The 68,961-nt window shown below is 34.6% G+C and overlaps 6 protein-coding genes, 2 long non-coding RNA genes and 1 other non-coding gene across 9 annotated transcripts; 7 read left to right on the top strand and 2 right to left on the bottom strand.

Annotated features, from left to right (window-relative positions):
* The first annotated feature begins 8,796 nt into the window (after positions 1-8,796).
* Positions 8,797-12,884, top strand: LOC111880707 (shaggy-related protein kinase eta). The gene is made up of 12 exons (XM_023877128.3): positions 8,797-9,049; positions 9,855-9,947; positions 10,061-10,120; positions 10,380-10,652; positions 10,732-10,806; positions 10,888-10,944; positions 11,202-11,342; positions 11,464-11,514; positions 11,597-11,692; positions 11,765-11,848; positions 11,957-12,058; positions 12,428-12,884. The coding sequence occupies exons 1-12, from the start codon at positions 9,035-9,037 to the stop codon at positions 12,518-12,520; spliced, it is 1,140 nt and encodes a 379-aa protein (XP_023732896.1). The 5' UTR covers positions 8,797-9,034; the 3' UTR covers positions 12,521-12,884.
* A 4,306-nt stretch (positions 12,885-17,190) lies between these two features.
* On the top strand, positions 17,191-22,588 carry LOC111880805 (probable LRR receptor-like serine/threonine-protein kinase At5g45780). The gene is made up of 11 exons (XM_023877220.3): positions 17,191-17,755; positions 17,861-17,993; positions 18,317-18,388; positions 18,673-18,816; positions 18,930-19,001; positions 19,353-19,412; positions 19,790-19,860; positions 20,003-20,149; positions 20,244-20,582; positions 20,989-21,380; positions 22,062-22,588. The coding sequence occupies exons 1-11, from the start codon at positions 17,620-17,622 to the stop codon at positions 22,383-22,385; spliced, it is 1,890 nt and encodes a 629-aa protein (XP_023732988.1). The 5' UTR covers positions 17,191-17,619; the 3' UTR covers positions 22,386-22,588.
* Positions 22,589-23,402: 814 nt separating this feature from the next.
* TRNAE-CUC (transfer RNA glutamic acid (anticodon CUC)) lies at positions 23,403-23,475 on the top strand. Its single transcript has one exon. It is a non-coding gene; the product is annotated as a tRNA-Glu (tRNA).
* Positions 23,476-23,503: 28 nt separating this feature from the next.
* Positions 23,504-25,023, top strand: LOC111880731 (60S ribosomal protein L11). The gene is made up of 5 exons (XM_023877148.3): positions 23,504-23,652; positions 23,761-23,868; positions 23,962-24,004; positions 24,346-24,541; positions 24,626-25,023. Exons 1-5 carry the CDS (start codon positions 23,650-23,652, stop codon positions 24,822-24,824), a joined length of 549 nt encoding a protein of 182 aa, XP_023732916.1. The 5' UTR covers positions 23,504-23,649; the 3' UTR covers positions 24,825-25,023.
* A 12,208-nt stretch (positions 25,024-37,231) lies between these two features.
* On the top strand, positions 37,232-37,993 carry LOC111880721 (uncharacterized). The gene is made up of 2 exons (XR_002846557.3): positions 37,232-37,567; positions 37,663-37,993. It is a non-coding gene; the product is annotated as an uncharacterized LOC111880721 (long non-coding RNA).
* Positions 37,994-40,746: 2,753 nt separating this feature from the next.
* LOC111880838 (receptor-like protein 51) lies at positions 40,747-42,219 on the bottom strand. The gene has a single exon (XM_023877253.3). The coding sequence runs from the start codon at positions 42,142-42,144 to the stop codon at positions 40,861-40,863; it is 1,284 nt and encodes a 427-aa protein (XP_023733021.1). The 5' UTR covers positions 42,145-42,219; the 3' UTR covers positions 40,747-40,860.
* Positions 42,220-47,674: 5,455 nt separating this feature from the next.
* LOC111880632 (cellulose synthase A catalytic subunit 8 [UDP-forming]) lies at positions 47,675-52,134 on the bottom strand. The gene is made up of 13 exons (XM_023877054.3): positions 51,954-52,134; positions 51,755-51,828; positions 51,601-51,652; positions 51,360-51,504; positions 50,964-51,236; positions 50,529-50,874; positions 50,317-50,454; positions 49,953-50,078; positions 49,558-49,770; positions 49,224-49,467; positions 48,923-49,122; positions 48,486-48,839; positions 47,675-48,397 (listed from the first exon to the last, which is right to left on the bottom strand). Exons 1-13 carry the CDS (start codon positions 52,132-52,134, stop codon positions 47,813-47,815), a joined length of 2,931 nt encoding a protein of 976 aa, XP_023732822.1. The 3' UTR covers positions 47,675-47,812.
* On the top strand, positions 48,735-49,229 carry LOC122195222 (uncharacterized). The gene is made up of 2 exons (XR_006185206.1): positions 48,735-48,876; positions 49,006-49,229. It is a non-coding gene; the product is annotated as an uncharacterized LOC122195222 (long non-coding RNA).
* An 11,216-nt stretch (positions 52,135-63,350) lies between the features above and the next one.
* LOC111880820 (uncharacterized) lies at positions 63,351-66,821 on the top strand. Its single transcript, XM_052765496.1, has 11 exons — positions 63,351-63,539; positions 64,013-64,109; positions 64,310-64,371; positions 64,552-64,608; positions 64,891-64,950; positions 65,114-65,170; positions 65,299-65,341; positions 65,667-65,744; positions 65,838-66,156; positions 66,229-66,385; positions 66,455-66,821. The coding sequence occupies exons 1-11, from the start codon at positions 63,402-63,404 to the stop codon at positions 66,542-66,544; spliced, it is 1,158 nt and encodes a 385-aa protein (XP_052621456.1). The 5' UTR covers positions 63,351-63,401; the 3' UTR covers positions 66,545-66,821.
* The last annotated feature ends 2,140 nt before the right edge of the window (positions 66,822-68,961 follow it).

Genomic DNA, 68,961 nt, shown 5'->3' on the forward strand with positions numbered 1-68,961 from the left:
TCAAGGTGTTGCTAGGAACCAAAAATCTCTTCATCTCTTCTTCAAAACTGAAACATCAAAACAAATGTGAGTTCATACCCCCTATTTTCGATTTTTACTTGGTTTTTGGGGGAGAATACATGTCTTATGTGTAGATCTATGTGTATATGCATGATTATGTGTGTTTTCTTGAACCATTTGGTGATTTTGTGTTGTTTACTTCATAAAACTAAAAATATGTTAAGAACATGCAGTTTGTCCCTTGGATCTTCATAAAAACCTTGAGAAAAATATGTGTTATCACATATAATAGATGTAAACTAGTAGATCTGGGATTTGTACACTTTAAATAGCAAAAATGAGTGTTGTGTTCTAAGATCTATAGATTAAACTCATAAAACAGCCATTGACACAAAAGTTTTGGTCCAATCTCGAACTGTTTTGACCCTCTTAACAGAAGTATTTTTCAAAACTGTTTTACATGTATAAAGTTCAGATTTATACCTTTAAAATGACTACTCTCACGTTTTTATACGATTTTTCTACAATTTTTGGTGAATTTTACAAAACTGTCTATCATATTTGAAATAATTTCGAACCAGCCTGTGAATGTGAGCAATTTCACACTTGTTAGAAACCATAAAAAATTATGAAAAAAATTGTGAACAAATTAGACAAAATTTCCAAACTTCTAAAATTTACGGATCCAAATATCGACTTACGGTGATTTTTCTACGAATTTTCCAACAACTAGGTCAGAAAAGCCCAAAACCAGAAAAATGTGTGTTTTCACAAAAATCAAGCCAAAAATGATATTTTTAACAAAAATGGGTTTAAAATGTTATTTTTACCACAAACTAGTCATCAACACAAGTTTTTAACAAAATGGAGACTATAGTGTTACTTACAAAAATTGGGCCTTAATTGTAAATTTTTGGCTTATTGGGCCAAGAACGTCATTTTTACAAAAAATGAGCTTTTTATATCAACTTTATAAATAATCAAGCTAAAATAAACAAAACAATAGAAAATGGGTTAAAAACGATATTCACATCCTTATTGGGCCTGGAAATAATATACATGTTTAAGTGGGGCTTAGTGTGCTTTTACATATATATTGGGCTTAGGATAGATATTCATATTCCTTTGAGCCTGGAAATAATAGACACGTATAGTGGACCTTAGTGGTCCACTTACATGTTTATTGGGCCTGGGAATGAGTTTTATATGTGTTCTTCTTTCTTTTGCTATTTTAGTGAATACTTGAACCAAAACCAATGATAACTAACAAACAGATTATTTTGATCATTTTCAAGATTATTGGGCCTTAGTGGCCCATTTTTATGTGTGATAGGTCTTGTATACTATTTATATGTTATTTGGGCCTCATTGACCCATTAACATGTGCGACGGACCTTGGATACTATTTGTGTGCTATTTGGGCCTGTAAATACCTTACATGTGAAATGGGCCTTAATTGTCCTTTCATATATATATATATATATATATATATATATATATATATATATATATATATATATATATATATATATATATATATATATATATATATATATATATATATATATATATATATATATTTCGGGCCCATGTTATATAATTTCATTCCAAGTTGGGCCTTTAAATGATTTACATGTTTAGCGATGCCTCAGTGATTAACTTACATGGTTCATTGGGCCTGGAATGAGATTATACCTTTCTTCGCGTAAATTCGATTAAGGATCTAGTGAGTTTTGTCGGTTGGCACCTATTAAGTGTACGATCGTAGCCTGTAGTTATAACCAGAGTCTCTAGGAGGGAGAACGAGGATTTGTGTATAGATCTATATGGGGATGACACCCCATACCTGAGTTGTTCGCTACAGTTAGACTAACTCAGTATAGGGTGACGAAAACCTTATAATCAAAAATCAAAACCGGCGCCCAACAACGCCAAGACAGGCGAAATTGTTTAGTATGGTTATGACGACTCACTTAGAGGAATTAACGTTATGAAGTTTAGGGAAGACCCTTCTCTTTTCTATTGCATCACTCGGAAATATTCTCGTACTGGTACTCAACCTCGGGGGTTGGTATGGCAGCTTTCTCTTTTACAGACAACATCAGGTTGTCTGGGAACATTCTCTTTACATGCTCTTTACATTCTCTCTACATTCTCTTTACCCTTTTAGTCAAATAAACAAAAACATACATGCATTAATACAAGATCTGACACAAACATACTAAACAGCTTGCATAAAATATCAGATTTTTTGGTGGTTTCAAAGTTATACAAATCATTTTCACAAACATGCTTATGAAGTCACCAACATTTTTATGTTGATTGTTTTCAAAATAACTTGTATTCTCAGGAAACCGTTGAAGCAGGATGAACGAAACAAACTAATGGATATTGTGTTATATTTTGTTTCATCATACTCTTACTATTTTGGCATGTAATATTCAAATACAATACTCGATGTAAACAATGAATGTTGTTATATTACATGGATGATGATGATGTTATGTTTCAATTATATTCACTGTAATGATATTTCAAGATGAAGTCACGCACAAGCCCTCGGACGTTTCCGCCGTCTGGTTCGGGGGTGTGACATGGAATCATTTCACAATTGAATCCTCCTAGAACACCACAACTTAATGGTGTATATGAGAGGCGTAATCAAACCTTACTAGATATGGTTCGTTCCATGATGATTCAAGCTTCTCTTCTTATTCATTTTTGGTGGTATGCCTTAGAGACAACTGTCTATATCATGAATCTTGTTCCAATAAAGAAGGTTGCCAAAACACATCATGAGATGTGGACATGGAAAGCTCCCTCGATCGCACATATCAAGATTTGGGGTTGTGAAGTTCTCAGAAGACAAGAGACGCACGAAAAACTTGAACCCAGACCCGAGAAGTGTTATTTCATTGGCTACCTACAGAAGTCCTTTATATACTTGTTCTACATACCTAGTGAGAACGTGTTCTTCATTGCTCGAAGAAGAGTCTTTCGCGAGAGAGAGCTCATATTCAAAGAGGACAATGGGAGTGTTATTGATCTTGAAGAAATTCAAGATTCATCAAATGAAGGAACATCAGAAAACACTAGCACTCAACATGAAGAAGAAATTGTTGATCCAGTTGACAATTCATTACCCCTTCGTCGTTCCAGTAGGGTTAGCATGCCACTTGATTTCTATGGTTTCTATGTTACTATAGATGGTGACACGTTTGTCAGTGATCATACACTGGTAAATTTGGATGAACCAACTAACTATAAGGAAGCAATGACAGGCCCTGAAGCTGCTAAGTGGAAGGAGGAAATGGACAGTGAGATTCAATCCATGTATGATAACCAAATATGGAACTTGGTTGATCATGTACCTAGTCGAAAGACAGTCGGGTGCAAATAGACCTTCAAGAAGAAGACTGACATGGATGGGAAGGTACATGTAACACTCTAAAAATCACATAAATTTAAATTTTTAAAAACAACCCATTACCCATACTTGTTTACAAGAAAATCCATTGTTTCAAAAGTAATTTCATATCAGAGTGTCCCAAAATCCAATATCATGAAAATAGGAAGATGTGCACGATAAAGCATTCACTTTCCCATGATCCTATGAAGTACTTGAAATAATAAACTGAAATTATAAGCCAAATCTTAACGAGTTCCCCCAAAGTACCATCACACAACATAGGAAACAAAAGCATGCAAATATGAGCTTGTAGCCTGACTGGATCGCCTCGTAGGGCCTACAACATATCTGGACCACTCTACGGGCCTTCGGCATGACAGGACCGCCTCATAGGGCCAACAGCCTATCCGGACCGCCCAGGGTGTCTTGGCCTTCAGCACAAAGTAGGACCGCCTCAACCCAACCACATTATATCGACATATGTAACAAACAAACATAAGCACAAAACCAACAAAACTAACAAATACAAATAACCATACAGGTCTACTAATCAGTCATATACAAGCATAACACCATCCTATAATCAAGATACATAATCTAGTGGGTCGGCATTGGTGCCTTCAACCCACGAGTATAGGGAGCAGTGTTGTAAATATCGGCATAGGCGGCCGCCTAGGCGCTAGGCGGTCTGCAACTGATTACGATTAGTGGTGCTTGGTTACCAATTATGATATTCAATTTGAATCACAATTCAACAATTGGATTCGTTATGCTATAAGTTGTAATGTTGAAGTGTATGGATTATATGTACGTCGTACGGATTCCGAACTTAAGTTGTTTGATCAAAATTTTTCACCAGTTCATGCTTTACTGAGTTGAGATTGTGGAATTGCATGTGTGATCCAACTGAGGCGATTACTTGGAAAAATCCTAGGTATTTACGTATTGCGTATGCGAGATTAGATGAATGAGTATAAAATATCAGGTTCTAATTTTTGTTATGGTTGTGGTTGTAGCTTCTTTCTCATTTGAAAGCTAAAGGATTCTCTTTCCCATCAAATATCAAGTTTCTACATCCTAGTTATCATTGGTCTGATAGATACAGTTGAAAGCAAAGATTGGTGATGCTTTGGATTTATGCTAATTACGTATTTTCATATCTTTTTCTATTTGTTTTTGTAAGGTTTTGATTGAGTCGTTTCATGTGTTGTTGTTTATATTTTTAGCTAGTTGTTACTCCAAAGCATCAATTGTAGTTTAGAAGCTTTGTTGTTGTTTGTAATCTTTCTACTTGTACAAGTTATCAGATGTAACGTCCCAAAAATCCGTACCAAAAATTTTATTTAAATCATTACCAAAGCCATATTCATAAAAACATATCATAAGTCATAACATGAATTCAGAGTATCATTTCCAAAACATATTTTCATTATCAGAGTAAAACATCCAAGGCTGACTAATCAATGATGTGTGCCATGCGATCACCCCGATCTCTTCCCTCCGCTACCAGAAGTACCTGAAACCAAAACTGAAAATCGTAAGCACGAAGCTTAGTGAGTTCCCCAACCTACCACATATCCTGCATAAACACATACAACACATACTGGGCCACGCCCGCTATTTCGGGCCTCGCCCGCTACCTCGGGCCTCGCCCACTACAACGGCCCCGCCGCTCTAGGTCCCGCCTGGCTTCGAGCCCCGCTCGGATACAGATCTGTTTCATTTAGGCCTCGCCCGCTAAAATATACTAGCACATAAACATATCACAACACATAAGCTAAACATATACTAATGGACCCTGTCCTAAGGCCTCGCCTATCTTGGGCCTCGCCCTTGTCCTGCTATTGATGAGTCATGGAACCCCATCCATGCTCCTACTGATAGTGAGACACGGGCTCAACCCATACTCACTCTTTCCCTAACTTGGGCCTCGCCCTAGTTCTGCTGCTAATGAGATGTGGAACACCGTCCACACTCTGCTATTGGTGAGATACGGGACCTCGCCCACACTCACCTCCCTACCAGGCACATACAAGTATCACACAGACAACACGTATACTCTATCATGCAAACCATTCCTTGGGCACCCCCTGCTATCAATGGACCTTGGTCCTAATTATCATACTGGCATACCGTGCCTGGGACTAACCCCTGGGTCTTCCTACTCATATCTGCATGGGTCGGCATTGTGGGCTTAGACCCATTCACACAAAGGGAAACTCACCTGCACTGCAGAACTTGCTAATAACCCTCTTGCTGCTGCCGACAATTCTCTGAACCGCTGCTCCACTAGCTCTTCGAGCTACCAATATTAATACATATAACACTTAGATCTAAACAGAACTCTAGAAGCCAACTAAGTCCATTATTGACAAAGTCAAAGTCCTGGTCAAAGTCAACCTTCCTGCCTGACCCTACTCGCCGAGTCAGCCTGACGACTCGTCGAGTTCATACGCTCAGAATCCTTTCATTCGCGACTCGACTCGCCGAGTCAGCCCCTGACTCGCTGAGTCTACCGATTTCCGAGTCCTGTCCTGACCAACTCACTGAGTCCCCACTCAACTCACTGATCCGAGTCTTAACTCGAAGGGTTTAGGGTTTCGCGACTTGACTCGCCGAGTCCAAGAACAGACTCGTCGAGTCCAAGGCAATCTTCAACAGACTCGCTGAGTTGTTCATCCAACTCGTCGAGTTCATCTCCATCTTCATACTACTCGCCGATTCCACTCGAAGGACTCGCCGAGTCTATTCAGTCCTTCATATATTCAGAGGCTTTTGAGTCATGCATGGACTCCAAACTGTAGATCCACTCTTCTAAAGGCTATTCCTCACGTTAAGTGGCAAACTTTACGTGTAGCTAAGGAGATTTAGGCTCAAAACACTATAAACTAGGGTTTAAGACAAATAGGCTTTACAATAAACCCATAGACTGATGCTTTATGATTCTAGGCCAAGATACACTTAGATCTGAAGTAGCAACTTCAGATATGGGCTTTTAACTCAAAATGGTTCTAAAAGCCCCAAATCTCATGTTAAAGGTTGATCTACATGCAAAAGAGTGAAAGTAGCGACTCATTACCTTCAAATGCTCTGGCAAATCCCACAAACTCTGGATCTACTGCCAATCCTTGAATCCCCAAATGGTTCCCTTCTTCCTTCAAATCACGCAAAATGGCAAGAAAGCTTGAATGTGCAACAATGGAGGCTTAGGGTTTCGTATTCTGGATAAGAGAGGCTATAAGGAACCCTAAGGGAGAGAATGAGACGCTTAAGTAGTGCACAAAGTCTCGGATTTAGGGTTTCCCTCTTCAGACCGGACTCGCCGAGTCCTCTTTGCCGACTCGCCGAGTCAATTACTTAATCGATCCCCCGGATCCCGCTCCGACTCGTCGAGTTCCTCCTTGGACTCGACGAGTTGACCCTTTGACTTAGGGTTTTCTTTCCTTTCTTGGCCTTTCTGATTTTGAGTGTTACATCAGAATTCTCTAGAGCAAAATGGAAAAATGTTTCTTGTGATGCTCTTCTCTATAACCAACATATAGATTGAACCTATTGTTATATACTGTTAAAGAGTTTTGGAGTTTGATCTTTATTAACCTTTGTGAAGTTGCAAAAGTTGTTAAATTCATACCCAATATCAAAAAGTTTATAATATACACTTTTCATTCACTAATGAGTCCTTTAAGGTTATATAACAAAGGTTCTAGCAATTTAATTTTTATTAATCATGGGTTCTATGTAAAGTTAAAATTTTGAGGATTGTTAACCATGTAGAGTTAATGGTTGATTCATCATTAAGAATGAAAACAAGTTCTACAATACTTAGCAAATATGATAAAAATTTACACTTATATACAATCTTTGATAGTTTTGGGATGTGACAATATGAAGACAGTTCATACAATGACTATATTTGAGAGAAGACAAACTATTAAGAAACTACCCATTGAATTTTATCTCCAAAATGAGAATCATAAGATATAAAAAATTATGCAAAAAGATATGTAACGAAGCATGATTCATTACAAGAACAATATTGATAATGAAAACAAAGAAATCATGTAGGAACCCTAACAAAGGGATGCCTAAAGCTTAAAAGAATACAAGACCATGTGAATTAAAAAGAAAACGAATACTAAAGTTCTATACTTTTTGAGCCATCTTTTTTTCACATATGATGCAACAGAGAGAAAAAAAGTTGTGAAATTTTAATTATTAGATAAAATTGTAGTTAATAAACATGTTTAAATATTTTTATGTACAATTACAAGTTAACTCTATACTTCAAAAAGTATATGACCATCTATAAATTTTGCATTTATTTTATTATTTTTTTATTATTGGATCAAAAAACTTTAAGGTTTACATAAATTGGTTTTGATTGTAACTGTTTGATTAGTTAAAAGTCAAATAATTGGTTTAATAGAAGCTGCAACAAAATCAATTTATAAATGACAATCTTTCTATAATTTTTTTTATTATAGATGATAAATATTTTTTTGTCATAGTTTTAGTTTAAATTTGCTAACAATATATATATATATATATATATATATATATTTCATTTTATCAATTAAATTTATTAAAAAATTTATATCATAAGAAATCTTATATATTGAGTTTTTTCCGGATTAAAACTCAATTTTACCTTTTTCCAGAAAAAAACATTACAATTTTTTTTCCGAAAAGCCAAAATAACCTTCAACTTTATATATTTTTCTGAAAAACCCCTCAACATTTTATTATTTTTTCCCAAAAGAAAATCCTCACACTTGACAAGATTTTTGGGGGAAAAGAAATGCTAAATCCAGAAATGGAAAAAAATACAAGTTTTTTTTAGAAAAATAATAAAATAAAGTTGAAACTTAATTCGGAAAAAACACCAATATTAACCTTTATTTTAAATAATCAAGATTTAACAAATGACAGAAAAAAGATTAGTTATGTGATTATTACAGTTTCATATAAATAGAAAGACATCCAAACATAATACCATACATGTTTTTTTTATTGTTAGTTATCAAATTTTAAGTATTTAATATATCAAACAACCAATATCTAAACGCACTTACAACACTTTATATCCTCTTCTAAAAAGAGAAAAAGTTTATACAATTACAAAAAAAAAAGTGTTGCTTAGTGAGACCTCGTATTTTAACATCATGACATTCAAAAAAGAAAACTATAAAAAAAAGGAAATAATTTTTTCTTTTGTCTTTTTCCAAAGGTTTGCAATGAGGGCTCTTTCAAAAGCCACCACCATGGTCGAGACTTTTAATGGCGAAAGGCCCATCTTTTGCGTTTGTCAAATACCATAAATCTCGGTTTGTAAAAAAGGATTGGCATCATTGCAATTTCAAGAATATAAAACACCCTTTTTTGAGTTTTTGTGGGGTGAAGCAAAGTAATAGTCATAGACTATTTGCTCACTTTCTCTCTCATCACCTCACGACATACCAAAAGAAAGAAGAGCTGTATTCACATGTAGTTGTTTGGCTGATGGGGTCTCTTTATGACCTGAAAATTTAATCAAAAAGGCTTTCTTTTTCCATTTCTCTAACTCGCCAAAAGAGGAAAACAAAATTTTCTCCTTTTTGTCACGCTCGCCGGAGGCCGGAGCTCAGAATGGCCGGTGATCAGGTACATACTACATCTTTCGTTACAACTCAGGACTTCTTGTGTGAATCCCCTTTCTTGTTTTCTGTAAATTTTGGGGAATTTAAAGGAAATCAAGAAAGAAATCGCGAACTCTCTTGTAGCATAAAGAATTGGGGTTAGGGTTTCTGACTTCTTTCGAGGAGTTCTTGCGTAAAAGTTACTTATTGGTTTGTGTAAATTGGGGAATTTCAAAGTAAATCAAGAAACAAAGCTCGAATTGTGTTGTAGCTTACAAAATTGGGATTAGGGTTTCCGCTTCTGTAATCTTTGAGTTGATTATGTCGAGTTAGGGCAAAGATTCATAATCTGGAGTTGTTCTAGGGGTTCAATTAGGGTTTCAAAGGTCTATAATACGGAACTTTCTATTTGAAGTTGTGTTAATGTTAAGCTTATTCTTGCTAGATCAGTGCTATATTATATGATTTAGATTTGTTTCTGAACTTCAAATTCTTTTCGACGAGTTTTTTTCTCATTTCTTGAGCTGATCTGGTATTCGTATACCATTGTGGCTCATTAATCGCAATGTAAAAGATAATCATTTCGGATGTTTTTCCATATACAAACAATTGAAAATAATAGCTTCATTTGTGTTTTTCATACACTTTTTTTTGGTACATATGCTTCAATACCCTAATTCCCTAAAGTAGGAAAAGGAAAAGTAGTAACACTATACTAATTCTGTTCATACAAAATCTTCATCTCAAGATTTCTATTTTGGCATTTTTTTCTCCATAAATCATATCCTAAACTTTTCATCCAACAAAATTTCTTTATAAATTATATTCAGGAAATGTCTGCCCCAGTTATCGATGGGAACGAAGCAGCAGCTGGTCACATCATATCAACTACAATCGGAGGCAAAAATGGAGAACCAAAGCAGGTACACATACACCGCCTTTTTCTAAAATCCAAGGGTAGTTTCGTAATTTTACTTACACCTATCTCAATAATAAGCTTTTCACAACAAATTATTACGAATTTGACTTCATGCAGACCGTTAGTTACATGGCGGAGCGCGTTGTAGGGACCGGATCATTCGGAACCGTTTTCCAGGTATCCATTTCTTTTAATAAAACAAAATTTCAAAAAAAAAAAAAAAAGAAAAAGAAAAAACATTCAAGGTCAAATTTTTAAAAAAGTTAGAACTTAATTACGAAAACCTCATTTCGTAGACTTTCTCACTCGGTCAGATTCAGACTGTTTGATACCACACAGACTTAGAAGGCTTTGACTCGATCAGATCTGACTCAATCAGCAACTATCAAACAGTCTCGAAGTCATTATTTTTGTATAACTTTTTGTTTTGTTTTAGGCAAAATGCATAGAAAGTGGAGAAACGGTTGCGATAAAAAAAGTATTGCAAGACAAAAGATACAAGAATCGTGAGTTGCAATTAATGCGTGCAATGGAGCATCCTAACCTTGTTACATTAAAGCATTGTTTCTATTCGACTACAAGCAAAGAAGAGCTTTTTTTAAACCTTGTTATGGAATATGTCCCCGAGACAATTTCTAGGGTTTTAAAGCATTATAATGATCTACGCCAAAATATGCCTCTCGTTTATGTGAAACTTTATACGTATCAAGTGAGTTTGTTTTTTAAGGGGTTTTTTTTGTTACTTTTTTGTTTTGCGGGGACTGATAGTGAATGTTTGTTTTTTTTAGATATTTAGGGGGCTTGCGTACATGCATACGGTTGCAGGAGTATGCCATCGGGACTTGAAACCTCAAAATGTTTTGGTGTGTGAATTTGTCTTTGTGAAAGTTTTCTTTTTTTGGTTTTATTTTATTTAATTTCTTAGGGTTAATTTTTTTTTTCAGGTTGATCCTTTTACTCATCAAGTCAAGATTTGTGATTTCGGAAGTGCAAAAATGCTAGTACGTTCTTAATCCCATTCAATTCACTTTTGAAATGTTAAAATGACCATTTTGCCCTTTTATTATTCTGAAAGCTAATAAATCGAAACCAATGTATAACTTCAATGGTGTGATTTTTCTTTCTAAAAGTTAAAATGCTATATAGTAAACAAATCAGTGAAATTATGATTGTTTCCATATCATATTTCTTATTTTGACAATATATATTTTTCTTTCTAAAAGTTAAAATGCTATATATTTAACTTAACCATGGTTAGGTGAGGGGAGAAGCAAATATTTCATACATTTGCTCACGTTTCTATCGAGCACCAGAACTGATTTTTGGTGCTACTGAATACACAACCTCCATTGATATTTGGTCAGCTGGTTGCATTCTTGCTGAACTTCTTCTTGGACAGGTTTACATTTTTTTTTTAAAAAAAAAAGTAACAAATCTTATAAAATTTTCCATCCGAAAAGGAAAAAAAAACATTATTGTACATCTTCACGTATTAATTTTGACATTTTTCGCATTTGTAGCCTCTATTTCCAGGAGAAAATGCTGTTGACCAGCTTGTAGAGATCATCAAGGTGTGATTTTATTCTTGTTGACTTAAAAATTCAAAGTGTTATTTTATAGTTTTTTAAGGTTTATATATAAAAAATTTATTAGGTTTTGGGTACACCAACTCGAGAAGAAATCAGATGCATGAATCCAAACTACAATGATTTTCGGTTTCCTCAAATAAAAGCTCACCCATGGCACAAAGTATGATCTTTTTATTTTTTTATATTTTCTGGTGTTCATCTTTCTAAAAAAAGTAAATTTGTTTTTTTAAAGGTTTTCCATAAACGGATGCCTCCAGAAGCAATTGACCTTGCATCTCGACTCCTACAATACTCCCCAAGTCTTCGCTGCAATGCTGTAAGTTCCTTTATATATATATATATATATATATATATATATATATATATATATATATATATATATATATATATATATATAATGATGTATGTATGATTTTATGGGCAGCTTGAAGCTATGGCACATCCGTTCTTTGATGAGATAAGACAACCAAATGCTCACTTACCAAATGGTCGACCATTGCCTCCTCTTTTTAACTTCAAACAAGAGGTAAACCATGTTTAATTAACTCTTTGGATAAATGATGTTAAATAAATATTTTGAGGAAAAAAAATGACACTACACTTGGGAAAATGGAAAGAAAACTTAAATAATGGCAAATTTGTAAAAAGGTAGGAGGACTTAATGAGCAAAATATCCTTCTTTCCTTGACAATCTATTCTTTCTAACATTATGTCAAAAAAGAAAACATCTAGCTAAATATCCATTTTTTAACGTAATGTAACTTTTAAATCATATATATATATATATATATATATATATATATATATATATATATATATATATATATATATATATATATATATATATATATATTTTTATGGTGGTTTACTAAATGGTATTTTTTTATGGGTCCAGTTGTCAGGAGCATCTGTAGAGCTTGTCAACAGGTTGATTCCTGAACATGTGAGGAGGCAAATGAATTTACAATTTCCACAGCCTTCAGGGTAAAGATCATGTCATATTATGAGGAAAGCTGATTTACAGGATTTGTGAAGATGGGCATAAAGGTCTTTTTACACAAGGGTAAAGTTTGAAGCCCAAAGAACCAAAGTTTATATAGCTAGAAATACATGGAGACGAGAAGTGAAAGGTGTGGAGTTTTGGTTGTTTCTTGCTTGCCAATATTGGGAGGCATTATATACCCCACTCATTTTGTAGGCATACAATAACAATACTATTATCACTATGTTTTTTTTTTTTTTTGTTTTTTTGTTTTTTTTTTTTTTTAAAACTTGTTATGTAAATACCTCCAGAAACTGTAGGTGCTGTTTGTTTTCAATTTAATTGACTTAATGAAGTCAGGTAAACTATATATGAGTGTTTCTTTTCTATATGAGGAACACCACCCCTGCCTTGTGATGTGATGAGTGGTATGCCACCAACACCACCGTCTCTGACCACCTTATACCACCACCTCCTCCATCATTTTCCCAACCATCAATTTTCTCAATCAATATTATTTTTTGCCATTGTCACCACTTTTGGATTATATCATCACTTACAACTAAAAAATTAGATTAAGTTAGAACCTAAAACTAAATAGGACCAAAACCCTAAATATTCAAATTAAAATCCAAACCTAAAAAGAATCATCGAACAATGTTTTCTCTCTTCTTGTTACTCTTTGATTGTGGCGATGAAGATGATGACATGATCTAAAGAAGTTGTATTTTTTGTTTGTAGGTATAGGGGGAAGGAAAGAAAAATGACAATTTAAAGAGACAATTGCCTTTAAGCATCACCATTGTCATGTTAACCAACAAACCTTCTAATCAGATGAATTCTCCTGTTTATTAGTTTTTTTTTTTTTTTTTAGAGTTTACACATTTGAAATGCACAAAAATAACATTAGGTACCATTTAAAACAAAATGAAAATAGTTTGTTTTCTAATAATGACATTATCTTTAACATTTTAGTCACTATTTTCCATATAATCTTCTCTTCTAATAAAAGACCTTAAACTTGTTATTTGTCATCTTTTTAAACATCTAACGTGCAACATGTCATTCTTTTGGACCCTCTACGTTATGTTTTCCTACTTATATATTTTCCTTTTCAATCAGATATTTCAAAATCCAAAAAAACAGAAATTTATTTTCAAAAATTTCAATCAAATCTTACCCCAAATATCTCCCTAAATTTCGATCCCTTGAATCTCTCTATAGTTTAATTTCAAAATCTCTAGCTTCATTTGGTTGTAAAATCTATAAAACCTACCTTCTTGCAATCTCCATTTAGATTGCTGCAATATTTGATGCGAACCAAACAGCCAGTTGCCTAAGGCCGCCCTACCTTTAATACGCTTCATGTTCAATGGACCTACGTTACCATCTATGACCCTTCTTCATCCTTTGTTATTTCTTTGAGATGAATCCAACATTGAAATTCTAAGGGGGTGTTTGAGATTACTTTTTAAGTCCAAAAGTTCTTTTGAAGAAGCAAAAGCCAAAAGTTGTTTTTAAAAAATGTTTAGGTAGTATTTTTTTATTTTTGAGTGTGATTTAGCTTTAAAAGTTCAAAAGTTACAAAAAGTCACAATTTCATGACTTTTGAAAACCCACTATTTTCTTCTTTACAAAAAGTTATTTTGAAAAGAACTTTTTCATCTTCCAAATATTTTTTTAACTTTTTAGAAAAGTTAAAAGGCAAAAGTCATTTAAAAAGTATTCCCGAACACCCTCTAAATTTGAAACACTCTCATCTTTTCTCTCTTTCAGAATCGTATCCATATTTTTATTCTTGGGTGCATCAATTGATACTGTATTTCATTTGCAATATTGGTAGAGGTAGATTTTTGAAGAAAAAAAATATATGAGTTCGATTTCTTCTATAAATTAACCTATATTCTATGAAGAGAGGCAATCATATGGTTTAAGGTCTGAGGTCTCAGATCATCTTTACCAAGTGTGACTAATCTGTTTTTTTTTTTTTTTTTTTTTTTTTTTTTTCTTATTTAGCTCGGAGGTAGCACGCACCAACACAAACTGCAGCCACCTTCTTTCTTTGGACCCCCTCTGTAATCAACTTTTTATTTTCTTAAATAGGTTTTTTTTCATGGATCCGGTTCTATATCATGCTTTCACAATCGGGTATCTCCTCTTTCTTAACCTCTGGATTATTAGAAGTTTGAAAAATATTGAGTTTTGCAAGGAATAGACATGGAGAAATGGGGAGTTTAGAAATAAGGAAGCAACGTATGGAGAAATGGAAATTTACTTTCATGTATATCGGTCATTGGCTCAGTTGACTTTTTTTTTCCTAAATTAAGTTCTTTTTTGTGATAAATGTGGGAATTCTTTAACATTAGAGTGGTTGTTTAGCCTTAGTTAATTACTCAAATTATGGAACTAATCATGACTTATTTACCTAAAAATCCTATGTTTCAAAGATGTTGTTTCAGTATAATATACTTGATTGTATAGAGTCGGAATTATGATGCCTTTACCCTAGATGCTTAATTGTTTATTCTACAATGGTTTTCTGAAATGCAACGTCAAAATAAGTATGGTAAGATGTTAGTATTTCTACACCATCGAATCACCTTTTCATTGTTTGTTCTACAAGAGCTCTCGTAAACACATACTACAATAAATTTTAAAGTTTTTGTCATATTGCTATGTAAAATCGAATATCCTTTAATGTTTATTCTGTTACCGCTTTACATCGGTAAATCTGAAAAAAAAAAAAAGAAATTGAATGCCAAAAAATGGTTGTTTTAATGTATCTTTTTGTCTTGCCGATTTCAGGTACCGATTCACATGAGATTTCTAAAAATTCTTTTGAATTAGTTATTTATTTTGCTACCGCTTCACATGAGATTTCTAAAAATGGAGTTAGTTAAAAGTACTTTTTCATCTAAATGTGTTCTTTTAACCGAATACAAGATAGATGGAGAACGAGATGTAGAAAAAGTAAAGAGGAGGTAATGAAGTATTGAAGACTAATGTACTCTATCATTAGAGTTGAGAAAAAATTATTAGTATTAAATGACAGGGGGTGGAGAAAGAAGAAAAATAACAAAATACTAATAGGAGGTTCAGGCCACGTTTGTAGAGATGGACCATATATGACATAGTATTCAAACTCAAGAATAACCGTGGGAAATGTTCTAAATATGGACCAATATTGGAATTTTTTATAAACATTAGGGACCATTTTGTAATTTACTCATTTTTGTTAGCTTAAGAAGAATTTGTACAAAAGAGGACTACCCATTGCTCAAAAGTAAACTACTATAAAAAAAACAAATATCTCGTATTTGATCACTCTACTATTAATACCGTAATTCTTATTTAAATTTCTTTTTAGAAATGGTTTCTTTTACCTATTACAATAATTTCTCTTGGGCGTATGTAAGCATGATATATAAGCCCTTTCTTGAAGCTTCCATGTTGCTGTTTAATGGTGATCACTGTATCAAAAATCAAAGTTACAAGAGCATTCTGCTGAATTAGGCCTTTTAAGTTTTAAAGTGAAAGAAACTCTTCTCTCATGTCGGTGTTACAGGCATTCAATTAAAACTCTTATGGTTGATTTGTTTCATTTTTTCAAATACACATTTAGCTGGAAGCTCCCCTAAATCAACCCACCTGTAAATCCTACATCCATCTAACAATCCTATTTATTGTTAACCCAACAATAACATGCTACTTTTATTTTTAAGTAGAAAATATCATGATACTTTCATTTAAATGAAAAATATGCACGATAGTTTTATTTTTAAGCCTACAACAATATGTTACTTTCATTTTAAACCAACAATAAAATGCAACTTTCACTTTTAAACGAAAAATAGCATGCTATTTCAATTTTAAAAACAAAATATGCATACTATTTTAATTTTTACGACAAAAATAACATGATGCTTTTATTTTTACAACAAACATAGCATGCTATTTTCATTTTTAAGCGATAAGTAGCATGATACTTTCGTCTTTATGGCAAAAAATAAATGCCACTTTCATTTTTACGACAAAAATAACATACTACTTTCATTTTTGAACCAACATTAACATGTTGCTTTTATTTTTAAGCAAACAACAGAATGATACTTTCATTTTTAACCCAACTATAATATGCTACTTTAAATTTTAAGCATAAAACACCATGCTACTTTAAATTTTGAAACAAAATATGATAATCCATTCATTTTTATGCCAAAAAACATCATTGCTACTTCCATGATAAGTTCTTAGTTTTTAGTTATGTATATAAATTTGAGTTTTGTTATCTATCCTTTTATAGCAAGTCACTTATTATGAATTATTTATGTTATTTTAAGTTCTTAACCCCGTGTGATACACGGTTATAACCTAGTTAATTAATCAACATAACCTACAATACCTAATTATAATAGTCATTTATAAACTATTGAAGAAAATTAATTGCAAATCTTATATAAAAATACTTTGTTACTAAAAATATACATAAAATAAAGTAGGTTACCTTAGGGTGGCCAAATATTTTTGGTGTTGTAAATAATTAAATAAACTTTTGTTATTGGATCTCTAGATTCTTTCTATTTTATTTAGATATTAATAAAAAAATAAATATTTTTTACAAGATAAAACAGAAATCTGCAAATCAGTGTCAGCAAGAATACAGCCCTGATAGTCAACTAATCGGTAATTTGTCACTTGACTGTATGCAGATGCCAGATGGAGAAGGGAACCATCTGTGTCATTTTCCAAATCTCAATCTTCTCCATTTTTTCTATTAAACTTTGAAAATTGATTCCCCCAATTTTCCAAACATCACTCCCAATGCTCATTACCTCTCATTAATTTATTCATTTCAATACAATTAACATTAGAAACCACCTGCAACAAGTTAAAATTTTATCATTTTAGTTACTCGAGGAGCTTCGATTCCAACAAGATTAAACAAAAAACACAACATTTTGTCTTCAGAACTGTAGAAACCAACCTCATTCCAATTTTAACTCAAGTGTCCCTTTATTTTAGGTTTTTTTTTGCGAGAAATCTTTCTAGGTATCGCGTGTTTGCAGTGAAAGATCTAAAGGGCCTTGTTATTTGGGGAAGATTTTATGCGGTTTTTGTCGGAAACAATCGGGGATAACAGTATGAAGTTTGTCATTATTCTGGTGGTTTTGTTTAGGGTTTCTGTTTCAATGGTGGGTGCTTCCGATAGCCTTCTTTCTCCAAAGGGCGTCAACTATGAAGGTAAGCATTTTGGTACATTGCAGAAAGAAAAAGATTAAACTTTTGTTGAAAAAAATGTCGTTTTCTGATTCGATTAACCTTATTTATGAAATGTTGATTTGATAGTGGCTGCATTGATGTCTATGAAGAATAAAATGATCGATGAATATCATGTTCTTGATGGATGGGACATCAATTCTGTTGATCCTTGTACTTGGAACATGGTCGCTTGTTCTTCCGAGGGTTTTGTAATTTCTCTGTTAGTATTTACTATATAAGTTTCCCCCTTTTTAACCTTAATCTTTATTTAATCTAAAAGCACTCCCTTTGTTACAACTTTTAAGTCAACTTTAGCTTCCATTATCAATTCTTTTGAATTGGTAACCATTTATTTAGGCTTTTTAGCGCAAAAAGACCATTATTTCAACCCAAAAAGAAGAGACCCCATTATGATGTTTTGTCCAAAAATTGACTCCAACTATTCAAAAAGTCAACTCCAAATTTGAAACAAAGGGAACACATTCGTATTTTGTGTAGTTTAACTTTTTTTTTTTTAATATGTTTTCTGCTAATCCTTTGTAGTGAAATGGCTAGTACTGGATTGGGGGGAACAATATCCCCAAGTATTGGGAATTTGGGACATCTTCATACATTGTGAGTTTATTGAACTCTTTTGTGTCTTTTATTTATATAAGGATATTTTCATTTAATAGGCTATCTATGTTTTGATCATGTTTATAAAAACTTATTCAAGAGATATCCATATACAACACATTTTTTTAGTTATAGCATCCGAATTTTGGTAGTACTCTATACCATGAAAAGTGTTAGATTTCCTTTTTGGGTATCTATTAAGTCGTTCTTTCTGCATTATGTAAAAAAGGAGAAAAAAAACATCTTAGTCATTTCTTTTATATTTTTGGCTGAATTTTATACAGGTTACTACAAAACAATGCATTATCTGGTGCAATTCCAGCTGAAATTGGAAAACTTAGAGAATTAGAAACTCTTGATTTATCAAGTAATGAGTTTGTAGGTGAAATCCCAAGTTCATTGGGATCCTTGACTCGTCTAAGTTATCTGTAAGTTTTTATCAAGTTTCAACTCATTGTTTTCTCATTTTTTTTTAAAAAATATATTTATTTCAACCTTTGATTATTATATCTGATAATAATTTGATTTTATATGTTTTCAGGAGGCTCAACAAAAACAAGTTGTCAGGGGATATTCCTGGACCTGTGGCAAACCTCACAGGTCTTTCATTCTTGTATGTCATTCATCATTTGCCTTTCTTTTGTTTGATTTGACATTTGAAAGAAGGGTAAAACCGTAAAATGCAATAACTAGCAACATACTCTCATTTCTTTTTATTTCAATATTGTAATTCCAGCTTTTTTATTATGAAGACTTTGTACTATGAAAAGTATACCAAATTATATCATTGTATGATCATTTCTTTTCTTATTAACTTCGAAAATCTACCCAATTATAGCAGTGAAAATTGTTTTGTATTTAGATGAAATTGCTAAAACTGGGTAGATGTTTTAACATTATGAATAATTTGGAACTTTTTTTGAAGCAGGAATTAAATCACTAAATTCTGACAATTTGTTTACAGGGATGTGTCATTCAATAATCTCAGTGGTGCCTCACCAAAAATAAGAGCTAAAGACTACAAGTAAGATTTTTACTTTTTATTGGAAATTGAAAAATATATAAAGCATATAATGTACTTTCACCATTTTATTGATTTATCCATTGAACTATCGTTTTTGTAATGGTTATTACAATAACAATTTAGTGGCTAAATTGATAAAAAGTATTAGTTTAGTGGCTAAATGAATACAATTGTGAAAGTAAGTTGTATTTTGCAATTGTAAATTTTTGAAAAGAGTTACGAAAACTTCCGAAGATTTTCTCATAATAAAGATTAGAAATATATTCTTTATCAAATCCGTTAATAACGAATCAAACATATGATTCATGTTACTTTTAAGATTTCACATGCATAACGTTTTTGGCACAAATATTTAATATGAATAATTGGTAATGCAGGATTACAGGGAACAACTATCTTTGCACTTCATCCTCATTAAATTGTATCAATGTCCCCAAAGTGGCTAATGGTAAGTAACTTTGATATTAGTTCTCCAATTTTAAACCTTTCCATGTTTTCTACTTTTGTGATTGTTGATATGTTTTTTTCTTGAATCGTTTATATGATCAATGTCTTATATATACCAATAACTTTTTGTTTCACTTTCTTAGAAGCTAATTCAAACAAGAAAATAGACAACAAGCACCATTGGATTGTGTCTGTTATGGTGGGAGTTAGTTGCACATTTGTGATTTCTATTATGCTTCTTGTTTGTGGGGTCCACTGGTATCGATCTCGCCTTATATGTACATCTTATGGTATATATTTTCTACAAACAAACCATCTTTCCTTAATGATCCATTTATTTGGATTTTTTTTTTCACAAAATACTAACAATTCAAACATTTGCAGTGCAACAAGATTATGAATTTAATGTGGGGCATTTGAAAAGATTTACATTTCGTGAATTGCAAGTGGCAACAGGGAATTTTAGTTCCAAGAATATTTTAGGACAAGGGGGATTTGGAGTGGTTTACAAAGGGTGTCTTATAAATAAGACTTTGGTGGCTGTGAAAAGACTAAAAGACCCTAATTTCTCAGGGGAAGTCCAATTTCAGACTGAACTTGAGATGATAAGCTTGGCATTACATAGGAATCTTTTACGTCTTTATGGGTTTTGTTTGACTTCGGATGAAAGATTACTTGTTTACCCTTATATGCCTAATGGAAGTGTTGCAGATCGATTGAGAGGTATCTATTATCTAACCTAATAATCCCTTTGTCTCTTGTTGTCAAACCTAATAAGTTGGGAATTCGAAATTAATAAGATTCTTTATTTATCTTTCTCAATGTCCTTAACCCAAATTGGGATGCTTTTTACATAATTTAGTGTCGAATGTCGATGCGTCTTCTTGTCAAAAGTACATAGGTTTTCGATGAAACTCAATATTGAAAAGTTGTGATTTTGACTCTCGAAAGTCAACATAAAGGTAAATTGTCGTTTATTCTCATTCAGACGACTCAATCAGTCCAAAAAGAAACAATCGTTGTTCATACAACACTTAATCAATAAGCTTTTTACAAATTCGTTTCTCCAAAGCGTATTGTTGTCGTTTTCAATACGTTTTTCTTTAATTTTATAAACTTCGATTTACAGACTGTGGTCATGAAAGGCCAATTTTGGATTGGAGTAGAAGGATGCATATTGCACTCGGAGCTGCAAGGGGACTTGTGTATTTACATGAACAATGTAATCCGAAGATAATCCATAGAGATGTAAAAGCTGCAAATATTTTGTTAGATGAGAATTTTGAAGCAGTTGTTGGTGATTTTGGTCTCGCTAAGTTGTTAGACCCCCGCGATTCACACGTCACAACTGCTGTTCGTGGTACTGTGGGCCACATCGCACCGGAATATCTCTCCACTGGACAATCTTCGGAAAAAACAGATGTTTTTGGATTTGGGATTCTTTTATTGGAACTTATTACAGGTCAAAAGGCATTAGATGCAGGAAATGGTCAACTTCAAAAGGGAATGATTCTTGATTTGGTAAGCAATCTCCTCTTCTATTATACTTTTGAGTAAATTACACGAATGGTCCCTATGGTTTAGGGTAATTTGCACGTTTGGTCCCTAATTTAATTTTTTAACTCGGAAGGTCCCTACTATTTGTATTTGTTACGCGTTTGGTCTCTGTCTTACTTAAAAAGACTATTTTGCCCTTGATTTTTTAATTTATTTAAATAAACACACTCCCAACCCCACCCCCTCACCTCACCTTACCTACCTCACAATTTTTCCCTATTTAAATAATAGTCTTTTTAGGTAAGATAAGAACCAAACGTGTAACAAAAACAAATTGTAGGGACCAAGCGTGTAATAAAAACAAACAGTAGGGACATTCCAAGTTAACAAAATAAGTTAGAGACCAAGCGTGCAAATTATCCCAAACCATAGGGACCATTCATGTAATTTACTCTATACTTTTTACTCATTAAGCTATTATTGTTATTATTTTTTTTGATTAAGATGCTGAACTATTATTATCATTATCATAAAAAAGTGTTCTAAATTGATAAAACGGTGAAAGTACAAAGTAAAACAATGAAAGTACATGTAATTTTGTATTTTGCCCTTAACTAAGGTCTAAAAAGTATACTACTTTTTGGTTTTTAGCTCAAGTACTTGGTCAAGGTCAAGGCGTTGACTTGGTTTATTTGACTTTTATAGGTTAGAACTTTATACGAAGAAAAACGACTACAAGTATTAATAGATCGAGATCTTAATGGTTGTTATGACAAAGAAGAGCTCAATGAGGCTGTAAAACTTGCTCTTGTTTGCACTATTGCACAACCAAATTCTAGACCAAAAATGTCACAAGTCATGAAGGTTCTAGAAGGTATCACGGGTCAACCGGTCAATTTGGAAGACACACAAACGGGACCCACACAACAATTTGAGGGAACGACTTTTAGTTTTTTCAAAAATCATAGTGATGCTCATGAAGGGTCTTCGTTTATAATTGAAGCAATGGAGCTATCGGGACCCCGGTGACAGATTTTGAATTAATTGTGGTGTAATTGTGAATATTTAAAGTTTAGGGGTTCTGGTTTTAGAAAGTTTTTGTAAAGAGATGTAGCCATAAGTTTTATAGTCAAGGATGATGACATGGCTTTGACATTTTGAGTACCTATTTGAAATATTGTAAGAATTTCAAAAATTGTACTTGGTATATATATGTTTAGTTCTTGGAGTTATTTGGAAATTGACATTTACCCCTTTCACTTGTATTTATGTCATTAAGGTTCTTGAAAAGGGCCAATGGCCTAGCGGTATGGAGTGACCATCTTATTTGAGAGGTCAGGAGTTCAAGTCTCGGTGGAGACATATGTGCTTATTTAGGAGTAGATTAGTTAGTTTGCCGTTTAAAAAAAAAAAATTAAGGTTCTTGAGTTTTCTTTGTTGCTCTTACTATACTTTGCAAAAAGTAAGTGACTGAATCATAGTATTTATAACATAGGTGTCACTTTGATGCAAACTTGAACTTAATTCAAATGCCTGCATAATATCCATCATCACTATGCTTGCTAGTCATCAAACAAGTTTGATAGACAAGTTCAATTTTAACTCGACTCAATTAGATAAGAATAAACACAAGTTGATTAATTACTCAATAGTTAACACATATGCTAGTCGATCATATTTTTGTTTACATTTTACGCTTTTTAAGACATTCCATTTTAATTCATATAGGGTTGATGTTTTATATACAAAGATCTTTTGTAATGATAACGTCAAGGCAGGTGCTATTTAAAAAAAAATAACAATTATTGAATTTATTTTTTTCCTTCTGCTAGAGGTCTCCTACGGAAGCAGTCTCTTAACTTTATACTGAATGTTGTTGACAATCCTGCCTTCCTTTCACCCTATTTGTACGGGATTTGGGTTAATTATGTTATTGAGGAAAAGCAACAACTTTTTTGTAGTCTAGTTGATAAAAAAAAAATACCATTTATCATTTTATTAAATAGACAACGGTTATTTAAAATCGTTACGAAAGCAAGTCATAAATCCGTTGTAGTCTAGTTGGTTAGGATACTCGGCTCTCACCCGAGAGACCCGGGTTCAAGTCCCGGCAACGGAATTTTTTTGCAAGCTCTCCAAATCAGGGTCAAAAATGTCATTTCGCTTTCAACATTTTGTTGAACGAAACCCTAACAGGCCTTAAGTTTCTAATAAAACCCTTTTCATCTCCCTTCGCCCTCATTTCTGCTCTTACATCGACACCCCTACGCCGCCGCACTCTTCCGCAACTACAATGGTAAACGTCCTTTCAAACGCCGGTTTATATTTGTTTTGTTTGTTGTGATCTGATCCGAACTCTTTTTTGTTCATATGATAATTACACCTTGAATGAAATGTGTTGTAGGCGTCAGAGAGGAAGCTAGCTAATCCAATGAGGGAGATTAAGGTTCAGAAACTGGTTCTGAACATCTCCGTTGGTGAAAGTGGTGATCGTCTCACTCGTGCTGCTAAGGTCGAACGCTTCTCCCAATCTCTCTGTCTAAATCTGTTCGTATTCTCGTTGCTGTAATCGCTTACTGATTTAGTTCTTATTTTTTGCGATTAGGTTTTGGAGCAACTCAGTGGCCAATCCCCTGTCTTTTCCAAGGGTAAGATATACTTCATCATCTCTCCATTGTCTTCGTTTTGGCTCCAAATAAGACCTTGTGTTCCTCCCACTGGTTGTGTGTTTTCCGTTTTATGTTCTATTTAACACGAAACTGACAATAGAAGCACCACAATAACATTGCTTTAGTTAAAATCAATCATACTTTTGTAGACTGAAACCTTAGTTTTAATCCGTTCGCTTTTGTCAAGTTAAATGAGCAAGCTTTTTTGCATCAGAAATGAAATAATGAATACATAATGTTGCTTTGATTGTTTCATGATTCTGCCACTTATTTCCAATCGTCTGTTTAGGTGTTCATGATTTTGTTGTTTTATGATACAGCAAGGTACACTGTGAGATCTTTTGGGATCAGGCGTAATGAAAAGATTGCATGCTATGTAACTGTTAGAGGAGACAAAGCAATGCAGCTTTTGGAGAGTGGATTGAAGGTTAAGGAATATGAACTTTTGAGGCGCAATTTCAGTGACACTGGTTGCTTTGGATTTGGTATCCAGGAGCACATTGATCTTGGTATCAAGTAAGTACATGTCAATTTTGGCACATCATCTAATATGGGAATCAAAAAGTATTATTTTGAACCCTTTATTTTGTGAAATTGCAGATATGATCCCTCAACTGGAATCTATGGAATGGATTTCTTTGTGGTTCTTGAAAGGCCAGGATACCGTGTGGGAAGACGCCGAAGGTGCAAGGCGCGTGTTGGGATCCAACACAGAGTTACAAAGGACGATGCAATGAAGTGGTTTCAGGTTAAGTATGAAGGAGTTATCCTCAACAAATCCCAACAAATTGGAGCATAAGAGATTTTGTTATGTCCATTTTGTCTTTTTCAATCCAGACTAGTTATGGTGTTGTTTTTGATTTGTTTATGTTATGGTAGTAGTTCTTTTAGGCAGGAAGTTATGCAAACTCCTTTTCATTTTGCTCAAATGTTTTCTACAAGATTCTTGAGATAATGTTTTTGTTTTGGTATCTTTAACAGAAAAATGCTTTGTTTGATGGTTTTTTTGTTCATTTTGAATAGTAAGCAGTCTTAATTTATAAACAAAAGATAATATAAAGAGAAAATTGGAAAAATGGTTTGTGTTTGTATTTTTCTTGGAAATGAAGACAATGATACAATACAGCACATCATAGTACATAATGATGAAGAAGAGTATAGTGATATGATTTTCTTGTGTAAAACCCTTGTTATGATTGTTGTTTTTGGATAATGACTATTTAGGTTTGTAATTTGGGTTACACTTGTACATGGTATGTTTGTTTTGGTAACACATATGGCTGTGGTTATAAAGTTCAATCTCTTGCATTTGGTGTGTTTTTTAATAACATGCATATGTTTTTGTTTTTGGCATTGAACATATTGTCATATGTTTTTGTTTTTCATATGTTGTTGAACATATATATTATGGTAATGGTGTTTAACATCTTTCCAAACCATAGATTACAAGTTTCACATTATCGTCATAATGTATGTATGTGCATGTATTAATTGTGGTAGTGTTTATAACATTGGCATTATCATCTTTCACCGTTACCTTATTATGTATATATATGCCGTTACCTTATTATACAAAAATTTCCATTACTATAATAGTGAGGTATAACCATAATGGGTTGACATTGACAATGTACATAGGTCAATTCATCAAAATAAGTAAATCCAAAAAAACCTTATAACTATCATAACACCAAACCAACAAAAGAAAATTCATGACAATAATATAAACTATATGGACTGACAATTACAAAATATTAAACCCTAATTCCATGTTAGAAAAAACAAGATAAAAGAAAATCTTGCTAGCCAACAAGTAAAGTTTCATATTTTTAGCACCATCCTCAAAATCTTCTATCGACAACTTCAGAGATTTGATGTTCGTAGACCAAGTATAATAGCCCTAGTGCGGGATCATATTTTGTTGGAGGAATTAGGGTTTATATTGGAGATCTGGATACCCCAGCTTGGATCGTGTGAACATTTTCCGAACTGATATTTCAACCTTATGTTTGGGTTACAAGAAATTCAGCATAGGATAATCCAATAGGACACTTACGAATCTAGGAACAGAAATCGTAAACCAAATTACTAGAAGGATTCTGTGTTTGTTTGAAGAAAAGAGAACTAATGGTTTTCGTATTGTGACATCCTCAATTTCACGGCCAAAAAATACCGATGTGTTTATGCTTATTTAAAAATTAGAGTATCATTTTTGAAGAATAATATTGCGGAATTTGTTCCCAGAAAACATGCTAATGATATTATGAAAGCAAATCCGAAGAAATGTATTTTTAATTATATTAAAACATTGGGATATCATCATCAATACATAAACCTAAGCATAACGAATTATTACAAGTCTTACAGTAATTTAAACTAGTGGCTTAATACTCCTTAAATTTCTCAGCAGAATGTATCTTTAACATCTCTACTTGTGATATAATAAACTGAGTGGATCAGGTTGGGAAACCTGGTGACTATATAGGGGTTTTAATCCCACAATGTGATAATAATGTATATTTCAAGCCTGCAAAACTAACTATTATCATTAACACTGATATATCATATCTCTAAAACAGTTTATCCCATCCCATCGATTCCCAATTACTGATTCTATACAACGTTCTTGTGATCTAGCCTAAAGGATTAATATGAACAACGAAATGACGACGCTGCTTTGGAAATTCCCTGATAACAAACGAGGATCAATAAATACATCAAATGAGGGGAACGGAGTAAGTTTCACCACGAACCTCCGTTCATAAAAACAACAAGACAATTAAGTTAGGGGTTGTTATCTAGATAACTGTGCCTAGCAGTGGTCTGACACCATGAGGTATTTTACCCCCAGACTCACCCTATCTGGCAATATAACATCAGACATACCTAGCCGTGGTCTATTACGGACACACTCTATTAGGCAGACTACGACGTTCCCTTAATTACTTCGTGAAAGGAAACACTGACACACAAAGCTCATCAAAAGAAAAAGTATGGGGAAATACTAATAAAGTACTCTTGTACGCTCCATACCCCGACACACAATAGTGTAAAAAAACTACTTTTTACATGATAATACTTCTGGCACATTATAGTACCTTGGTATGAGTAGGACTCGTACCCCAGAACATAATAATACCCCGACAAAAGAAACACATTGTACTTAGAGAGTACTTTTGTACGTAGGACATACTCCACTGATCGTCAATCTCCTCGAACATAGTTTCTACTCTCTATTCCAATCACGCTCGTACCCTTAATAAGATACTACCCAATATCGAAACTTAATTGAACTAAGCATATCTTTTAAGTCATATTTTATCACTAAGCAAGCCTACAATGCTTATAATCAACTTACAATGTGTAACACCCTGACTCCTAGGTATAAGTTTTAAAGCATTATACACATGTTTATGGACCTACTCGACGAGTTGGTTGCCCAAATTCGTCGTGTAAAGGCGGGTTAGCCCGCGTGGATTATTGGACATACTCGACGAGTCGGAGGACCCGGACTCGACGAGTAGGAGCTGGAAGATGAAACTCTAATTTTTAGGGTTTGCACCCTATTTAAAAGGCCTAAAGTCCTTACCTCCAGTCCCTTACCACCTCTTGATGGCCAATATAAACCCTAAAAAGCTTAGACCTTGTTCTTGAGTGTTTGTGAGGATTAAAGAGTGCTTTTGGTGTATTTAGTGAAGAAGGCTTGAAGTATAAGGAGCTTGGAGCAAAGACGAGCCTGTGGATCTGACTCTACTTCATCTTGGCATCATTTTAAAGGTGGTGGAGTTCGTGGCTGTGATTTGAGAGTTTGACCTTATCACTACAGTTCGAAATTTATGAGGTGAGTTTTCTTCACTATACTTTAAGGGTCTAAGGCACCAAGCCCAACCCTTTTGGATTATTATCCTGATATGTTATACTAGTATGATCTGTTAGATCAGTATGTTAGATCAGTATCTTGGTAGATAGGATGATGTTATGCTAGTATGATCTGTTAGATCAGTATCCTGGTAGATAGGATGATGTTATGCTAGTGTGATCTGTTAGTTCGGTATCCTGGTAGATAGGATGTTATTATGTTGTTATGATCTGTTAGGTCGGTTTGTCTGTCTATAGACTATTATGTGATTATCTGATATATGTGCACATGTTTAATTGGTGGTTGAGGCTTATCTGCTTTGTGTGAGAGCCAACAGACTTGGGCATTCCAACTGATGGTTGTGGGCTATGAGTATTCCATCCCGAGGATGATTGGACTTGTAGTATGTGACATTCCAACCCGATAGTTGTGGGCCTGGGGTATTCCATCCCGAGGATGACTAGACCCACAATATGTTGGCATTCCAACCCGATGGTTGAGGGTGTGGGGTATTCCAACCCGATGGTTGACTGGACTCATAGTATGCTATTTATGATTATATGTATATTGTTGTGTGTATGGGTATTTTGAGGGAACTATCACACCCCAAAATCGGAACGACGGAAACGTCCGGGGGTGGAGGACGTCATGTCAAGTATCACGAGATATGTATATGGTAAGCAAGTAATGAACAACCATTTCAAAGTGTTTACAATGTGTGTGTTCACAAAACATAAAAGCCATAAACAAATAACAAAACAAGACTTGAAGCTGTAATGATCCATCTTCTAAATTCCCAACACGAGCACCTGTCTAATAGTCTCCTGAGAATACAAGTTATTTGAAAGAGTTGATCAACAATTAAGCTGGCGAGTTCATAAGATTTTAGTGATGTAAGTAAGCTGTAAAATGTGGTTGAAAATGTATATGTAAAGTGATGTAAGCTGTAAGTTCTGTTTTGAAAAGTTCGCCTATTCCTCTAGAAAATCCTATATTTCCTACTTTAATGGAAGTTAAGTAAAATGACACTACAAGCCTTTCTATGCGTACTAAGTGGGTACAAGTTATATATACTTGGAGTAAATAAACAATTGATTGTGCGCATCTTCCCTCAACTCACAACCCAACGGGGTACAGTAAGTAAAGCGGATAGCACACATTCCATTGGTTGTTAGATCGTTGTCATATATAACCTTGGTGTATTCACTTGTTACTCATGGAGTTATTTGTAATGGTTCCTTTATATATGGAGAGTTCTTTTAAGAAAACCTATATTTCTTATAGTAAAATATTGACTACGGTGATTACTTTTATAATAGCTTTGTTTATACTGCTATATATAATCTGATATCGGGTAGATAGTTAATTGGGGGAATCTGCTCTAAGCCCACATCCAACGGGAAAAGGATGTCGGGGGAAAACACACATTTAGCTATCTATCAGATATTAGTCTTGTATATAAACATGGTTAATAAACTAAGGTGCTATAGAGTTAACTCACTTAAAGTCTTTTAAAACTGTACTGGCTTAATAAAATGTGTTAAGCCCTTTTCTGGAAAATTCTCTAGTTTTGTCTGCCAAAAATACTGTCTTTGATAAGTAAGTTTTGTACTAGGATAACTATGTGTTGACTCTGTGTCCTATGACCTGGTCCATACCTGGTACCCTGTAACGCCCGCAGATTCGGGCTAGTCAATTTAGAGGCAATAGGGGTCGAAAACGACTTTTCGACAAAGATTATTAAGAATAAATAATCTCAACCAAGTTTTAGTATATGTTACAAGGTTTCCGTACATATAAAGAACGCCGAAATCCGAGTTATAACTAAGAAGTTATGACCCGTCAAAGTTTCGCGGCGGAACCGGCATGACACCGGGAAGCGTAAATAGTGAATTACGATAGAGCGAGATTTAGCCTTAGCGATCTAAATTAAAGTCGTAGAATAGGTTAAACTAAGAACATCGATAAAAAGAACGCCCAAATCTGACTTCGTATGAAAAAGTTATGATTTTTCGAAGTTTCGGATTAACAATGTACAACCCGAAATTCGAATATTAGATCGAGTGCTTTTTAGCCGACACGACCTAAACGAGAATCGAAGATCTCGTTAAGAGTAGTGTAACAAGAAAAATATGGGCGAAAACGGACGTCGGATGAAGAAGTTATGAGGATTTAACGGACCAATCTTGTCCCGGTCTGTTAATAGTATAAAATTTAAAATCGAGTCAAAATTTTCCAACGGAGTCTAAACGAAAGTTGTATAGTACGTTCCCACCTTCGCGTGGATATAAAGAACGTCAAAAACGGAGATCGTATGCGAAAGATACGAATTTTTAAAGTTTAAACTCAAAATTGCGAAACCTGGTGTTTGATCGATGACGTGGCGCAATCTGCACCCTCCATCGTTGACTCAGTACCCGACTCGGATGAGTGACGCGTCGCCCCTTGCTACGCCCAGCGTCCAAAGCTCGGTACGCCCAGCGTACAGCTACACCCCTCGGTCCACAAGCAGCCGCGTAGCTCCGGTCTTCATCCAACACGTGGCTCGTACGAAGCTCACTGGCGCCCTTATCCGAAGAACGCCCAGTGTAGCCAAGGACTACGCCCAGCGTAATCCGAGGCCTCGCTAGGTATAAAAGGGGGCGAGGCAGCCTTCATTTTCCACACCATTCTCCTTCTCTCTCTAGATTACTTTCTCTCTCTAAAGCCCCAAACCACCCTTAAGCCCTAGATAAACCCCTTAGCTCCCAAGGGAAGTCCCGAGAAAAAGAGTCTTTCGGTTTCGAAACGCTGCTCCAAATAAAGTTCCGGTTTTCGTTAAAATCCGCTGTAAGTGAGCTACGCTTACGCAATTTTTAATATAGCTTTCAAATAATTATAGGAATGTTATTAGGTCCTTAAAATAATTATTTGGGCTATTATTATGAGTTATATTGAGTGTTATTAACGCTTATATAATAATAATAATAATAATAGTCATACTAATTAATTTGTCGCGGTTATCGTTAGACTAAACCTTAGTTGTATTGGTACTAGGTTTTATCGAAGGAAAATTGTTTTGAGGGTATCAAAGCGCTGTCCGAGTGCTGAGTCACCACCTTTCAAGTGAATGCATAGCTACTTTCAGCTTACACATAGATATGAAGTATTTTATAAATTACGTGTTATGGGTGCATATTACCTGAATACTTGCTATCTATGCTGAATAAACATTTTTATACATATTTTCAACGATTTAAACTGTATATGTATTTTATATCTACGAAAATGTTGGGGTAAAACATGGGTAGATGTATTAGTTGCTGTGTGATAAAATGAAATAATGAGAGGCCTCGTTATAGATGCTATTGATGATCCAGCCATCTAGCGGAGTATAGATGACGACCACGGACTATTCTAGACAGTCCAGTGGAACACTAGCAGGCTCACAACCTGTAGGTGTTTATTTGAACTGTGTGCTCACCAGATGTACTCCATCCCCCACATGGTTGCCTTAAGGACATTTATTGCGAAGGAATCCCCTTAGCAGTAGTGTCCATCCCGATGATAGTCCTTAGACCAGGTCCCTTGTGTTAGATGTTTTAGGGACGTAAAGTGAGGATAACGGGAACGGGTAATCGGGTTTGTTTGGTTTGATAAAGTTAATAAACTTATTTATTGTGGGTTGAAAACCCTATGTGCTCACCAGGCTCCCAAGCCTGACCCACTCAGTTTCTTGTATTACAGGTAGTGGCACATGAGCATAGATGTGATGTTTTGGGATGAGGGATTACGGATATAGACCTGTAGATACGAAATAATGTAGTAAGGCTTATATTGTACTGTTTATGCTTTTGATCTGTATCAAACATGACATCCCAAGTCTTTTAATGAAATAAATTTCCTTGGAAATGCTTTTGATAAATCTTTATCATATTTTGTTTTGGGACAAATTCCGCAACACTGTTATTTAAAATGTTACTCTGATTTTCAAACAAAGCATAAACAAAATCGGTCTTTTCTGGCCGTGAAAATGGGGATGTCACATACCCTTATGATGACTTAATGTATACTAAGCATAAATATATATAGATTTGGGTAGATAATAGATTGGGTGACCTCGGTGTAAGCCCACATCCAACGGGAACAGGACGTACAGCGAAGAGCACACATCCTATTAGTTGTCGGAAACTACTTAGCATATGTGTATCCTATAGTGCATTCATTAAGGAATCATAAAGTTAGCATCATGGTCCTAACTTTTAAAAGTAGCATTCTACCAAGACTCGACTGTTTTGAAAGTAGTCTTCTACCAAGACTCGACTGTACGACTATTATTAATTAAATCTAATTTACCTTATCGATTATGTGAATAAGACACATGGTAAAGGTATTAATAATATTGTAACTGGAATTTTATATCCTTCTGTAATTGTCGTGATGACAGTGTAAGTACTGTAGTATTTGTAATAAGTGACTACTTTAAGTACTATTGTGCCTTAATTGAGGGTTAAGGCATAATGTGATGGCTAGATCCTATGCTAGACGCTCCCTTATCAAGAGATTCTAGGAACTTTACGCGACACCTGCATGAGTGCACGCCGCGAACATCCACATTACTATGATCATGTATACCCAATATAACTATCACTAATGCGGAAGTGATTCATTGATATAGTTAGATCCTGAACTTGTTCCATGCTATAGCACCTTATTATGTTCTGTTCTGTTATCGTGTATTGTTATTGTACTTATGTAAATGTATTCCATGTAAGCGTATCTATGTAAACGTATTTATGTAAACGTATACCATTAGTATAGACTCGTGAACTGAACTGACTCTTTGTGTGCTTCATTGTACTAGAAGTAATGAATAGCATTCTCCTAAACTATACCTATAATAGTTTACTAATGTTCTACCTGGACTGTTATTGAAAAGACTCATTTATCTACCAAGTTATGCTTATACTTTAAAAACGGAGTTTTGTGTAACTATAAAGTAACATAACCTTTAAAAGAGTTTTGGAATGTATTGACAACTTATAAATAACATAAGTAACATTTTGAAAGATATTTATAACAAACATTTACACAATTATCATTGTGTTCAACTTGTATTCCCCCCCCCCTTAAAACAGTTAAAATAGATAAAAGATACATTACGGGGTATGAACTCACCTGATGTGGTGATTCAAACGGGTATGTGCGTACGGATGAGAAGTTCCACGAATGAAGTTCTGAGACACAATAAGTCCTAAATGATATTTAAGGACACATAATGACATGAATATAGTGTTTATAAACAACTATATGAAAGATAACACCTTCCGGGACTAGGAAACACCTTGGCTAGGTGTTGGAATCACATGTGATTCAACATAGGAAGGTATAAGGCACACACATGAGTTTACTACCATGTGTTCACGGCCCAAGGGAGTTTACTGCCGTAAACTCATGGCCATTTATGTTTACGAGGGTCCTAAAGGTCATAAGGAAGCATCCTAAATTCAAGTCTAAGCCTTAGGAAGTGTTTGTGGCATTAAAACACTCTTATCTTGAGTTTACGGCCCATAGACTATTTGGTCATGTGCTTGTGGCCATAAACACCTATGGGTGTTGGTATTTTGATTGTTTTGGGTCCTAGACACATCAAGGTAAAGTGCTATGTTAGTCTCTTGGCTTTAGGAAAGCATTTAGGGCATTTTGGCACTCAAAAAATGGAGTTCACGGCCCAAGAACTTCCTTGGCCGTGAACTCACTTCTAGCCTTTGTTTCTTAATGATTTTGTGTTCTAAACATGTCATGGTAGTTTCTAGGTTTAGTTCCAAAGCTTGGAGTGACATTGGGCACACTTTGGCCCTCAAAATTAGTGTTCACGGTCCAAGAAGATCTTGGGCCATGAACACCATTTCCTTGGTGTTTTGGCTTGATTTTCATGTTATTTAGGCATATAACATACTTATATACACTCTAGGTTGAAGTACTTACAGTTGGGGGAGATCGGGTGAAGATCCTTGAGAGAGAAAATCGACTTTTCTCTAGCTAGAAATGTAACAACTGAATCCAAAATGGCTAAGTTTTCTTTATATAGCCTTGAGGGTTTTTGGTCCGAATACCATTTTTGGACTGTAATATTCCAAACTCTTGAAGGTTTGGGCACTTATTGCAACATATTAAACCTTAGTGTATCCTCTCTCCTGATATCCTCTGGAGCACTAACCTTTTTACACTCAAACTTATCCCAAAAGTTTGAAAGTTAGAAGATACAAATTTGACTTCAATTGTAGTGGATGGTTTTACTGAATGGAAATTTTTGGGTTGTCACAGGAACTTACTAAGCTTTGGGCTTACAGTTTCAGTTTTGGTTTCAGGTACTTCGGATGATCGCGGGAAGGCGAAGGCGTGATCGTACAGCTCCTTACATTTTATGATTTTTATTTCTAGGATACTTTGACATGAAACTACTTTGAAAACACTTTGTAATAATTAATGGTTTTTAATTGGTTAAAAAAGTTTTAAATTTGCTTGATTTTTATGGGTGTTACACAATGCTTATAATCAACTTTCAATACTAACTCTGTTTCGGCAACTCTATCCTAATTTAGTGTAAAATTTTATACAGAGTATTAAGTATTAACATATATTTATCTTCTTATTTATAATACTTCTATTATTATTATCATGTAAATACATATCAACACATATAGAACCGTGTCTGGTTCGCACAGTTATATCATCAAATATACATATAACACATATTTCCAGATATCAAAAAACTAACATATAAACTTTCAACATATATTTGATACTTTTATTAATACTTGTATTAAAATCATGTTCATGAAAGGGACTATGCACTCACTTGTTAAAGTGACGACTCGAAATTCAGGCCACACTTCGATTCTAGCAATTGTCTTTTCTGTCGATGTAACCTATATTTATTGTGACTAATTATTAGTCTAGGTTCATCATTAACTCAAAGTCTACTTTCATGATCTATCAAGTAAGGAACAACCAGGTAGGATCATATCGGAGGTAGGGTACATTTGGTATACGAAGTATGCTGTTTGGAAATCCCACTTTAAACACCTCACTAAATCATAGCCTAGACATCATTCCTGTAAGTAGATCAATCATTATAACGACTTGGAATCACTGATAAATCTTGTTTATAGGTTCATAACAAAGATAATGAACTTAAACATAAGTTATACTTGAAGTATGGTAAACATAACTCACCTACAAAGTATCATTGAGCTCTTATTAACAAGATCTTCAATTCTCGTTTAGGTCATGTCAGCTAATAATCAATCGATCTAAAATTCGATTTCCGGGCTGTGCACTGTTATGCTAAATATTAGAAAAATCATAACTTCCTCAAACGAAGTCAGATTTGGACGTTATGTCGTTTTCTATATGCACACTCTCGGTTTAACGTATACTATGTATGACTTTCGTTTAAATCTATAAGGATAAAAAATAGTTTATCAAAAATTCACTTTTTACGATACGCGGATCCGTGCCGGTTTAGTCGCAAAACTTCGACATGTCATAACTTCTTCGTATAAGTCGGATTTCAACGTTCTTTATATGTACGGGATCCTTGTGACATATACTATACTTTGGTTAAGATCATTTATTCTAAATAATCTTCTATCAAAAATTCATTTTTAACACTTATTATCTTTAAATTGACTAGCCCGAATATGAGGGCGTTACACGTATCTCTTCTCAAAGAGAAGAGTCGTTTATATAAAATAAACGAGATTAGGGTTTGCCTCTTAGGGTTGGCCTTCATGGGTTGCTTTGGAAGCAAGTAAGAGAAATCCATAATTTAATGAGGAAATCAAGGGTTTCCAGCCATGGGGTTTTCCCCTTGGACTCCGGTAGGGGCGCTGCCCCTTTGGAAACCCCGGGCCTAGGGACGCTGCCCCCGGAACCTCGACCTGTTGTCTAACTGGCTTCTAATTCGATCTTATACGTGTGTGCACTCCGCACAAACCCGTTCATATATTAGAGTACAAACTATGAAGCCCATTAGCTCATATGTTACTTCCAATTATATAAAATGACATGGTGACCCTAAAATTACCAACATATTTGTGGGTCAAACTATCCAATGAAGACACATATGAATCATTTCGATAATCGCAAAACACAACTAGGGCTAGAATTTAAACGTAGTAGATTTGTTTGATAGATGAACTGATTGTACATGCATCATCGTATTTGTTTAATAAATGAATTGATTGAACTTGTATCTCTTCCCTAAATTCAATGAAGTCTTGGATGTGCGCACCACAACTTCATTCCCATAGAAGCAGAGTACAATCATTGTTTTATGAGAACTTCATGAAAGAGTTGTTGTAGAAGAAAGTTTGCTTAAATAATAACCATATATTGTAATTTTGGTCCCTAGACTTAAAAAGACTGAAGACAAAATTGCAAAAATGGTCCATGTGGTATGTATTTTTTTTGGGTTTTAGTCAAAACACCGACTTTTTTGGCTTCATGATATTTTTAGGCTAGTTTCATTGTAAAATTGGTTTCCGATAAACTTTAAAAGACTAATTTGCCTTTTTAATTTGTTTCTTTCATTTACTTAAATATTTCTTTCTTTTATTTAAATATAAATGTTAAATAAAATTAAGAAAGGGACCCACCCGCCTGTGTGTGTGTGTGTGTGTGATAGGTGCTTCCAGTGACAAACCTAGCTGCTTACCTATCCCTCATCTTTTTCCCCTCTGCTTACCTCTCCCTCATCAAGAATAATGGAGTGTTTGGGATAGCTTTTCAGACCAAAAAGTCCTTTTTAAAAAGAACTTTAAAAAGAACTTTTGACTGGGAGAAAAGGAAAAATGCAAAAGTTGCCAAAAGTCACAATTCGTGACTTTTTAAAAGCCCCATTTTTTTTGTTCTCAAAAAACTAATTTAAAATATCTTTTTCAATTACCAAACAACTTTTTAAACTTTTGATTTAAAAAAAAACCAAAAGTCACAAAATTATTTTAAAAGCAAAGTTTTTTGTATTCGTTTGTTTTTAGGGCATCAGAACCATCTCGAAAAAAAGGAAAGGATGACTCGTGTTTTTGTTCAGAGGGGTTCTTCTGCTGCTGGGCCTTCTTCATCATTTAATAATACAAACATGTCGAGTTCTTCGGGGGTGTTTGGCTTAGCTTTTCAAACCCCAAAAGTCTTTTTTGGAAAAGTTACAAAAAGTCAGGATTTTCTGACTTTTCCAAAAAGTTCATTTTCCTTGTGTAAAAAACTTCAAAAGTGACTTTTAAAACTAGTTTGCCAAACATCTTTTGTTTTTTTTTTCTTTTCTAAAAAAGACTTTTGGCTGTCACTAAGCCAAACAGCCCTACGTCTTCATCAAGTCGACCTTAGGCTTAGGCAACAGGGGACGACATCTAAGAACAAGTTCTTTCTGAAGATCTTCCTGTAGAAACTGTTGAAAGTGATCGAAACGAGGGTCTTGATGTACCCACTACTGATAAAAGCAAAGATGAAATCCACATCCACCTCCACCACCTGCTTCGCCTACTCTCCCCCAAAACCATCTTCAACAGGTTCTAATTCCCAGAGATTTACGCCTGGTAATTCTATCGCTTTACGAATTGGTTCATCTAGAAGAGCCAACTTGGCCAGTTGTTTCCACCGAATCAAGAAAAACTGTGTGGGTCGTAATTGGAAATTGATGGGTAAGTTTTCAAATGCTATCTCAAAGCTTTCAGAACTTCGAATATTATCGCTCTTGTTCAATTATTGATGTGGTGAAATTCCTGATGAAATTTAGGGAATGGAGAAAATGGAAGTGATTGATCTCGAAGGGAACATGCTCAATTGGAATTTAAACTCTAATTTCAGAGATTTGGAAAACCTTAGGGTTCTTAAATCTTAAGATTGGGTTTAATCAGATATCTGGAAAAATACCCGATTCATTATCCAATTTGAAGAATCTCCAGGTGTTTAATCTTATAGGAAATCATCTAAATGGAAATCATCTAAAAACTGCAATTTTTTTTGGAATTTGACTTCAAATGTTTGAAATGAGAAACTCGAGAGTTGTTCTTGTTCTTTTATTTAGCTTGTGTTTTCAATTTGTATTCAATGGTGATTTAGAAGCACTCCTGGAGATAAAGTCATCCATTGATCCTTCAAATTCATTACAAAGGAGAGGAAATGATTTCTATGAATGGGAAGGGGTTCGGGAATGCTTGATTTTTGTAACGAGAGAGAGAGAGAGAGAGAGAGAGAGAGAGAGAGAGAGAGAGAGAGAGAGAGAGAGAGAGAGAGAGAGAGAGAGAGAGAGAGAGAGAGAGAGTAGTGGGCCCTATTATTTATTTGTTTTAACATTAATATTAAATAAAAATAAAAATAAACTATTAAAGAAAATGAAAAACAAACTAAAAGGGTAGATTGGTCTTTTTCAAGTTTAACAGTGACTAATTTCACAATGAAACTAGCTGAAAAAGACCATGAAACCAAAAAAATCAAAGTTTTGATTAAAACCCCCAAAAAAATACATATCACATGAATCATTTTTGTAATTTTGTCAAGACTGAAATACCATCCTGTGTTGGGGACATGGGGTGAAAAAAGCGAAGGGTGGTTAATGACAATCAATTTTAGAAACCAATTCCATAATGAAACCCTAAAACAAGGACAATTTTTGAAAGTTGAAACTATTTTTTGATCTTAACTAAAGAAAAATACAAACCACAAAGACAGTTTTTGCAGCTTCTCTAAGAGCATTGAGTGTGGGCAACGGGATATAACATCAAATTTGTGCCACCTCATCCATAATACCACGATAACACCAAGGGGGAAATGGTGTTCAAGATGTTATATCATGTTAAGAGGTAAATAGAGAAAATAGAGAAAATTATTTGATTGGTTGATGAAGGAGATAGCCAATCATTTTTCTTGTTTTATCTCGTCCTCGTTACCACAAGATCCACCATAACAAGATTCAACAAGTTGGGGGGGTTGTTCCCCCCGTCATGACACCGTTGAGACATGCCACATCAGCATGTTGCTTCTCGTTTCTGGCCCATACCGCATGCTCTAATATAAGAACCAGGTTTTAACATTTATGATACTTGTCTTGCAAATAGCAATAAGTCTTTTTCGCATACGGAAATTTGTATTAATTCTAAGACGATGAGGATAAATGTTGGATTTCATATACGTCTCTTTGTATATAGTTGCATCAGTATGTTGATGTTATATAACTAGTGATGATAAAAGTTTAAAATTTAAAACAGTAGGCAAACATATTTTTATCTATGTATGATATGATAAAAATAGAAAAGTAAATCCTTTGTAAAATAAACAATATATTTTCGATCTTTTACAGCAAAGTAGAGTATACTATAAGAAAAAGACGATTAAAAAGCATTTAAAGTAATGATGAAGACCATAATTCCATCAACCACACAACATCACTCTGTTTCCCACTCACCCAATAAAATTAAAAAAAAATTAATCTCCAGTTGAATATGTTAATTCATAAAAATAACTAATTACTAAAAAAGAATATTGGAAAATAATATTGTTTCAAGCTAACCATTTACTTTTATAAACTGATTATTGAATTTCTACAGACGCACAACAAAGTGTTTAACTACATATCAATTCAAATTCTATAATTTTCATTGTACATGTAACGACTAACGTCCATGTTAACATAATCATCCATTCCAATGTTGGTGACCGGTTTTGCCGGTAGTTCTCAATATAAATAGATAAAAAGCCAAATTTAAAGGCTATAATTAAATAGACTTTATTGATTAAAATAGAAAGCCTAAATAATTTAAAATTTTAAGATAGCAATAACCCTGTTTTTAGAATTAGTTACGGTATTTTACTAAAGCAATTCACGTTATTTGTGTTATAGGAATACAACGTTTTTGAATTGTATTATACTTTTGATGAGGTTCTAACTGTTGCTTAATCTTCTCTTTGGTTGTCACTTATCGTATAATATTCACTATGATTTAATTAATTAAATCTAACTGTTTGATATATTTATTCAAAGATATCAATAAATACTTTGTTTAAACTATATATCAAATAAAACATGTCACCATTGATGATTGTCATTGTGTAATGTTCACACACACATGAAATCATCATTTATATTACCATCAAATTGCAATTGAATTCGAACTATCATTAGGTGGCTTATAATCTCGTAGAACATCCACAACGCATTGAATTCTATAGAGTTTAATAGATACTCTATAGAGTTTAATAGATTGTCACATCATCTTTCTATACCATAGGACTTTATCATTTCTTTTCCTACAATACATTGAACTCCACAAAGTTCAACAGATTGTTACATAATGTTATTTATAGTAAATATTTAAGAATTTTGTTGAACTCCACAAAGTTCAACAGACTGTTACATAATGTTATTTATAGTAAATATTTAAGAATTTTGTTGAACTCCACAAAGTTCAAGACACTGTTACATAATGTTATTTATAATAAATATTTAAGATTTAATTTCTTTTTCTTATTAAATGAACTCCAAATCCATCAATGATAGAGTTTCATCATATAAACTTATCATCTCATTAAACACTTTCATTAAACTCATAGTTATGTACACAAAAAAATTTATACCATTATATAAACCTATAATGTTGATATATATATATATATATATATATATATATATATATATATATATATATATATATATATATATATATATATATATATATATGAAACTTGTAAGTTATTTTTTATTTTAAAGAACAAATTTCTTTAATAAACTTGTAAAATATGTTTTTAAATGTCTCTTATAGAAAATACAATATTAAATAGAAATTGACTGAAAATACGTTTGATTAATTAAAATCAAGACAACTGAAAAGTTACAATTTACCTTTCATTAAACTATATTAACATAACATATATAACGATTTGGAGCTCCAATTGCAAATTGAACAAAACAAATGTGCTCCAAAATCTAAAAATGAATCTAACACTTAAATAACAAAATCAAGAAAATTAAAAGGAAAACCATGGCCGAAAGCCCAATTGCTACACCAAGAAGCACCTTGCTTGGCCCCCTATTAACATGCACTTGATTCTTCTTTTCCGTATCATCATCGCCGCCATCACCCTCATCACCACCACCACGGATTAAATCACCCACCGATGACGACGGCTCTTTGAACGCCGGTGGGGGCAAAATGGGCATTCCATGTTTATCACAAGGAGCAATCCCAAGATTCATTTCCGCCGAAATAGTTGAATGATTGTAACACAAATCATCATTTCCACCAATCTTGAACACATCTAATCTCTTGATAAACGATGTATCAAACGGCAAAACTCCATGGAAATGATTGTTTTCAAGATTCAAATACTTTAGTTCCTTCATTTCTGAGATGAACTCAGGGATTGCTCCATTGAGTTGATTCGAACTCAGATCTAAATGAACTAACCCGGGTATGGAGGACATGGATCCGGGTATGGGACCAGATATCGAGTTCGATGATAAAGAAACATTTTGAAGGGAAATTAAGCCACCGAACGAATTTGGTATAACTCCAATGAGATTATTTGATGAAAAGTTTAAGACTTTAAGGTTTTTCAGGAGAGTTAATGATGTGGGTATTGTGCCTTTGAGTTTGTTTTTGGAGAAGTCGATGTAGGTTAGATTTGGACTCCAATCTTTTGGGAGATATCCGGTGAGATGTGTGTTGGAGAGTATTATAGAGTTTAAAGATTTCATGTTGGAGGTGATAATGTGGATACCGGAGGCTTTGATGGGGTCTCCGGAGATGTATAGATGGGTGAGGTTGTGGAAGCGGCTGAGAAAGACGCCGGTTAGGCGTTGGAGGGAGTTGATGGAGGTGAAAGAATGGAGGTTAGTGGAGAGGGAGGTGGGGAAGTGGACGACTGGGATGTGACAGTTGAGGAAAGTCAGGGAGGTGAGGGTGGATAGGGAGGAGAGGAGGGTGGTGGAGAGGTGGAATTCGGAGGAGCAGCTGGTGAGGCGGAGGGAGAGGAGGTGGCGGAATGGGGTGGCGGTGTCGCAGGAGAATTGAGAGCAGAGACCGTGGGTGGTTGGGATGTGGAGGAATTGAAGGGCTCTTAGTTGTTGTGGGTCAAGGGTGGCGGAGGTGGAAGAAGACGATGGAGATTGAGCTGGAACGGTGTCTGTGGTGGCTGGTGGCGGAGTGGGGACGGTGGCTGTGGGGTATAGGATTAGGAGGAGGACGAGGAGGAAGGTGATGGTGGTTGTGGAAGCTCTCATTGTTGGATTCTTTTTCTCGAGTGTAGTGAACTAGTGATTTGAAGATGAGTGATTTTAAGGTTTGCAAAGAGTATATGCGAAGGAAGAGAACTGTCGTAAAATTACATATATACCCATAACATTTCTACCAAACAAAGCAGTTGATTTTAATTGTTCTTGCCTATTGGAAGAAATATATTAACCTTTTTAATCATGAACAAACATAATTATAAACTAAGAACTTTATTTTTGTTCCCTACGTTTCTTTTATTCTTACCTTATAAAAGAGTAAATTAATCATTCTATCCACAGTTATAGTAATTAGATTAAATTAGGTCATTAGGTGTGGATATTATTACACCTAAAATGTGTCACCTCATCCTCCTTCTCATACATTTATGTTATAACACCAAAAATAGAAATAAACAACACCAAATAACATGTGATAACACTCTCCATTTTATTTTCTTTTATTATTATTATTATTATTATTTTGAATTTTTGAATTTCTATTTTTCCGATTTGTTATTTTTTTTCTTATTTATGTCATAATAATTATAAAAACCATATAAATTAATAACACATATAATTTAATTAAATCCTAAATTAAAAATATCATTTAAAAACTAAAAATGACATTACAAAGAAAAAAACATACAATAGTCCTAAATTTAAAAGACATAAAACCGATACACTATTTGTCGCCTATATATCTCCGCTCGATATTTTCCTTCATTTTTCGGAGCACTTCCACTTGTTTCAGTGACATATTATCCTCGCTAGTTTGAAGAATTGTAAAATCCTTCGTCATATGATCTTCCTCGGCTTGTTGACGTAGGAACTCCAAATGCTCACGTTGCAAGTCATATTTTAATTGCGAAGTCGTTGTGAACATCAAATTTCTGTTTCACTTTCGCGTGCTCTCGAAGTCTACTTTCGCTTTCCTCCGCATGTCGTTAAGCCCGCTTCGCCTTGTTGAGCCCTATCGATCGTTGAGGAGGGGATATCTCTTCGATGTCGTTGAAGTCGACTGGGAGCTCATCAGCGTCGACATTGAGATCGATGTTTGTGTGTGTGTCGGAAACGTCGACAAAACCTGAGCCGCAGAATCTCTTGGATTGTTGTTACAATGATGTTGGTGTTTGAAACCATTCTGGGTCATCCTTAACAATCTCCCAAATTTTTTCGTGCTCGAAAACGTGACCCGTCTCAACATGATATTGCTCCCTAGCCGCTTTAAAAACATCGAAATCGGTCGCACCACTTTGCTTGTGCGAGGAAAGTTTGTTGTAGATGGAATTGAACTTGCTGAACTTCTTACTGATTTGAGTCCACTTTCCACTCATCATACCATGATTGTGATATGCATCATCCTTTTTCAAAATTGCGCGAAATCTTTCGATCACAGCTTCCCAAAAAGCGACTTTTCTCGTATCGTTTCCCTTAGTCGGGTTTTTTTGATGTCCTGCACCACAACACCACCAACACATACTCTTCCTCTGATGTCCACCATGTTGGAGTTTCTTCTTTTGATTGCTCCACTACGATCTCTTTCCCTTTCTTTCTTACTCTCCCTTTCTTGGTCGTTGGTTTCCGACTACCCCTGTCTTACGTATTGGGAACCGTTTGTTGCATAGGCGGTGGTTGTGTGGTTGTTTGTAGCATGGAAGAAAAGGTGTTGAAAAGGTTTCGTGTATGGCATTGTAGTGGGGTGAGGCATGATTGAAAAAGTTGCCGAAAAATGGTAGTTGTGGTGAGTTTTGCAAGTTGAGGATGTTCGCGTACGCCTCATATTGTGCAAAACCAAGATGAGAGATGTGTTTGTGTTTTGAGGATGAGTGTTTGGGTTTTAATCCATAGTGGGTAGAATGTGAATCGGTTGAGTTGTGTGTAAAAATTGAAATTAAGAGAAATATATGTATTGTGTAGGTAAAAATTAGATATGTGATGTGCACAAAAGTACTCACTAATTTTAATATTTATAACCTAACAAACTTAGACTAACTATGCACTTATAGGCAGTGTACCTAGTCAGATTACAATAGCTTAGGTTACAGGTCACACGAAAATAATAAAGAAATAGTTTAATAAATCTCAAACTAACAATTAACAACTCTCGATAAACTAACAGGAAAGCAAATCTCTTCAGGTACTTTGGTTTAGATAAATTACACCTTAAAAACATAGACAATTTAATACACAAATTCATTTATTCATGTTCACCGATTCCTAAAATGATTAGATTCACGTTCACTATAACTAATCCTTTAGCAAACAAGTCAATTTAAACAATGATTAGTTGATTAAACTAACATGCTTCCTAGTGTTCAGTTCGTATCAAGCAAGACTTGTAAATATAGTTAATCAAATTACTAATTCAATTTAACCTCTTGTTGATGGTCATCAAACAAGGCTCACACATTAACTTACTTATTCCCAAGTTAATCCTAGTTTCACATTCGTTATTCCTAGACTTATAATCTCGATGGTCATCAAAATCATAAGAGACAAGTAATCAAGCAGATGTTCATACAACTCAATTCACTTAACAATTAACAGCAAATAATTATCATTAATATGTAAGGATCTTTTAACAAGCTTGGCAAGATAAATTAAACCTAAATAAATAATTCAATATAGCAATTAGTCTAATAATCAAAGCTTCATTCAATCATAAACACAAAGTAAAAGGTTTTTACACCCAAATCAGAAACTAAATACAGAATAGTAACACAATGGAATGCTAAACATGGTCACGTTAGCAACCCATATGATTACCGACACGTATCCGCTCTCCAACCCTTCCGATCTCCGCTCCCGTTAGCTTAACGGCCTTCCGGCCGCCTTCTAGACCCTCAAAACGGCTTAACAGAAGTTTAATATCGACTAAATTAAGTTGAAAGTCGAATCCTCCCTTCTGGTTAGCTGATAATCGACTTTTATAACCTTTGTAACCGACTTACGTACGCTGGGCGTACTAAGGATTTATACGCGATTGGAGTTATCCGATGCCAGCCATTACGCGGGGCGTAAACTAAAATTACGCTGGGCGTAATTTGAATTTGGTCGTTACGCTTGGCGTAGAAGTTTATTACGCGGGGCGTAATTGGCTCCTCCAACATTTTTCCTTTCTTTTAGCTTCTAGGCCCGATTTTCGCTTCAGTCTTTTCCTTTGTGCTTTATCGACAACGAATAGCTGCAAAACATAATTCAAAACATTATCAGTACTTTTTAGTTCTAAAAGAGAATAATAAAGGCCAAAATATTAAGATATAATGTATAAATATATATATATATATATATATATATATATATATATATATATATATATATATATATATAAATACACATATCAATATGTATGTGTATTTATAATAGAGTTAAAATGTATTTTTTGTTTTTTACTTTGTGACTGTTTGTGAACAGTCGAAATTGCGACAGTTTCTCCGCAAATTCAATGAAAAAAACCAGGTTACCTCCCGTTACCACCATAATGTTGGCTACCATAACGGCTAGTAAGGCGTTATTGCACCGCTTTTTGGGTGCAGCTCATAATAGGTGTAACTAAAAAATAGTCATGTTTCTCGTTTGTCAAAGCTATTGTTACAAATTCATGTTAAATCGTGGAATCTAATTGCTTCTTAACCATATTAATGATACTAATACTTATAATGTATTTGATAGCTTTTATTTATGAAGAAGTGTTTGGCAAAAATAACTATTAGCTTTTAAATATGTAAATTTAGTTAAAAGCTAACAACTTTTAAAAGCTGCTTGAAGTAGCTTTTGTATTTGAACTTTTTGTTTAAAATAAAAGTTAAAGTTTCTTTGCCAAATCAAGTTTTTATTTTATTATTTTATTTTATTTTTAATTTTTTTTTTCCGAGCTTTATCTTAAAAACTAAAAGCTAAAAGCTTAAAAAAAAGTATTTGTCAAACACACGCGTAGAGTTATGCATATTATTAGGGCTGTAAATAAACAGAACGTCTGATGAACCGTTTGACGGAAAGTTCGTTTATATTCGTTTTTTTAATAAATGAACGAACATAAAACACAAATTCTTGTTCGAACAAACATAAACACAAATTCTCGTTCGTTTAGTTAAACGAGCAAACATGAACAATGATATCGTTCGTTCATTTATGTTCGTGAACATTTATTTAAGTTGTCCGTTTACGTTCGTTTAAGTTTATTTATGTTAATATATGTTCAATTGTTTTTATTAGATTACTATATTATATATTTTTGTTTATGTTTATATATGTTCAATTATGTTTGTTTATCTTTGTTTGTTTATATTCATTAATTTATGTTCGTTTAGAATGTTCGCGAACATAAACGGACGAACATGAACAATGTAATTTGTTAAACGAACGAACATGAACAAGAAAACTCGTTCATTTATTCGTTCATGTTCGTTTGTTTGTTCGACTAACTTAAACGAACGAACATGAGCAAACCATTGTTCATGTTCGATCAGTTCGTTTACAGCCATACATATTATACATAAAAGATTGTAGGACAAAGATTGAGAGAGAAGACAGAAACATGAGTCATAAGATTCCAAAGACCTCTCTGGTAATTGTCCATGCTCGTTCGTTTATGTTCATGAACATACTAAAGCATAAACGAACAAAGATAAACAAACACCATAGAACATATATGAACATAAACGAACATATAATATAGTAATGTAATAAAAAACAATTAAACATATATGAACATAAATAAATTTAAACGAACGAACATAAACGAGCAACATAAATGACCGTTCACGAACGTAAATGAACTAGCGTGACCATTGTTCACGTTTGTTCTTTTAACGGAAATTTATGTTCATGTTCGTTCATTTATTTAATAAACGAACATAAACGAATTTCCCGTCGAACAGTTAGTCGAACGTTCGGTTTGTTTACAGCCCTACGAATAAGGGTTTGTTTATGTTTGCTCGTTTAAGTTAATCGAACAAACGAACTAACACAAATGGATAAACGAACGAGTTTTCTTGTTCATTTTCATTCATTTAACAAATTACCTTGTTTATGTTCGTGAACATGTTAAACGAACAATGATAAACAAACACAATTGAACATATATGGACATAAACGAACATATAATATAGTAATATAATAAAGAATAATTGAACATGTATAAACATAAAAAAAAAAACTTAAATTAACGAATATAAACGACCGTAAACAAACAACATAAACGAATGTTGAAGAACGAGACTATTATTCATGTTCGTTCGCTTAAGTAATTGAGTGATAAGTTGTGTTCAATTATTAAATTAACGAACTTCTCGCCGAAAGTTCGGTTGGTTCTTTTACACCCTTAGATATTGTTTCTACTAGTAAACCTCATGACGCAACACAGTTATCCCGATCATATGGGCCACATTTATTATTGTGTTCATTAGTTTTTTAATCTACACATTCTTAATTGCGTTTGACCTTATAAACCCTAAAAAAATACTAATATTTATCTAAAAAAATGTCACACAAACATAACCTTTTAACCAATTAATAAAGAATTTTCACAAGTATCATGTACGCATAATCATGTAATGAAATTCTTATATTCCATTAAAGTTTTCCCATCAATTACATTTCTCCAAACAAACATACACAACACTCATTCGAACCAAAAAGATCTAAATTTCAAAAATTACAATTTATACCCAACAAATCAACAATCAATCGCAATGCATCCTTGCGTAAGACTCGAATCCCCTTTACTAACAAACGGATCGATCTTCACCCACACAAGCGAGAACACCGACGCCAACAACACCGACCACAAAATCACAATCGTTGGAGTCCGGTTTTGCCTTCCCATCAGCCCTTTCAAAAACGGATACAAATGAAGAATCACCCAAAACGCAAAGAACACCTTCCCAAAAAGCGGGCCCCACGCCTCATACCCTTTGTTAAGCGCATCGGAAAATCCCGCCACCACTCCGACCAAATTCACAACCAGAAGCGTCGTCGGAGGGATCAAAACGGTGGTCCATTTTATCATATAAAGCTCGCCGAACTCCAGATCGTCGGCGGATTTGCTGGTCACGGTGAAGTTCGTATCCACTCCCGCCAACATTTTCAGGAATCCCTGGAAAACGGCGAACAGATGGGCGGAGACACCACCGATCACCCAAAACTGCTCGTTACGCCAGAGCTCTTCGATACTAACGCCGCTCCATCGGATTTCCAACACACTGGTTGTAATGATCGATAAGAAAAGGCCCAGAAACCAAACTGCTGCCAGATTCGAAAGCTGAAATCGAAGAACAAATGCAATTACTATTTGCTATTGATGTGATGTTTTAATTTCGTGATCTATGAAATTGGTGATTACTGATTACCGTTGGTATGATGAATTTTCCGGTGAGAAGACAGATCGCCGGCAACGTACAGTATGCAACTAGAGGGAGAGAGGTGAAGGGGTAAACAATGGTGTTTATATACGCGAGTCTTTGAAGCAATTTCAGGCGTCCGCCGCCCCATCCGTACCACAACGGACAGTGTCTGCTTAAGAAAATTTCGACGGATCCAAGAGCCCATCGCAAAACCTGGTGCAAACGATCGGACAAATTGATCGGAGCTGATCCTTTGAATGCAGGTCTTACTGGCATACAATATATCGATCTCCATCCTCTACAATGCATCTTGAATCCTGTCAAGATATCTTCTGTGACTGATCCATATATCCATCCAATCTGTTCATATTGCAAAAAGTTTTCATCATTTAATTAGGTAAGTTGATAAAATGGTGAAAGTAGAACTGTTTTGAGTTATTTACCTCTTTGCCCCATGCGGTTTTCTCTTCATATCCACAACTAATGACATGAATTGCTTCGTTGATCATGGTGGCTGGGTTTGCAGATTCGGCTAATCCTCCATTTTCCATTAAAGTGGATTCTATAAACACAGATGACATGCCAAAAGTTTTCTCAAAGCTCATTTGAGAGATGAGTAATGACCTCTCATAATCATCATAACCTGCACAAACATCCCATTCACTCAGGTGTTGTTTCAATCTGTATATGAGCTATGTATGAGTGTTCCTTTTTTACTGCAGAAAGAAAATAAATATGTCTTACTTTCAATCTCTTTAAGGTTAAAAATGGCAGCATTTAAATCATCTCTTCTAGAATCACGTTGAAACTCTTCTAGATCTTTCTTAGGCTTCTTGGGTCCACAACAACACCACGAAGATGAAGAAGAAGGCTTTGATAATGCGGGTAGAGATTGAGGTCCATAACCATATAAAGCTTGCCTATAGAACACACAACCCGTTCCCACATAAACCGGCCCTTGAATGCCATCTAATCCTTTCATATTAACCTAAAATTAACAAAAAGAATGCCACAACTTCATTAATATTTTTTTACATGATTTATTCGGTAACAATTTCTCAATCATTATGAGGCTTACATCAAAGAAAACCGTGTTTCGATTGGCGTATCTATCACTTCGGTCAATACCATCAAATCTTTGAGGGAATTGTATATAGCAAACATCACGACCAACTAGTGGGTCCATCAAGAAACACATCGCCTCTCGAACTGCCTTGCTATTGTTTACATAGTGATCACAATCCAAATTAAGAATATAGGGTGCATTTGTGAGAACCGCAGAAACCCTAACCTGATAAAAGAAACATTTTACTTAATACAGAAAGAACAACTTAATAGAGAAAGTCAGGTAACAAACACTTTCACGATTAAGTCAATAAGCCTAACAAACACTTTGTGACATCTTTTTATCAAATATTTTTTGAACATTATTTATCCAGACAACATGGTGTGACGATGTAATTTAAGATTTACCAGAGCATTTTCAGCGCCGGCCTTTTTGTGGTGTTGATATCCGGGCCTCTTCTCTCTAGATACATAAACTAGCCGAGGAAGCTCATTTCCTTCAATGTCGCGGGCCCCACTGTGTCCTAGGAAAACCTGAAAATACGCAAAATGATGGTTATCTAACGACACTTGATCAAACATGTTTGTTTATGACAAGAAAAGTAAACACCACTCCTGTAACTCCCACCAACCGGTCCCATAGCTAACATAAAGGTGATGTCCAGGTTCAATGAACCTAGACCTCATTTTGCATTTGTTACACGGGACACGATAAACTTTCTAGGGCTATTTTCAATAATTAGGAGCAGAAGGACAAAAACGTCTTTTGCACCTGAATCATTCCCGGGTGGTCACGTGTGTTATTTCCCGGCCACGGCGTTCCATCTTGCATGGTCCATCCTTCTTCCGGGGTTTTCTGAGCTTTAGCCACTAAAGCATTTACCCTCACTTTATACTCCTCATAATCCCGCTACAAAACATACAAACAATGTACTTTAATTTTCGATTTTTCCAAATCAACATAATAAACTCTTTGAAACATACTTTCATTGCTCTACGTTCCTTCACAAATGAAGGTTGGACTTTATCTTTCAAGTAATCGATCTTTTGGGAGAAGTAAAATTCAGGTGCACGTGGCTCAATTGAAAACCGTTTACAAAACGGGACCCACTTCCTTGCAAACTCCGCGGTTTCAACAAGGGATTCAAACGAAAGCATTGCAGCACCATCATCCGAGACATAACATGAGACTTTATCAACGGGGTAATCAACAGCTAGGATTGAAAGTACAGTATTGGCTGTGATTAGAGGAGGCTCTTTCAAAGGGTCAACTGTGCTCACAAAGAAGTCAACAGCCGCAAGTTGTGAAGGCTCACCTTCTCTTTCATACCTATGATAGATAGATACATATGGAATGTATTTTAGTTTTTAGTTTTTAGTTTCTATTCCAATTTTTTAGTTAAATGTGTTTTTTTTTACCTTGCGGATAGTTCATCGGTGAAAGTAATTCTATTGATGGGACACCATTTGGGGAATTGATCCAAGACCCAAGAAATAGCAAACCAGATCTCACAAATAACAGAAGTTAGCCATAAACCATAAGAACTTTCAACTGGGTTTGTTATTCTGTAATGAAAGAAAAGTCCCAAAATGATCAATCGCACTATAATTACAACTCTATAAGGTGTGATTTGGCTCTTTGGAATTGGAACTATTTGTGAAAGTGGTTGCATTGCATTCGCCTCTGTTGACCTGTAAGTAACAATTATTAGTTCTCATTAGTTAAACCATATTAGAAGTTGTCAAGTTGCAACTTTTAATTATAATTTTGATTTTACTAAAAAGGGAAAAGGAACTAAAATGTAATGTTCTTACCCCTGCTTTTCACCCATTTGTTGGTCTACAGGAATTTGAACTTCTTTAGCAACTTTAGCGACACTCTTTTTTTTCTTGTTCTTTTTATCCTTCCAACTTTCGACCCTGTTCTTCCAGATTGGGTTCCCATCTTCATCAATCATTTCTTCATGAAAAAAAAAAGAAAAACAAAGAAAGATTATTTGATTATAAAATTGAAGCTCCAAAATATCTGAATGACTCAAAATTCAATGTGACTCACCACTATCCACTGTTGATACAGTGCTTATATTTCTTGCATGAAGTCCAGCATCCTTCACCAAAGAATATGGAAAATTCAATGTGAATTGTATTCAAATTATATAACTTTTGGTAAAAATGGTTAAATTCGCCATGTTTATGACTTGTAGTTATACCTGACTGTGATTAAGGTGACAAGCCATGGTAGTGTGGGTGACAGGCTCCTTTTCTGCAACATTTGTTAAGCTTCCTGTATAATCGGAAAATACAAGTTGGTTTAGTTATAAAGTAACAATAAAGGAAATTCCCAATTTCAAGTTCATATGCGAATCAAAAGCAAAAAAAATCCGAAGAAAGGGTTTTTAGAACTAATACCATCATAAGGGGTACCACATTGTATACAAGCATTATGCCCTTCCTTGATCTCATAATCCAAACAAGCTTTACAGATCGGGAAATTACACTCATGGCAGCCGACAAACACTCCACTCCCATTCGAAACAAACCCAACTTGTTCGCCACAGGTGTTGCAAATCGGCATCTCCGGGTGCATCATTTCGCTTCGCTCTAAACCCCAATTGGATTGGGTTTTATCTCGCAAATGCTGCGAAATTGACTCGACTTGGTTCCTTCATTTGTTCTTCCTTTTCTTTATATGGAATTCGGATGAGCGGAATAGGGTATGATATGTGAGGTTGGTGCGCCATTTCAGGATTAGTGAAAAGGAAGGGTTGCTGGTATGGAGGGTGGGATGTTGGTGTCTTTCTAGAATTGAGATTTTGAAGCAAAAGAAAGGTGATTTTCATGGTGTGAAGGTTTAAAATTTTTGCGGGAATGTGAAGGAATGCTGTTAGAGTTGCAGTCTTGCAGATGGGGTTTGTTCATCCCGTCGGCATACCTGACAATGACCTGATAAATGTACAATATTTAATGCGTAATGTACAAATCCTAGTTGTTGAAGTGTTTTTTTGCCATTTTTTTTTTTCTAATTTGCCACAAAAAATAAATAATTATTAAATTTTAACTATTATATAAACATTATTTTTTGAATTTTTTATATGAAAATTTTGATAAAGTTTCAATAATTTAGATTAGTTTGTGGTTTAATCTCAATATTTAACTTTTTGAATAAAAAATCTAAATTATTTAATTTTATACGATAATTTGTTATTTTTTCTATTGAAAAGAAAAAGAATTGTTTTATAAATTTAGGCAAAATATAAAATAATCCGAACTTTTGTGTTTAAAAAAATAAAATTTTTGAAAACTGACATAAAATATTGAGATTTTATTGAACATTTTTTTTATTAAAGAGTTTATTACTTTGTTTAGATAGTTATTATCATTATAATTGTGAAACAAAATTGATTTAAGTCCATAACCAATTTCTTCTCTTATGTCTTAGAGGATACTCCATTCATCCAAAAAGTTCTATTTTTTTACTAAAAATTATCATAGAAAACATATCATGATTTAAAACTATTGGTCAATTCTTTTAAATAAACAAAGCAGTGCGTGGATCGGAATTAATTTTAATTAATAAATTAATAACGATAAAGAAACTTGATTTAAAAGCTTACCCAAATATTGTAATGTGTTAAATAATGTAAATTTGACAAATAATATTATTTTATAAATTAAAGTATTTTATTTTACATAAAGTTTACATGAAAATTTATTTCATTTTTTATAAATCAAATTATTTTACTTTACCACTACATATATTTTATAAAAATAAAGTATTTAGTTTAACTGGATTTAATCATATTTATATATGTATATTGTATAGTGTTGGCGCAATCTGATATGCAACTTTACAAATACACGGCTAAGGCCACTCGCTACGAGCAACACCGAATAGCGTTATTCCGACATGGCAATGGCAAGAGAAAAATAGCGTAAAGGATGGGACGATTCTACTAGCTGCCCAAGTCACAAAACTAGCGTATATATACCGGCTAAAAACATCTCGAATGAATAATTCAATAAAAGAGTTGAATGAGATGACATGTCTAATTCACACTCAATAGATATGGAGTTCAATGACTGTTGAATTTTTCAATGGGAAAAAAAAACCTTTCAATTATTAAATTTGTAATAAATTAGATTTTATAAATATATTTAATTGAAGAGTTTAATGCATTGTAGAAATTTTTTGGTAGAGTTGTATGGAGAGTATAATGATGATATATCAATCCATTAAACTCTAATAAGTTTCATGCATTATGGATGCCCTAACCTTAAACACCATTTTACCCCTCTTTTTAGAGTTCGACGCATCACAATAGTGAGAGAAAGAAAGAGGCGAGAGAAGAGGGTCGCTAGAAAAAGAGGTGCCGCTCGAGCTCTGCCGAAAAAGGGAGATAAGAGGGTTGGTTGGGGGGGGGGGGGGGTGGTGATCAAGCGTTCCAACCGTAAGTAAGTTCTTTTCTTTTTCTTATTCTTTACTTGCTACCATCAAAAACACTAGTCACTACCATAATTCACCACCGCTGACAACCATGGCTGCCAGCGAACCAACATGACACCAACACAAGGGTTCCAACGAGGGTTAGTTGTTGTATTACTGTTTCCAACCTTAAAAAAGTTGAGTAATTAAGCCATGAAGTCCATTTTCCTCTATTTTCTTTATTTTAGCAATCTACATTTGATGTAAGAGTTCTTACCGCCAAACCACCACCATATAGCCATCATAAAGCACCACAATGTGGTGGATGTAAAAAGAATTCATTGATTTAGCCTTATGATGGAATTCTAATCTTAAGGGGTTAAGTTGAAAGCTTAACCCAACACCCTAGTGTTGAAAGCTATGGTTTTAAGTAAAACCCTCATATTGTTAAGCCTATGTAAGCCATGTTCTTAATCCATCAAACCACCCTTGACACACGTATTGATGTATTACTTATGAGCTCTTAAACCACTGAAAGTATTAAGTAAAAGTTTTGTCATTAAGTGCTTAATAGGTAGGGGTGAAAGTTGACTTAATAACTTTAATGCTATAAATCATGAATTTGCCTCGCATTTCTAGAAATTATAAAAAATTCCCTCAAAATTGTTTGAAAGTGTAATTTATATAGTTGGAAAGTTATGAATGTCTACTAGCTTTTATCTACAAACTTCCTAGGCTGATTCTGGTTGTAAGTAGATCGTTTATCCCGTTTTGTTCAATGCAATCAAGAGATTGGTAAACATTTTGTTGCAATGTGCCATTACTTCTTAAATTCATATAAAATCAATAAAAAATCGTTATAATGTGTATTATATATCAATGAAAAGGTAAAGGAGTGAATTTAACAATAAGTAATAACCTTACTGAAAAAATGAGTTTAAGAGGGTAAATCTATCCATGAACAGATTGTTGTAACGAAAGTAAAAGTAAAAATAAAGTATGATATAAGTATTACTAAGTAATGATTCGAGATGCGGTCTAAGTAGAGATTATTGTATGGTATATACGAGTTTAGAGAAAACGAAGTTTATCATAGCTTACGGCAGGAGTATTGTTCATACGACTTGTTATTTAAGTGAGTTACATTAATTTGTTTATTATGTTGACTATGCATGTATATGTGTAATGTTAGAGATCTTGACCATTACAATCCCTTTCGGGGGGAAATAGTTAAGGTGTGGATGATCATGACAAGCCCTTCGAGGGAAGGTTCCAAGTATTGCAGTGTATGAGACAAGCCTTTCAGGGAACTAGTCTGCTAGTGTAGGGTTAGTACCGACAATATGTGTTAGGAACTTCTATACGATATAATATATGAATGTTATGTGAAGTACACGCTATGTGAAGGTATATGATTAATTTAGTAGACGAATAATTTGTATGTCCACTAACCTTTATGCTTACAACTTACCCAATATTTATTTACCTTTTCAGGACCTTCAACCTTATTGTACATATAAGGAAAAAAACCAAGCATGACTGCCCATGGTATTCACATTCCGAATGTTTTGATTACTTGTGACTTAACTTTATGAAACCTGGGTTTTGACTTACGCACTGGTTTTAAATAGTTTTCTTTTAGTAACTATGATATTACATTTTGAAAGTTTTAAGGGAAACATATTGAATGTTTCATTATAAAATGTTTTAAACGATATAACTTTTTTTTGGGATGTTACATTGTTATTGCAGTATATGGTTGAAATTAAATAGTTGGCAGTTTTACTGCTAGGTTCCATATCAAATATTTAGCTTTATACATAAAAACTCTATTTGATTGTCAACTTTATTACAAAATAATTAAAATTTTCTACTTTGTCTATGAATATAACATAATTATCTAATAGTATTACAAAATAATTAAAATTTTCTACTTTGTCTATGAATATAACATAATTATCTAATAGTATGTGAAGTATGAACCACATAAATCTTATGTGTTTTATATTTTTTTCTTCATGAACATGCATTCATACACAAAAATAATGTGTTTCTCTTCATTTCAATTATGAAACGTTAACATGCTGTGATATAAAACCGGAAAACATATCTATTTGAGTTTAAGAACGTGAAACGAAGGTAGAAAATAAGATTAACATATAGTGAATTCACTAGGCGGTGTTATATTGTTGCATGTCGGTCTTTTTGAAAATAACTGGTTAAATACATGATTTGATAAATGATTCCAGGTTAACAAATACATGATTCTAGTCGTCACATTTTATATGTTAATATGATAAATGCATGATGAATAGTTGTAACGCCCGCAGATCCGGGCTAGTCAAATTAGAGGCAATAGGGGTCGAAAACGACTTTTCGACAAAAAGATTATTTAGAATAAATAACCTTAACCAAGTTGTAGAATATGTCACAAGGTTTCCGTACATATAAAGAACGCCGAAATCCGAGTTATAACGAAGAAGTTATGGCCCGTCGAAGTTTTACGGCAAAACCGGCACGGCACCGGAAAGCGTAAATAGTGAATTTATGATAGAGCAAGATTTAGCCTTAGCAATCTAAACGAAAGTTGTAGAATATGTTAAACTAAGAGTGTCGATAAAAAGAACGCCCAAATCTGACTTCGTATTAGGAAGTTATGATTTTTCTAAGATTCGGCTTAGTAGTGCACGACCCGAAACTCGAATTTTAGTTCGAGCGGTTTTTGGCTTACGCGACCTAAATGAGAGTTGAAGATCTCATTAATAGGAACTCAACGGTAAAAAGATTGACGAAAACGGAGTTCGTATGAAGGAGTTACAAATTCTTCGCGGTCATTTAACAGTCTAAACGCCTCCTACTGTTAAATTTGAGATCGGTCGAGAATTAGCCGACAGAGTCTAAATGAAAGTTGTAGATCTTGATTTTACCTACGCGTGGATATAAAGAACGTCGAAAACGGAGCTCGTATGCGAGAGTTATGATTTTTCTAAGTTCGAAGGCTGATACACGATAGGGGGTGACGTGGCACCACCAGAATTGGACACGTGGCACCACCAGAAGGCCACCACATGGACCAACTCGGCGACTAGGCCCCCCTACTCGGCGAGTAGGCCAATCAGCACCCCTATAAATAGAGGTGCCGGGTTCCCTCATTCTTTACACCTTCCTAAACTATTCTTTCTCTCTCTAGACTCTCTCTCTAGCCCCCTAACCCCCTTAAAAGCCTATGTAAACCCCCTAGCACCCGAAGGAAGCCCCGAGGCTCCCGGCGTCCCGAGAAAAGAGCCTTTCGGCTCGGGAACGCTGCTCCAGTGAAGCCCGTTTTTCGAGAAAACCCGCTGTAAGTGAGCTACGCCTAACCTATCTTTAGTATAGCTTATGTTTTAATATAGTAACATTATTAGGAACTTATAATGAGTATTTGGGCTATTATTATGAGTTATATTGAGTGTTATTTAACGCTTATATAATAATAATAATAGTCAGAATATTAGTTTGTCGCGGTTATCGTTAGACTAAACCCTAGTGGTATTGATACTAGGTTTTATCGAAGGAAATTGTTTTGAGAGTATCGAAGCGCTGTTCGAGTGCTGAGTCACCACCTACTCAGGTGAGTGCATGGTCCCTTTTAGCTTACACATAGATATGAAGTATTTTATTATAAATTACATACTATGTGTGCATATTGTCTGAATACTTGCTGTCTATGCTGGTGAAAGATTTTTATACATGTTTTAAATGATGTAAACTGTGTAAAGTATTTTATATCTACAAAATATGTTGGGTAAAACATGTGTAGATGAATGATGAAGGATAAAAGCTGAAATAGAGGAACATTAGTAGCATGGACCTAGTGCCTTATAGGTATACATTGGCAGCAGTGGACCTAATACCCTATAGATGAGCACTGGCAGCTGCGCCACAACCCGTTGATGTTTTAGATGTACGGTAAACGTCCTAGCAGCTGCGCTCTAAGGACAGTATCGGCAGTTGCGCCTAATGGGGAGCCTTATGACCATGACATTAGCGTTTAAAGGTCAATATCGGCAGAAGCACCTCATAGAAAATGTCACAATTCTGGCAGCTGCGCCTAAGTGACAAGATTAGCAGTTGCGCTTAACCAATGTGTCATTGGCAACAATGGACTTCATGTTGTTTCCTTAGGATGATCCTTAGGAATGAATGAATGAGAAATAGCTGATTCTTATGGTAGATCCTTAAGAATAAAGAAGATAATGGGGATGGGTAATTGGGTTAATTGTTTGATGATCGAACATAATAATTATATTATTGTGGGTTGAAAACCCTATGTACTCACTAGGTTTCCCAACCTGACCCGCTCAGTTTATTTATATCACAGGCGACGATATGAAGTGACATTACACTGAGAGATTTAAAGAGATGTAGATCACTAGTGTAAATAATTGTAAGTTCTGTTTATGCTTATATTTCTGTATTAACGATGACATCCAAAACGTTTTAAAATGAAATAAATACGTTTCTTCGAAAATGTTTTAATAACGTATTTATCGTATTTTCTGGAAACAAATTCCGCAACATTTTTATAAAAAGAAGTACTCTGATTTTTATAAAGCATAAACAAAATCGGTCTTTCTGGCCGTGAAAAATAAGGGATGTCACAGTTGGTATCAGAGCATTAGTTTAAGCGAACTAGGAATATGGATTTATTTCTAGACTTAAACTTAGAATGCTAAGCGATGATTGTGAGGTGTGAGCACTAGCTTATTTTAGGAATTGTGCCTAAAATGCTTTTATGTGGTAAATACTTGTGCCTGATATGCTGTTAGTTGTTCGGATCTATGGTCTGTTGCCGACCGGATCTGGAAACCTTATGTGTTTAGATTCTAAATGTACGACTACAATATTAGAACTAGCATATAAATGTTTCGGAGTGATACGGATGATTTAACCGCCAATCCTAAGTAAAGATCTAGATTCACCTTATTCGTTGTATAGATCAAGATGGCAAGAACCCGTAGCGGAAACGTGAATGCAAATGGGAACCGAGATCAGCCCCCGGTGATTGAGCAGATACCGGTTGTGTTAGCCGCTGCTGAGCCAATAACGATGGTCGGAGTGCAAGCGATGATCCAGGTGATGTTGGATCGTCAAATGGAGGAAACAAGGCGTTTACTTCAACAAGCTCGAGAGGAACTTACGATGCCTATTGAGCAGCCCGAGCTGAATGACGGGCAGTCTGAGGAAGGGAACGACAGCAGGACCATTGGTCAAGCTGATCCACCGGTGATTAGGAGGAACAATCAATATGAAGGAGTCGAGAGGAATGGATGCAAGTACAAAGATTTTCTAACTTGCAAGCCATCTAATTTCACTGGGAAGGAAGATCCGATCGGAGTCATGGATTGGATCTCAGAGATGGAATTGGCCTTCATGACATGTGGTTGCAAAGGCAAGCTACAAACCACGTTTGCAGTACGTTAATTCAGAGGAGGCGCTGTTCGCTGGTGGAATACCCTAGGGAAGACTTTGAGCCCCAATGAGCCCCTACAACTGACATGGGCAGAGTTTCTGGTGCAATTCAAACGTAAGTACTGCTCAGCCCAAAATTTGCTTGAGCTAGAAAACCAATTCCTGACTCTGAAGAAAGGAAGCATGTCAATCGATGAGTACACGAACAACTTCACAGAAAAGATGGAGTTTGCCTTGCGTCTTGTTCTGGATGAGCTGGCGAAAATTGATAAGTACGCAAAGGGACTTCCATGGGAGTACGCAGTGCCAGTGCGTCAGGCACCTACTTGGAGGCAGCTATCTGGGCTGCCAAGTCGGTTGAGGATATGATCAAGGGAAGAGCCGCCAACAAGACCGAGGTTGGCGAAAAGAGGAAGTTTGAGGGGTCTGCGAATCCCGATGAGAGTAGCAAGTCCAATACAAGGAAGTTTAGAGGAGGAGGGAGTGAAGAAAGATGGTGCGAGAAGTGCAAAAAGAAACACTCTGGAAAATGCGGTGAGGAGGTGACTTGTTTCAAGTGTGGGAAGCATGGGCATTATGCGAACGAGTGTAAATTTAACAAAAGGGTGTGTTACGAATGTAACGAGGAAGGGCACTTCAAGCAAGATTTCCCAAAGAGAGAAGGGGCTACAAAGCCAAATGTGCCGGCGAAACCAAAGGCAAGAGCATTTCAAATGATCCTTGACGAAGCAGCTGACGATGCAAGGAATCAGCTGACCCGCTCAGTTTATTTATATCACAGGTGACGATATGAAGTGACATTACACTGAGAGATTTAAAGAGATGTAGATCACTAGTGTAAATAATTGTAAGTTCTGTTTATGCTTATATTTCTGTATTAACGATGACATCCAAAACGTTTTAAAATGAAATAAATACGTTTCTTCGAAAATGTTTTAATAACGTATTTATCGTATTTTCTGGGAACAAATTCCGCAACATTTTTATAAAAAGAAGTACTCTGATTTTTATAAAGCATAAACAAAATTGGTCTTTCTAGCCATGAAAAATAGGGGATGTCACAGTTTTAAGTGGGTTAGATCTGATCCCACATCGGCTGGGAAGGAGAACTAAGCATTCCTTATAAGGGGTGTGGATACCTTCCCTATCACAACGTGTTTTAAAGCCGTGAGGGCAGCAAATCCCATAAGAACTCTGTAGTTAAGCATGCTCGGGCGGGAGTAGTACCAGGATGGGTGACCCCCTGGGAAGTCCTCGTGCCGAGTGGCCCAAAGCGGACAATATTGCGATACGTGCCAGAGGGGGATGTTACAAATGGTATCAGAGCCAGGGCACGGGTCGATGTGTTCCACGGGGACGTCGAACCCTATAATGGGGGGTGAAAGTGGGTTAGATCTGATCCTACATCGGCTGGGAAGGAGAACTAAGCATTCCTTATAAGGGGTGTGGATACCTTCCCTATCACAACGCGTTTAAAAGCTGTGAGGGCAGCAGATCCCATAAGAAGTCTACAGTTAAGCGTGCTTGGGCGGGAGTAATACCAGGATGGGTGACCCCCTGTGAAGTCCTCGTGCCGAGTGTAAGAAGTCTACAGTTAAGCGTGCTCGGGCGGGAGTAATACCAGGATGGGTGACCCCCTGGGAAGTCCTCGTGCCGAGTGGCCCAAAGCGGACAATATTGCGATACGTGTCAGAGGGGGATGTTACAATAGTTATGTTTACTCGAATGATGTGTATATATATACACACACGACTTTATAGTGAGCATGATGGAAGTTGTAAACATGGAAACTTACTTGTTGAATTATATATTCATATATCACCGATCGAGGAAACACAAGTTCATATTGATCATATGAAACTTGGGCCTAGGGGTGTAAACGAGCCGAGCCGAGCCCAACCGAGCTCGAGCTCGGCTCGTTTAATTTTGAGGAAGCTCGAGCTCAATTCGAGTCTTAAAATAAAGCTCGAGCTTGGCTCGTGAGCAATTTAGTGGGCTCATGAGCCTAATCGAGCCTAAACGAGCCTATATATATATATATATATATATATATATATATATATATATATATATATATATATATATATATATATATATGTGTGTGTGTGTGTGTGTGTACGTAGTACGTACGTACGTGTATATATATATATATATATATATATATATATATATATATATATATATATATATATATATATATATATATATATGCTCGTTTAAGCTCGTTTAGGCTCGCGAGCCCATTAACTGAAGCTCGGCTCAAGCTCGTTTAATAAACGAGCCTCATTTTTAGGCTCAAGCTCGGCTCAAGCTCGTTTAATTCGATATCGAGTCGAGCTTTTAATGAGTCGATCCCAAGTAGCTCGACTCACTTATACTCTACTCGGGCCACGGTTGAAAGTTGATTCTTGTTGTTGAAACTTAAAATGTTCAAGTTGTTAATTTCTATAATAAATTAGATTGGTGGAATGACTATTTTTAAACCTTTTTTTTTGTCTTGCTTACGTCACTTAATTTAAGATAATAAACCACTTAGGCGAACTGAAAAAAACATTGCATAAAATTTTCATGATAGAAAATCAGAAGAAATAAAGTTTTGTAATAAAATTGTAAACTTAAAAACTTAATTGAGAAAAAAAAAACACAATATCAAAATTGATTTTTGGGATAATGACTTAAAAGAGTAATATATTTTTCGATCTGTACACATTTGGTCACTGAGTTTTTTTTTTCGTCCACATTTACCCCTTCAACTTGTTAAACTGTACACATCCAGTCCTTATGACCGGTTACTACAGGTTAGCCAGGAAAAATGACTTATTTGATGGTGAATGCAGCCTAGCTCTCCCCATTCAATAGGCTAAGCCTATCCCTTTGCCGTAAAGCTAATTAGGGTAATATATTTATCATTTTGTACACATTTAGTCCTTAATATTTTTGTACACATTTAGTCCTTAATATTTTTTTTTTTGTTTCAAAATAAGTCATTTTTTGTTTTTGTATCAATTCAGTACTCATGAATGATTTATTTAGGGTTTTTCTCACGACATCTAACATGAGACTATCATTGATGATAGGGACGGTTCTCTTTGGGTGCCCGCAGTGGCACCGACAACCCCTGCTTTTTCCTGTATGCAGTGTACATTTTTCGATATTTTTTGATTTTTTTTCTTTTTTCTACTTACCGGCAACACCTACTACCAAATCCTGCGTCCGTCCCTGATTGATGAGGTGTTTGGGGCTGTTGATGCTTATGTCCATCGCGGCCTCGACTGCTTGGGTGCATAGGTCTTGTGGTTTGGTTTAGGTTTTGTATTCCAAACGTCGTAATTTCTTCATACAATATCTGATGAAAGTTGTAGTAGACTAAAATACAAACACATAAATATAAAGATCGTTAAAATCCCAGATAATATGAAAAATTTATGACGTTCAAAACACATGACCCAAACAACCAAATAGTTGAGATCGCGATAGATATAAGCATCAAAAACCTAAAACACCTCGTTAATGATTGTTCCATGTAAGATGTGAGAAAAACTTAAAGAAAACATTCATAAGTATGAAATGAGTACAAACACAAAAATAAATTATTTTGCAAAAAAAAAAAAAAAATAAGGACTAAATGTATACAAAAATATTAAGGACTAAATGTGTACAAAATGAGAAATATATTACCCTATCAAGACATTTTTACCGGTTAACCTCAAATAACCGGTCATAAGGACTGAATGTGTACAGTTTAACAAGTTGAAAGAGGTAAATATGAACAAAAAATAATCTCAGTGACCAAATATATACAAATCGAAAAATATATTACCCTCCTTTTAAGTCATTATCCCTTGATTTTTTATACAAACTTACTTTTATCCGATTTGCCCTTATATTTATAACAAAAACTAAACTAACAATAATGAAATTGTGTAAAATATAAATACGTGATAAATTACTCCGAAAGTTCAGTTCAGTAGCGAGAACCAAAAATGGCGGAATCGAGTGTGGAGACGAACGCCACGCCTACCACTAGACCACAAGCAAGACGGCTGAAAGGTCATAAAGCCATCGCCACCTGCTGTATTGCTTCCCGCGATCGTCCTGGCCTCATCGCTTCTTCATCCGAAGTACGCACCCTTTCTCACCTCTTAATTTGCCTCTTTCAGTTGTGTTATCATTTTACTGTTTGTTTATTGACACTTGCCAATCACTTAATTCCAAAAGAGAGACGAACTCTTCACTAAGGAGTTCGTACCTATTTCAACTACGAAATTGATAGGAATTCTTCGCATTGCGTGCATTTGTGCTGTGTTGCTTTTGAGGTTACGAATACTAACATTTAACCTTAAATATGCTATTAATTTCCTGATATAGTACGAATTCCTGTTAACTACATTAAGGCTACTCAAAGTTATTACGTATGAGTTCACAAGGCTTGGCTTCAGATTTTAAGGAAATTTTGATACAATTTTTTAAACCTAAGTACCTAACAAGGGATTTTGGAGTCAATTTAATTAACATTCAACCTCAAAAACAATATGTTAGGTCAGAAGGCTTATCAAATGGTACTGACTATGGAATTATATCATGGTATATGCAGGATGGGTGTGTTTGCTGGTTTGATATGCGATGTAAAGATCTTTTGTTTACCATGGATGCTGCACAAAATCCTATTTCCTCCTTATGCTTCAAACCAGGTTAGTGCTCTTAGTTTTCAATACATTGTAGCAATTTATCTCTGTTGTTTCAAATGAATATATTGTGGTTTAGTTGTTTGTTAACATGTTTAACTTAACTAAAAAATTGGTTTAGGTGCGCAAATGCAGGAGATTATGTTATGCTATTTCTTTTTTCAAGAAAAGTTTAATAAGCTGCTTGTATTTTTTTCGTATTGCAGGGAATGAGGATATCATATACATTTCTTCAGAAAATGAAGTGAAGGTTTTTGATATACATATGGTAATTTTGATTAGATAATCATCCCATATCCTCCTTTTATTACACTTAAACTATTCGTTGATTTTGAGTTGTTAGGTTTTATTTGACACCCATACTCGTTTGACTCATTTACATAAAGAAAAAACTTACTTGTTCCATGGTTATTCTTTAGAGGTGACAATGTTTAGCTTCATCTTGTAGCTTGCCTCATGGAAGCCATTGGAGAATTTCAATTACAATAAAGAGGAGATAAACCAGGTCCAGATTTACATTATCTGTTTTTCTTTTATCTGAAAAGTTACATTCAACAAATAGCAATATACTTTCATTTATTTGTGTATTATAGCATCCACTTCCATTTCTGATTGGGTAGGTTTTCAAAGTACAATGTTGCAATAGAAAAAAATGAAAATAGAAAGCTATAATAAACAAATCAATTGAAGTATGTTTCTATTTCATGCAATTTACCTTTATCTAAACTCATAAGTTATTGTAGCTATCATTTGCATCATAACTGAGCATCTACTTCTTTCTATGCAGATCACATGCAACTCAAAATCATCTTTTCTAGCAGCTGCAGATGATGGTGGTGATATAAAGGTTTGGTTATTTAGTTAATAGATTAATTTTTTTTTCTACTTCACAACAACGATTACAATAGTCATTTTTGGTTTAATGATCTTTTTTTTTTAATCTTCTTTTTCTATCTGCTCTATATCTTAGCATTAATTTATTCCTCTTAATACTGATTATTATCTTGCAGATTATTGACATTCGCCAAAAATGCCTTTATAAGACATTAAGAGCTGCCCATGAAAGTGTATCCTTAAATTATTTGTCTTGCATAATCATTCCCCCCCCCCCCCCCCCCCCCCCCCCCCCCCCCACACACACACACACACACACACACACACAATTTTCTTGGTTGTCATCTTAATTTATTTTCAGATATGTAGCAGTGTGCAGTTTCTTCCTTGGAGACCTTGGGAAGGTGTGTTTTTTTTTTTAATTTTTATATTGCCTTTAATCTGTGAATATTACTTATTTAACAAAGAGTAAATTACCTTTTTGGTACCTGAGTTTGTTCAAAAGTCTCAGTTATGGTCCCAAACAGTTTCCTCTTTGCAATTTTGGTTCCTATATGCACCAAAATTGCATAAGGAAATTTGAAAACACAAATTTTGAACATTCTGATGGACCAAAATCGTTACACTTTAAAAATAAACACTAAAATTGCAAAGGAAACTATCTGGGGACCAAAACTACAAATTTTTTACAAACTCAGGGACCAAAACTGTAACATGTTTCTTTTGCAGTAATCACTGGTGGGCTTGATTCAAAGCTTATAATGTGGGACTTCTCCAAAGGACGACCATTCAAAGTTATGGACTTGGGTATGATTATGCGAAATTCATGTGTACAAAAGACGTTAATGCCCTCATTAGTTTTAAATATATACAATTTTTTTTTTCTCTCTCTTCCTTTAGGTAAGTCTGATCCAGAGAGCAGCAGTAGTGGGGCCCAGTGCTTCAACCCTGCTTTTGTCCATGCAATTGCAGTTCCTGAAGTTGATATGCTGGAAAAACTTGACAAAATTTGTGTGGTGGCAAGAGGTGATGGTGTTGTTGATGTAATAAATATCGAATCAGAATTCACAGCTGCAAAATCTAAAGCTAGAAAAACTGGTCAAACAAAGTCAAACGGAAAATCTTCATCTCAAAATCCCGAAAAACAAGATCAAAATCAACGGACGAGATTGCGTTTGGATTATTCATGTGGAGGGCATACTGCTGCTGTATCTTGTGTGTAAGTCATTGTTTTTGACTTTTATGTTTAAATACATTAAAATTAATTATAAAAATTTTTGATATTTTTTAGGGCGTTTTCTATGTTTGGGGAGAAAGGAAGGTATGTTATATCAGGGGGAAATGATAAAGCTGTGAAAGCTTGGAATTTGTCAAGATTCTCTGAAGTGGATCAAACTACCAGGGACAATACCGACATTCTACATTTAAACATAAATTTGAACAGAAAAGTAAGTCCACTCCATCACTTTTTTCTTGAAGGGTATTTTTGGTATTTTAACTTTTTGAAATGTTGGTAGGTGAATTGGCTGTGCAGCACCCCGAGTGATTCGGATAATCTTGTTGTATGTGATACATCTAAAGTAGTGAAGGTTTATACAATTGCATAATCGATTGTAACCTGAAATGGCTTCATTTGTTGAAGGGTTTTCTTTTTTTTTTTTTTTTTTTTTTTTTTTTTTTTTTTTCCAATTTGATTGTCATTTAGGTATTTTAGTGGTTTCACAATTTTGAACATCTGTAATAAGTCTTTTAGAAATCTTATGTGTCTATGAACTTAAGCAACTATGAACATCACCATCAAATACTTGAAAGAAATATGCATGGAATTTTATAGTGTTCTTCCACTATGTCAAAATAAAAAAAAAATGTACTGTTCGATAAGAATATATATATATTTTTTAATATGTTTTATTGAACTTTTGTAGAAAAAAAATGTTAAAAAAAAAACAAAAATAGTAATTTTTGTGAATATGATGGGACGAGTATCATATAGTTATAATGAGAATTAAGTCATCCAAGAAGCATATTAACATTTGCTGGAAATCTGATAAATATCATAAAGTCACATAAAACTCAAAAGTATTTTCGGTTCTTCATGAGGCAACTTTAAAAAGTCATTTAGAGCATATTGAAAAATACTCTTCAAGAAAACTCATAGGCATTATACCTAGAATAAACCGATTTTGTTTTTCAGTATATTCACCAAATAAACTAGTATGCCCATGATAAAAGGCCCATTAGAGACATCACAAGAACATATAATTAGCAAGGGAAAGAGTGAAAACAATGAGCTTATTGAAGAGAAGAATTACAGAGCAATTCTCCTTGGGCTGAAAACCCTACAACTTCCATGAATTTGGAGCATATATTTTATTCTGCCAAAGGAGAATTGCCCTGCCATTCTATATCTCTCCCACTGCAATGAACATTCATTCGACTTACATTCTACTTACCACCTTCAGAATTTGGTACATGAAATCATGTCGAGATCGATGATATGCTCGATAAAAGATATTCCTTCTCACCATGTAAAGTTCATGAAGGCCATGAGTTTCTCATTTATACATTTCTTGACAGGGTAAAGATAGCAGTTGCTTTCAACCCTTAAGTTACTTGATTTGCATTTTATGATACTTTAGTAATGTTAGCGGTGTCATATATTATCACATTTGCAGAATAACTTTAATTGGTGATTCGCATGTTGATGGAATATTTGTAACTTCATATATAGTTATGGACTTACGGTGCTTCAACAATTTGATTACAGCTACTCGAGTTCAATATTTCATCTTGTGATCACATTCTAGACAAGTTTTTTTTAGAGGAAATTCCACAAAAGTCACTAAGTTTACATATAAATTCGATTTTGACAATGCATTATTTTTGTCTCAAATTGGACACTCTGTCTACCAGTTTCTTACAATTCTACTAACATGTCATGTTGACGTGTCAATTTTGATGACGTGACATATTGACATTGCATGATGACATGACATTTTTGGTGATATCACATTCTGGTTGTCAAAATAAAAAAAAAATAAAAATAATGTATAGTGACTTTTGTGATAATTTTCCAAAATCGAGCGACTTTTGTGCAACATGGTATTATTATATATTTTCCGGTTACAAATGATGAAAATTTGCAACTGGTGAGTATGATTGATAATCTTGTGGAGAACTTTCTCTAATTTAACTATATAGATAAATACGTATCAAATGCTACTAATTACAGGAAGCATCATATCTCACACACACACACACACACACACATATATATATATATATATATATATATATATATATATATATATATATATATATATATATGTGTGTGTGTGTGTGTGTAGGGGGGGGGGGGTTAATTTATTACAAGAACTTAAAGATTTGCGAGAATTTCTAATCTGCTCATCATTTTTCCAAACCAAGACCATTATTGGACTCTTAGAGCCGTATCTTAGAGAGATCCAAGCTAAAAAAGGTTTGATGAACCCTTTCTTATTTTATTGTATTTATTATTATTTTTTTGAACTGTGCAATATATGCACATTTGAATGTTAATATATGTGAATCTATGCACATTTAGTGTTTTTTTTTTCAAAATTTCAAAATATTCTATAGCTTGGATTACGGCATCCCTCTTCTAAGTTATAAAATAGTTTGTTGGGTCATAGCCTTAATATTTCATATTGGGTGTTATATTAAGGACTTTAAATAAATTATCTTGAATATCTCCCAAAAGATATGTAGTTCAGACATCTATGATCTTCCCAAATATCTTGGAACTTCACTTCCTCTACATCCTCCAATTATTCTCCCTAACCCACAAGTTCAAGGTCACTCAAGCCCTATTGGCAAGGCAAGGTCTAGGTGTGATCACATCTTGGAGATGAAGTCACATACTGATAAGCCGGGAGAGTTGGGTGTCAAAGTCTTAAGAAAGTTAGTGGTTCAATCACTTTCTAAGTCACATAGTGAGTTCCTTGGGACTCCTATGAAACAGACTATGACAAGACCATTAATGATC

Source organism: Lactuca sativa, chromosome 7 (genome assembly GCF_002870075.4).
Source record: "Lactuca sativa cultivar Salinas chromosome 7, Lsat_Salinas_v11, whole genome shotgun sequence".
NCBI lineage: Eukaryota > Viridiplantae > Streptophyta > Magnoliopsida > Asterales > Asteraceae > Lactuca > Lactuca sativa.

What these genes read in the sequence shown, in the direction of transcription:
- LOC111880805 (XM_023877220.3), top strand. Translation starts at nt 17,620, where the DNA reads ATGCGGTTTTTGTCGGAAACAATCGGGGATAACAGTATGAAGTTTGTC. An exon ending in ATAAGAGCTAAAGACTACAA is followed by an intron (nt 19,413 to 19,789) that starts GTAAGATTTTTA and finishes TTGGTAATGCAG; the next exon opens with GATTACAGGGAACAACTATC. An exon ending in TGTTGCAGATCGATTGAGAG is followed by an intron (nt 20,583 to 20,988) that starts GTATCTATTATC and finishes TTCGATTTACAG; the next exon opens with ACTGTGGTCATGAAAGGCCA.
- LOC111880820 (XM_052765496.1), top strand. Translation starts at nt 63,402, where the DNA reads ATGGCGGAATCGAGTGTGGAGACGAACGCCACGCCTACCACTAGACCA. An exon ending in CTCCTTATGCTTCAAACCAG is followed by an intron (nt 64,110 to 64,309) that starts GTTAGTGCTCTT and finishes TTCGTATTGCAG; the next exon opens with GGAATGAGGATATCATATAC. An exon ending in ATAAAGAGGAGATAAACCAG is followed by an intron (nt 64,609 to 64,890) that starts GTCCAGATTTAC and finishes CTTTCTATGCAG; the next exon opens with ATCACATGCAACTCAAAATC.
- LOC111880838 (XM_023877253.3), bottom strand. Translation starts at nt 42,144, where the DNA reads ATGAGAGCTTCCACAACCACCATCACCTTCCTCCTCGTCCTCCTCCTA.
- LOC111880632 (XM_023877054.3), bottom strand. Translation starts at nt 52,134, where the DNA reads ATGATGCACCCGGAGATGCCGATTTGCAACACCTGTGGCGAACAAGTT. An exon ending in CCGGCGCTGAAAATGCTCTG is followed by an intron (nt 49,771 to 49,952) that starts GTAAATCTTAAA and finishes TTCTTTTATCAG; the next exon opens with GTTAGGGTTTCTGCGGTTCT. An exon ending in GAAACACGGTTTTCTTTGAT is followed by an intron (nt 49,468 to 49,557) that starts GTAAGCCTCATA and finishes TGTTAATTTTAG; the next exon opens with GTTAATATGAAAGGATTAGA.
- LOC111880707 (XM_023877128.3), top strand. An exon ending in TGAAACCTCAAAATGTTTTG is followed by an intron (nt 10,807 to 10,887) that starts GTGTGTGAATTT and finishes TTTTTTTTTCAG; the next exon opens with GTTGATCCTTTTACTCATCA. An exon ending in CAAGTCTTCGCTGCAATGCT is followed by an intron (nt 11,849 to 11,956) that starts GTAAGTTCCTTT and finishes TTTTATGGGCAG; the next exon opens with CTTGAAGCTATGGCACATCC.
- LOC111880731 (XM_023877148.3), top strand. An exon ending in ATCCCCTGTCTTTTCCAAGG is followed by an intron (nt 24,005 to 24,345) that starts GTAAGATATACT and finishes TTTATGATACAG; the next exon opens with CAAGGTACACTGTGAGATCT. An exon ending in CACATTGATCTTGGTATCAA is followed by an intron (nt 24,542 to 24,625) that starts GTAAGTACATGT and finishes GTGAAATTGCAG; the next exon opens with ATATGATCCCTCAACTGGAA.